General features: G+C 42.3%; 1 long non-coding RNA gene across 4 annotated transcripts; it reads left to right on the top strand.

Annotated features, from left to right (window-relative positions):
- Positions 1–18189: 18189 nt before the first annotated feature.
- On the top strand, positions 18190–45951 carry LOC128853543 (uncharacterized). Of its 4 annotated transcripts, none has more exons than XR_008452144.1 (5): positions 18190–18320; positions 19690–19783; positions 20396–20515; positions 39284–39429; positions 44173–45674. It is a non-coding gene; the product is annotated as an uncharacterized LOC128853543 (long non-coding RNA). The 4 variants fall into 4 exon arrangements; XR_008452143.1 differs by lacking the exon at positions 18190–18320 and adding an exon at positions 45771–45951 and having other exon boundaries at positions 19308–19783; positions 44173–45409; XR_008452142.1 differs by lacking the exon at positions 18190–18320 and having other exon boundaries at positions 19308–19783.
- The last annotated feature ends 26138 nt before the right edge of the window (positions 45952–72089 follow it).

Consider the following 72089-nt stretch of genomic DNA (forward strand, 5'->3'; position numbering starts at 1 on the left):
ACAGTGTGTATGATGGACCAGGAGGACCTGGCACTGATGGAATGTGTTACTGCTCCATATTCGTTGTTCATTCACTAATAGGTCAGCTTTCTTGAGCCAATGTAAAAGAATTGAACTGAACTCACTGTGGCCATTGGTAGGAAATGGTTTGCAGAGAAGACTAAGTGGTCAGTAAAGGTACATGATGACTTCCTGTCTCTTCTGTGGGAGATAAAGGTAAATGAACTGAGCACTCTGTTCTCCCCTTTGTTGACTATCTGGACCATGGATCCAGGCATGTAGACCCAAGTCTACCTGCTTGGTTGCCCACTCCTTGCAGGATGGTCATGGAAGCTTGAATCACAGAATCACAGAATCACAAGGTTGGAAAGGACCCATTGGATCATCGAGTCCAACCATTCCTAACACTCCCTAAACCATGTCCCTAAGCATTTCATCCACCCGTTCCTTAAACACCTCCAGGGAAGGCGACTCGACCACCTCCCTGGGCAGCTGTTCCAGTGCCCAATGACTCTTACTGTGAAGAATTTTTTTCTGATATCCAACCTGAACCTCTCCTGACGGAGCTTCAGGCCATTCCCTCTAGTCCTGTCCCCTGTCACTTGGGAGAAGAGCCCAGCTCCCTCCTCTCCACAACCTCCTCTCCACAACCTCCTTTCAGGCAGTTGTAGAGAGTAATAAGGTCTCCCCTCAGCCTCCTCTTCTCCAGGCTAAACAACCCCAGCTCTCTCAGCCGCTCCTCGTAAGACTTGTTCTCCAGCCCCTCACCAGCTTTGTTGCTCTTCTCTGGACACGCTTCAGAGCCTCAACATCCTTCTTGTGGTGAGGGGCCCAGAACTGAACACAGTATTCAAGGTGCGGTCTCACCAGTGCTGAGTAAAGCACTGAAGTAGTGTGATTTTTCTCTTCCTCTTATACATAGGCCTAATTGCGCAGGGCAGTGCGTAAGGTAGGTAGTACATGGAAAACCAATTAACTACAATCCCACCTCTCCACCCCATATGAGGAAAGAAACTGCAAATGCAAGGTGCATTTTGGAGCCTCACTGCTTCCTCGAGGTGATTAATCTTGCTCACCACCCTGTGTGCTAGGATGTGTCCAGTCCTAATTCAGCCCTGCAGTCCTGGCCTTCCTTCAAATTTGATTTAATGGGAAGGACTCCTTGCCTAATCTTACCTTTCTCTGCACCATGAAACTTGCCTGAAATGAACTCTGTGTTGACACTGACGCAGGCAAAAAGCCTCTGTCTGGAAAGGCCTTTTTAGATCTGTTCGACAGCAGCAGAACACATGTTAATTCTGGCCGTGGCAGATCCTCTGTGCCCACACCTTTGACACACCCAATATAAAAAGAATTTAAACAAGTACTTACCCTTGAGGGTGGGAGGGGTGCTGGGTTTTATCACCTTACCACACCCCAGATGCAGTCCTGGTTTCCTCCAGGCTCTGTTAGAACAACTGGGTTCTTTTCCTGTATGTGGTTAAGTGGCCTCTGTGCTGCAGTTTATATCACCTCACAGTCTCTTTTGCTCCGTGAAATAGGACTTGTTTACAAAAGAGACTTTTTTTTACAAAAGCACCTTCTTGTACAGATTGGAGAGGATTGGCCAAAGCCACAAATATATCAAGTGATAGGTTTAACACCCCTATGCCCCTCAAGACAAACCAAAAACCTGCCCCTGGAATATCTGCACCACTCCAGCGTCGCTGGCATCAGTGCTGCTGGCATCATGCCTTACCCACAGCACAGCGTGACAACCCTCAGACACGCCTGGTGAGAACGGGACCAGATTGGCACTGTACAAACCGCTCTGCCAGGGCAAAGCTGTTCTCACTCGCTGTGCCCAGTTTAAAGGGGCATGGGCAAATTAAAGAACATGATTGAAAGCCCTGGTTTCCTTATCTTTGTTATGAGTATGTCTTTTGATTATTCTGAATGGCAGATCCCAAGAACGCAGATTTGCTTTTGATTTTTAATACCACATGCTTACTGTTCACTAAGCCTAAACAAGGAAAACCTATAACTCAATTTCACTTTTGTCTGTCCCCTGTTTGTTTTCCTGAATGCACACAGTGCTGCGATATTCACGCTGTAGACGATGCCAAGAAAAACTGAAATCCAGGCTGAGAAGCCGCTTTCGTTGGAATCTAGGGAAAAAAAAATACAGAAAGCTTTTTGTTGATCATTTTGTTACATTTTTAATAAACATAAATTTTGGGTGAACTGAACCTGACTGTTTATCTAAATAAAAATGCAATAGCTATAGGAAAGAGAGCTGAGCCTTAAATGAGAGAAGGAGGAGAATTAGTGTTTGGCTACGGCGAGGAAAAGTAAGATGTACCCACTGAATTCAGTATGTATTTGATCAGTGTCATTGAAGGAAGTCAAATCAGACTCTAAATTACAAAACTTCAGTTTGTAGCTGGAGAGCTCACTGGAGGGCTTATTTTGAGTTGCCTTAAACCTATGTGCTGCTGAATGATTTACTGGATATCTAGATACCTATAATCCTGGAATTAGGCCTCCTGGGATAAAAATCCTTGAAGAGCACAAGCGGTTAAAAAAGGACGAAAAGGAAAAAGAAAAGCCCACCTAATCCTTTCAATGCTGAGGTATATAATAGTACAGAATTGGAAAAATCCATTTTCCATACTGAATAAAGAGTGATTACAAATGCAGGCAAGGACATTATCAAAAAATATTAGGAGCTGGAAAAATACTATGATCAAATAGAGCAACAAACACTTCTGGAAAGGAAGGAAAATTGCACCACTATTCATATTTACATTTGAGAGGGTCTGCACTGACACTGAGCAGAGCTCCTTGCGTAAGCACTTCTATCACAATTCTTAGCCAACCCAATTCCTTACCTTTATTGCAAAGTTCTCCTTTTTTCTGTGCCAAGAGAACATATGCAAAGCTCTCATAAGGAGAGCAAAACCATGGGCTGGGTTTGCTAAGTCTGTGAAACAACTTCTATCTTATTGTGAGCAAACAGGGACTGCATTGCCTGAGGTGGAAACCTGCCTCCAAAACCTGCTGTGTGCAGGAAAAAACTGCCAAAGGGCTTCAGTGGCCCAAGAACCAAACCCTGTTGGTATCATAGAATCATGGAATCAGAATGGTTTGGGTCAGAAAGGTCCTTAACATCCATCCAATTCCAAATCCCTGCCATGGGCAGGGACACCTCCCACTGGATCCCGTTGCTCCAAGCCCCATCCAACCTGGCCTGGAACACCTCCAGGGATGGGGCAGCCATGACTGCTCTGGGTGACCTGGGCCAGGGCCTCGCCACCCTCACAGGGAATTATTTCTTCCTAAGATCTCATCTCAGTCTCCCCTCTTTGAGCTTTAAACTATTCACCCTTATCCTATCCCTGCACCCCCTGATCAAGAGCCCCTCCTCAGCTTTCCTGGAGCCCCTTTCAGTAATGGGAGGCTGCTGTGACGTCTCCCTGGATCCTTCTTTTATCCAGGCTGAACAACCCTGACTCTCTCAGCCTGTATCCTTGTTGCTCATGTTTCTGCTCCAAGTGGGCTGATTTGCAGCTCTTGTTGCAGACAGCCGGACTCAGGAGTGAGATCCACACTCCTGGCTGCAACGTGTGGAAGCTGAAGTGTCCACATACGCCTTTGACGGGGAAATGCAACTGTGTGCAGATGATGGATCCACAAAAGGATCTATTTTGAAGGACCTCAGCATGATTCAGTGCTGATACAAAAATCTGTAGAGTGCTGAGGAAAGAAGAACAAGAAAGTGTAAGGTTATATAGTGACACTTCGCATGGCCTCTGCTGAGAGGGAGCAAACAGTGCTCATTTGATGGAGTGTGTGGAGCAGCATGCATGGTAGTGTGGCTCAGAATGAGGGTTATTGTATTCACTGCAGTTCCCCAGTGGGAAAGGAAGTAACGTGCTTCCATCCTGATTCCTGAAGTGTTCCTGGAAGAGCCAACTGATGAACTGACTGTGGTACTTCCGCTATGTCGTCTCGTCGTTCTAAAATTGATTTCACAAATATTTCATGTGAGTCAGATGGGACAATGAGGAAGAGAAGGACCCTAAGAGAAATTGATTCTACCCTTGCTCTGCTATACATCCTTATCACCTTAATATTGCAGGAGTCAGGCTGCATCCTGCAGTCCTGATGCTGAGTAATTACAAGCAATTCCCTCAATACGGCAATTTGCAAGTGAATAATGACAAATACTGCAGGATCTCACCCTGCACCACTGTATAAATGTGATTTTGTACAAATAGGCACATTTGTGTGCACCCAGAGGATGTATTGCCTTGATCATCTAACAAAATGAGCAGAGGCAGGTAATTACTTGTGGCTAGTAAGTATTTGCCCAGTATTCACAAGTAGGAGTAGATCATGGTTATTCTGCCTCTGGCACTGTCTTTGTATAATTTCCTTCATTTGGTAACATAATGTGCATTCCACGCACCAGGAACAAGTCCTATAATCCATTTATGGTAGAACCTGTTTACTAGTACCTGTGTACAGGTTGTGGGAATGTATTTGTAGCTGGTTCCTGCCCACTTCCCAAGGTTGTGCATTCACAGAGGAAGATCAGCGGATACCTGCCCATTTCAGGAGACAGAAATACGCCTTGGCCAAAGGCTGAATGCTAAAATCCTGTGGTTCCCAAACTGCTCCAGATTTTAAGGGAATTTCATGTGTTTTGCCCTTCAACAGATGATTAACGTTAGAGAGTTGTGGAGGCAGCATTTCGCTTGATGCAGTAGTCATTATTGAAGTGGAGAAGTTCCTGGGCTGACCGACCAGAGGTTATCCTATACCATACTGTGAGGTGTGTGCCCTCCTTCACTGGTGCCTAGGCATTATTCCCTAGAGACTGGCTGTTCTGTGAGCCCGCAAGATACCTAGCAAAGCCACCAAAGTCTCCAGCCCTTCTGAAACTTGCTGCTAGGTCAAAAGAATTTCCTCAGAGGACTTTTGTCTTGGAGATGAACATTGTGAGTGCTCCTCCCACAAATACCAATGAGAGGAAAACCAGCTAAATGTTAAGCTTCCTTTGCACTCCACAAGAGGTTCCAGCTGGTCTTTCTCTTCCAGCAGCAATCCTGGGGCAGAAGGCAAGGCTTTTTATTTCCTTTCACAGTATGCAAAACAAAACCTTAATAAGGCTTGACATGGCTGTTCTTCCCCATGTGTAGTTTAGGGGACTTTGCCTAAAAGTGTCACTGGATGCAGGATGTCTTCAGATATTCTAAGCACTTTTGCTGCAATTCTATTCAAAGTTTGATCACAAGGCTTTGCATGTGGATGAGTTTCAACCATAGTTTCTGTTTCACCTGTATTCCTGATTTTGAAGGCCAGCAGAAACCATTATAATCATCTTGGCTGACTACTGTAAGCCAGAGATTTCATTCTGTGATCCTGGCAGTGAGCTTCCAGTAGATTTAGAGCACATAGTTTAGATATACATTCAGCCTTGATTTAAAATCTCAAGTGACAGGGAGTTTGCCCTGGATAGTTTACTCCCCAGCCTGGGTTGCTCTTGTGGATCAATTATCTGACTTACAGAGTTCAGGCTGTACAAGAAGAGGAAGCAAAATGTAATGGTGTCTCCTTCCATAATCCCATATTCCCTCAGATGAGGCTAGAAATTGCATATATTATTTATTTATTACAAATCCATGCACAAGTATTTTGAGAATTTCAAAGAAATAGGACATTAAAATGAGCAACCTTGAAAGCTGGAGCTCATTCTTCATATTTGCAGTGAAGTTCCTATGTTATACAAAAACTATTTTTCTAGCAGTTGAAGTGTTTATTGGTATACGTGGAAGGCTGATTCTGGGAAATAGTGAAGTTGAAAAAAAAATTGATGCTGTTTAGCAAGTCAGCACAAAACTAAAAGCTGATGATTTGCTTCCAAAGAACAAAATGTGCATTGCATACGTAGAGAAAGTGTCTTGGTCTGTGTTGGTTGTGCTGCAGTCAATCTCTGCCTGCTGAGATCCATCCAATAATCTCTGCCTGCTGAGATCCATCCAATTTGGTGTGACCATAGGATCTCTGTTATCCAGTCAAATGCCTGTGAGCTTGTCCTGAGAATGTGTTGAATCCATGGCACTCACATCTGTGTTGATAAATGGGGTCCCAATATTCAGATTTTGTGTCCTGCTTTGGGCCTCTTTGCTCATTATGATGTCCATGGCATGAGCTGTGGAGCAGTGGCCTCCGTCCTTTTGTGACCCATTGGCAGCAGTGTTTTGGCACAGAGTGAGCTGCAGGCAGCAGTGCCTCTTGACTTCTTTGTTAATTTGGAGCTTTGTGGAAGCATTTCCTTTGGTCCTAAGGTATGCTGAGGACCCCTTGGCTGGTGCTGGGCTGTGGGAGCAAATATTTGCTTTCGCTGCTGGTGTACCAACAGGGGCCTGGGTACTAAAAAGTTGTGTAATGAAGTCAGACACATTCATGTTAAGGTCCTGTGATCATGAAATAGAAGTTGCCCATAGCAGCAATCATTCTCTTTAATTGTTCTTATTCCTTTCCTACTCTGTAAATGTTGTATCAAAGTTCAGAAAAGTAGCCTATACTAACATGCACAGGGAAGAAAACCTTATCAGCTGAAGCCTAAGTTAATATTTGCCCGTTTATTTAAGACTTTGCTTGTGGATGAGAACTGTAATTGCATCAATAGCAATTGATTAGCCATTAATATCTGTAACAGCTGTTAAGCCACTGTGAACTTGGAAATGGTGTAGAACTGGCTGACTGTTGTTTGACTTCAGCAACCCTTTACAAATCTCCAAAAGGTGATCAGGGCCACAAGAGTGTTCTGCAGGTGCAGTACGACAGGCAGAGCCCTTACAATGGAAGCCGAGTAGCGAGTGGTTTCCTAAATTTCCCCTGTATTGAATCATAGAAATCATAGAAAATTTGTGATTGTAGGAGATGTTCTGAAAAAAATTACCATCCCCATTTTTGGCTGCATCAAGCGTAATGATTTGACTGGGAATTTTAAGCCTCTCCTTTGCTTCTTCAGTCCAGTTCTTGCTAAATGAACAATGAAACATATGAAAAATACGTTTCCATTTCTGAAAAATGGAACGTATTTGGACTACCCAAACCTGAATTTGAGAATCTTGATGTTTCACTGGCAGGAAATAAAGAAAAAAATTACATCCTTTGTAGGTTTATCCATCACCTAAACATCCAGTATTTTAATGTTGAGGTGATATTGGGACCATAATGTTTCTCTGTCTTTAATAAGGAGCATTTTACATGTTCCGCGAGGAAGTCCCCTTTAAAATGTTGTCATTTACTAATGCAGTTGTTCTTTATGCTTATATTACAGAATGCCCATGATGCTAATTAATTTTCAACAATATGTAAATGTCAATATCATACATACATACGTACACAGCAAAGAATTCTGTAGGACAGGAAAACTTTTAACCATAGCTTACTAGGAAAAGTAAGAAAAATAACCTTCAGGTGAAAATATATCAGAGTGAAACCCCCTCTCCTCCACATTTCATTTCAGTATTGATGTGTCTTAGATTGTGTAGGAATAGAATTTTATTGCCTCTGATAATGTTCACTGCTGGTGAATGGTTTTATCCCCTAGTTCCACAACAGAAGTCCTGTTGGCACTACCGAGACCAGGATTCTCCCAGTGTGCCATAGCCTGTGACACATATGGTACAGCTCTTCTGCAGGTGGGGTTCTCTCTCACCCATTCAGTGACAATAACCGAGAATGTTCTCAAGGCTCCAATGATTTCCATCTGGTGAAGGAAGGATGCACTCCGCACAGGTGTCTGCTGGCCTTTTCAACTCCAAATGGCCAATCTCCAGCTGGCTTGATGTTGGGACTGTTCACACAAGAAGGGGGAAACAGCCATGCGTGCACGCTTCCTTTCATAGCTGACCTTATGCCACGGAGAACCTGTCTGAGAGATGTCAACATGTTTCCCAATCAACTGTTCATCTTGAGAAGAGGCTCAATGCAGGTGTTTACTTCCCATTTTATTTCAAACAGCCTGGAAGAGCTAGCTGTCATTTGTACCAAACTCTGAAACCAGTAGTCCCAGAGTAATGTCTACTATTTCTTTCATTAAGCTGAAAAAACCCAGCATGCTCCAGCTTTACATCTCAGTTTTTGTCCTTTCGTTTGTTTTTCTTTCCTAACAAGGACAAGCCTTAAGCACACGTGGCTGCGGTGGTTTTTTATTTCTGCTGATAGCTATTGACCTGCCAACTGCCTGTTCTCTTGGTAATAGTAAACAGGCTCCTAATGGTTAAACTCCCTTCCATTTAAATTCCGTAGTCCAAAAATAATCTAGTATTTTACTAGCCAGGGAACATATTATTAAACACATACATCATCCTTGCCACACTGTGCCTCTGTAAACCTAGGGAGTTTTAAGTCAGTATTTTCAGTTTAGTTGTTCTATTTTCCTTTTAAAAATTTTTGGATAGGACTCCAAACAATGGCAATTAAAAAGCGCGTTGAGTGACCAGTATGTAAGTAGAAGGCCTGGCAGCTGGGAGCTGTACGCAGTTATGACAGTGTGTTTGAACCTACATGACAAAGAGACGCTGAAAAAGGAATAGACTCCTTGCTGGTTATGATAGACTGGGAAGTCAGTTGTTGATTTTAAGGGATGTATTCCTCTGGATTATCTTAGATTATGTGAGTTATGACACCTAGATTTTTTTTTATTTTATTTTTTTTTTTGCTATTTACATTTACATGACTTGTTTAAATCATGGAAATCCCTTGTACTTTCTCAACTATTAACAGAAAGGTTCCTGGCATTGGCTGGATTGCCCATTGAGTTAACTGAGCACAGTGGTACTGGAGCTTTCCTAGGTAAGCATGGTCTGGTGTAGATAAATCTTAAGGAATGTATGTCTCGGTACACAGGAGAACAGTGTTATTTATTGTAGGATATAGCAATGCTCTCATTGGCTTTCTGAATATTTGTGAATGAGTGTTAACACCTGTGGAATTGACAGGCTGCTATCTCAGGCTCAGCTGAATTGTAATCCAGCAGCCTATGGTCAAGCTCTTCACTGCTGCTCTGCCAAAGGTCTTGTTTCTCAGAGGAGAACATGGCTCAAGCGGAGTCAGTGACCACAACGGCATGCAGATCAATTGGCCTAATCTAGAAATGAGGTCTGAGCCCAAATGTGGTTGTGTTGGTTTTTTTTTTCCTTTGGTAACTTTTAATTGCAAAAGGCTGCTCATTCTAAAATCTATCCTATTTTTTTTTTCCCTGAAGAAAATGTAATGCATTTAGAAATTTTCTTTGTCCTTTTTCAAGAGGTGCTTTTCAAAAATCATTTATGGTGTATATTCCTGTCCACAATCCATATAAAACCTAAAGAAGTTTTTTCTGTTTTTTTTTTTTTTTTTAGTATAAACTTTCCAGTCCACACAGGCCCTTCTTGCGACTAATTCAACCCAAACTCAGTGGGGAGAAGTAGAGAAGAGAGAAGACATGAACATAATTGGTTCTGGAATGGGAGGGCAGCACCAGAGATGAGGCTGCTCCTAAAGCCTTCCCGATCCCCACGTGTCCCTGGAGCAAGACTCTTCCTCCGGAGTCAGCTGTCACATAGCACTGTTTGTCACTCTTGCAGGGATTGTGCTGAGAGGGACTCTCGCAGCTGACCTGAGGAAGTCAAATGCAGTATTGAGTTGCATGGCTTCCACCTTAAAGCTCTGTGTGGAATCTGGGAACTCGGTGGGGCACCCTCGTGGCTGGTTAGCCTGTGCTTCCATCTCAGCAGACCTCTGCTCTTCATGCCCCAGCTGTGCCCCAGACACCACAGGCAAAAATAAGTTTGAATAGGTCTATTTTGAAGTTTGATTTAATAAATCCCTTTAATAAGTGTAACAAAGGAACAGAGAAGATCCCTTTGGTTGCTGAGCCAGCTTAAATGAGCAGAATGCTTTATAATTAGCAATCCAGTGGTTCGCTTCCACACGCTTGGCTTTGTTAAGAGCACAGTGAGAAACACTTGTAAAGCATTCAGAAAAACCTTTGCTGTAAAGGAATACCAAAAGGCTGCTCTGTCCCCTGGCCAGCCCCGCGGACCGTTGGGCCACGCAGCTCTGGGTCGCTCTCACAAGACGATTGCCAGTGTTTCCTCAGCAAACTCTATCGATTGCATAAATATAGTACAGTACCCACGATGTGGTGTTGACCTGTCACATAGTAAAGATGTGGCAAGCCCCATAATTCATTACGAGTTGGAAATAGAACATCATTGGAGAGATAAGGATAACAATGACTTTCCATCCAATGATAAATTACTAGCAGCTGCATTATTTTCCCTCACTTATATATGGTTCTCTTTATTGAATTTAGCTTGAGATAAATAAATGATCTGCCAGAAATCTGGTTAATATTACTTCTCTAGGACCCATTTCAGGCCCAACTAGGCTTTTTCTGATAATATCTTTAAGCTTTTCAGTAGGGAGAGACATAACATTTGTTTCTGACAAGAACCCTATGTCGCCTTATCTGTTTCATTTGAGAGGCAGTCGACCTCAGCTCCTTTAGTTAAAATGAGAGCTTTACTGCAGAGGCGAAGTTCTTGAACTTGACTCTCTTCTTACAACAATATCAGGTGTCCTGGCTGTAAATTTGAAGCCGCACATGATATGCAGCTATTGCTGGCGTTTCCTGTTGATCTCAGGGCAGTATTGATTGCCTCACTTCTGAATACTTCACCTATGGTTTTGAAAAGGAATTCCATCTTTTTTTATATTATTATTTTTCACCCCACAATCATCTGCGAGCTTGTCAATGCACGTTTATATTTAACTTCGTGTGGTTTTTTTCCATCAAAAAATGGCAGTGCTTTTTCACAGCCTCTCCCTCCTCTTTCCACTTTAGTAAAGGCAGCTTAACAGCCACACATCCACTTGGTCCAAAAAGGGAAAGTCCAGCCTAAGACCAAAAGATTAACTCTTTCTGTGGATCAATATGCCAAGAAAGACACTTGAACTCCTGAAATTCTTTTTATTACCATTAATCATTTATCTGTCATTGCAGTCGTTCTGGCCTTTGCAGATGCTGTTGGGAGGGATGAGACAGGAAGAGGATGGGGCAGAGGTGTGAGGCAGCAGTGTGAGGAGAATCAGCCTGTGCTGTACTCCTAAAGAAACTGTTTGAATACCTCAAATGTGGTATTTTTGTTATTTCTGGAAAGCTCTGTCATCAGGTTCTAGATTAAAATCAGACAGTTGCCATTTTTCCTATATTGTGAGTTAGAGGAAATTAAACCCAACCACTTCTGATAAATCCCTTTATAAATAAACTGCAGGTGGGGTTAAATATAAGTGCAGCCATAGTTGGATTCATATTGCAGAGAATAAAGAACAAGTTCCATCTATTTTAATACTCATTATTCTTTTTTATAGTGTAGAAATGCCCAAAGGCTCCAGCTGAGCTTGGAGCCCTCACCTGCTAAAGGTATAATCCAGCTTAACTGGAAGAGCTTGCAACAGGGACAGGACAGAAAGAAGAGGGAAAGAACTGTTATACCTTCCTGTCCCTTTTACTGTACAGCTGGGAAACAGAGGCACAAAGAAGGAAAGCACTTTGTTCAAGGCAGTGAGGAATATCTTTGGCAAGGTTGGCAACTCCCAAGAGCTCATCTGAGTTTCTGCTAAGTGTCTTGATGTAAGAACATTTCCTACAGTTTTTTTTGGGGGGGTCATCTGTCTCCTTTACGCTTTCCCAGTAGGCAAAAGTTAGATGATAAAATGGGAACAGAACAATAAATCTTTTATCTGACGCTAGAAGAATTTGTGGTTAGGAAAAAAGACACACCCTAAATAGCATCTTGCATAGATATGTGTAAGAGAAGATGTAATCTGTGCGCATATTCATTTTAATTTGAAAAGTCTTGTCTTGAACTGAAATAAGAAAAAAATTGCCTTTTGATATAGTAGGAATAGTTTTGGCACGTACTGGTCATTTTCCATGTCAAACCAGGAGATAAAAAAAATCTTACACAATGCTTCTAAAAGGCAGAAAGCTGGATATTTATTAAATCAGAAAAATTGGGTAGGGATGTGGCACACAGTCTGTGTCAGCTGGAACCATTTCTTGTTTGTCTTGAGAGACTGGTGAGATCTTCTCACCAGTAATTATTTGCTAAACTCTTCAGAAATTAATTTCACATACAATCGCAAACTCAGCCAGCAGGACGAAATAAAAAGGTGGCAGCTATCAAATAGATTACATGCTGCCAACGTATCAGAATGCATTTTCCATTTCATCTGTGCTGCCGTCCTAACGTTTCCCTGAGTACCCTGAACATATCAGGATGAGATTCACAGACTCTCATGAAGTCTGGTTAAAGCAGCTTTGTGCAGAGCTTTCCACAGGAGACTGAGCCAACAATTGTGCCCTTGTGTATGGACGGTGTGTGAGCAAGGGGAGAGGAGGAAGACTGCAGCAGGACTCTTCAGTTGTAGTGGTCCCCAGAGTAAGCTGGGGCAATGTTTCCAGGGCTCTCTGACCACAGATCCCAGTGGCTTTGGCACTAGATTACTTTGCTTACCAGATCTTCTGTGCGATGTCCTGTTTGGACCTGGAGGTGTAGGGAATGCACCTTGCCTTTTCCACAGAATTGTTTTTTCTACACAAACCATATCTGACACTCAAAGTGGTTTTTTCAACTACTGTGAGGCTATCGGAGAATACAATCTCTAACAATCTCCCTGCTGGGGGGATTTACAGCATTGCTGTCAGTACATCTTCGACAAGGAGCTTTTGCAAACTTTGGCAGAGGAAGTGTAGCTTCTGTATTTACCTGTAGATCCACTTTGGTTCAGCTGAACCACAGACTCCTTGTTTTTTGACGCTTAGTCAGCCTCAGCTCTGTTCACATGTGTGCAGGAACACTGCAGTAACATCCCTGTTAGATGTCAGGTGTCATCTTTGCAGGCAGGTAGACCCAGGTTTGTGCTTATCTTTGGAGATGATGGTTGTCCCTCCTGCTGGAGTCACCAACTTCACAGCTGGTTTACAGTAACAGAGAATTCCTGTGCTCTGTAGTGCACTTCAGTGGAGAATGTGTGGGTTTAACTGTTTCCCTCCCTTGTTCAAGAAGAGTGATGTGGTGTTACTCATTTGAAGTGTTACTCATGGGGACCTGAGCCAAGCCAACAACTCGATTCACATTATTGGCTGAGCAAGAAAAATGCCCTTGTCATAACTTTGCAGCCCCTGTCCCTATGCCACCAGCTGGCCAGACCACTCTCTTAAAGACCAACTGTATCTTCATTCTCGTTGCTGAAATTGATTGGGATTTGGCTATTTCGAGTCTGTGGTCTCCAAGGAACAAATTCCTAGATGATTTTGCTTTCTCATCAGGCAAAGGTGCCTTTCTGTGCTGTGCACTAGTACAGCTGGAGAATAAGACCATCTTTAAATGAAAAAGCTCTGCCTTTTCCTCTTCGCATTTGTACAAGTTAAACATGACTTCTCGCTTCTGTCATTCATCTTATTAAGAAACCCCCAGACTGCCAAGTACAACCTCATTTGCCAGTTTCTAGCGAATGCAAGCATTTATACCTGAATCATAAACCCCGGAGGAAGGGCCTTATCTGATGTGGTTCACCGCTCTAATGGGCTGGTATATGCAGCTGCATCACCTTGGGTAAGGGCTTTGACAGAGCCTCTTATAAATAGCATGCCTGATGTTACATGCATAGTGCCGAAGGATACGGGTGTTTATGTTTACCAACTTACTGCTTACCTGCTTTAAGTGGTTCTTTGGTGGTAAGATCTAATAAGCGATATTCTAAACTGGTTTGACTCAGTTTGAAATTCCATCTCCACAGACAGAGATGCAGTTTGACCAGTTATCATTGTCTCTTGGCCTTTCTTGTGGGACGGGGATGCATTAACGCGTTGGTGACACAACAGCAAGAAAGCCAGGGAAGGAGGGCTTTCTTCACTTCTATTCATTACTGTAGAACACGTTTTTATGATTTACTCAGAAACCCCAAAGTATCCTCATAGAGGTAAAATTTTCCTTTTTTCCCTTGAGCAAATGGAAGTCTTAGATGGAAAGGAATAAAAGCATAATTTGCCAGAGCCTTCAATTAATCATAATCAAGTTTGTGCATGTTACACTCGTCAAGGGTAACAACAATGAAACACAGAGAGAAAAGGATGCTTTTCCTCAAGCAGTTCTGATGACACAGAGCACTAAAAGAGCGTATTTCAAAATAACATGGAGATATATGACTGTACTAAATAAAAAATGCTTCTTTAAAATACTGTAAAAATAAAGATGTTTAATTCAATTTATCATTCTTGTCATCCCCTCGACTACCCCATTGGTTCTGAAAGCATTCAAGGGGTGACTGGGGCCCACTATATTGTTTAACTACCTGAGCATTGTTTCCTTTGTTAAAGAGGTAACTAGATTATTCCTCTGTTTTCCTCCAAGGTAGTGTACGTGACACCTTGATCCTCTAGACAGAGATTTTTGACACTCTTTCTAAGCCATCTTTTAACTGAGTACAGTGAGAGGAATGGTTTGCTTAGCAATTTGCACGAGTCAAGTCCAAACCTGCGAAATTATATTTTTTAAACTAGTTTTGCAAATAGCAACGTTGAAAGCAAAAGCACTTCCCAAATCCTCACTTGGCTGACTTGGGAATGTCCAAATCCAGTGAGCTTCATTTCTGTGACCTCATTTCACCAGTGCAATGAGCAACTGGAACAATTGTTTGATTTGTAGGAGGAGATTATTCCTCGAAGGCAGATAGGATGGTACTGCCTACAGAGCCCCTTTTGCAGGCATGAAAAACACTGAGTCAACTTTTGGCAGCGCTACTGAAGCTGTTAGTTTTGGATAAGAGTTCACTGATGTTCAGTGCTGTGGATTTCCAGGACCCTTAAAGTTACACACAGAGCTTCATTAATTGCCTCAGAAAAGATGTAACAACTCTCAGGCCCTTAAAGTGCATCTGCACAGAACGGCCATTGATTGCAATGAACATTCTCCACTGGAGGACTGCTCCTACATCCTGGGAAGGCAAGAACAGTTTTCCAGAATTCCAGCAGTCACTGCCTAAAATCTATGGGCTTTTGCAGGTCCCAGGATCTGGCCCCGCAAGCCACTATCTTGCTGTGTCTCTAATCATCTTTGTATGTGGTTCATACTCACAGGTATATACATAACCCTGACTCAGTGTGTTAAAATTTTAACAGCTATTGTTGTAACTCGGACTGAAGACCAATACAAGATGTCAAAGACAGGGTTTTTCCAAAGAAAGAAACAGAAATCCCAGCTTTGTGGTCTTGAAGGTTTTTTGGTCCTTACTCCCTTTGATAGAGTAGTGCCTGAGAATTTCTTCTTTGGCTAACCATCCATAAAGGAGAATTTCCTGTGCCATTCTTGCAAATGGCACAACCCCATGTGGTCCTTGATCACAACACATTGATTTATTCAAATAAAAATAATGATCTTCTTTCCTTTCTCCAGCCCCAGCAGCAAAATCCCATGTAACCCTGATCAGCAAATTGATATATTTATCTTCTTTTGCACTCCTTTCTCGAACCCAAACAATACCACCCTGATCCCCAAGTAATAAGAAAATTATTTATGCAAACAAAAATAATCATCTCATGTTTTTCTCCACCCTCCAACTGTATCATCTCAGCAGCTCATTGTTTAACAAATTGATTTATTTAAATCGAGCAAATAGTGATCTTCTTGTGACTTCTGTGGAGCACCTCTGGCAGACGGCTGCTGCTGCCACCACCATACACATATGGTTAGAAGGCTGTATTTTAAAACTTAACAGCATTTCTAGCTAACCTTGATACTTTGTGATTACTTTAATCAAAGTTGGCAGAAGCTCTTTTAGTGTTCTATGAAATTAGGAGATATGTCTGAAAAAATCATAGAATCAGAATAGTTTGGGATGGAAGGGACTTCTAGTTCTATCCCCCCTGACATGGGCAGGGACATGCCCACTAGATCAGGCTGCACAAGGCCCCGTCTAACCTGACCTTGAAAAATAATAGAAGTAAGTTAAATGTGCTTTCCTCCATTGTTTTTACAACAGAGATGGCTATACCTTCAGTTCCCCAGGAGAAACCCTACAGAGAGTGGCTGTGCATGATTTGTCCACAACCATCTCTGCTGCTGTGCTGCCCATAAGGTTCGTTGCAAAGGTCTATACAGCTCCGGAAATCTCTGTGCACAAATATGTGCTATAACACCTCCCCTAAACTACTGCCAGAGCCATCGGAGCCAGCCTACTCTGTGACCAACACCAGCGACAGCTGAGGGATGAGATCACCAACTCCAAGGGTTTCATACACTGCATTTTAATGACAGTTTGTACTGCAAGGTCTCTTGGGCCTGTCGCTGGCAGAACTTTCCCAAGCCAGAAGAGAGGCAGAGATCTGCTTAAGAACCAATCGATGTGGCTATTTTGTAAAAACATTCCACATTAGGTAGTCCTGAGGGCTTTTACCTGAAAGAGGGGAAAATTAGATTGGATCTTAGGAAGAAATATTCTACTATGAGAGTGGAGATGCCCTGGCCCAGGTTGCCCAGAGCAGTGGTGGCTGCCCCATCCCTGAAGGTGTTCAAGGCCAGGTTCAATGGGGCTTGGAGCAACCTGATCCAATGGGTAGTGTCCCTGCTCATGGCATGGGGGTGGAACTGGATGGGCTTTGGGGTCCTTCCAATCCAAACCATTCTATGTATGTATGTATGTAATTTCTGCCACTCTGGGTTTATTTAAGAATGTATTTTCTGTGCTGTCCAACCAGTATCTCTTCCATATAGCTGCTACTTAAACAGTAATGTTTTGCATTACCCAGAATTACATAATTATATGTGCCATAAGCAAAAGTGCAAATAGTCCCACTTAACACCTAATCATACGGTATCTCTTGTGAAATGCTGGTGAAAGAGCCAACATATATATAACTGTTCTTTTCTTCTTAGCTCTGGTTCTTTGGGGGTGAGTACAGAGTGCAGCCGGAATTTGGCATAAATGGAAGAAAGATTAAGTGATAGTGGGAGCCTAATGTTTTGTATACAGAAACATTCTTTCCTAGGCCAGTTTCTGTGGTGTGTAATACTCTGAGCAGGACGTTGGTGTTAACCAGCCTGTCAGACTTTGAAGTAGTTCATTTTTTTTCAGTTCATTTATACCATGTGTCTGCTTTGGTTTCAGACCCACTTGTGTTCTCCAACAGAAGACAGAGGCATGGCACAAGTGGTAGCACAAGACTTGTATTGTTGTGTTCAGTAATTGATTTTCCTAGATGAATTAGGACTCCTCAAAGGGTACAAAGAAAGGTAAGAATGATTGTACAACATCAAAAATGTTACTTCAATCCAAAGCCAGAAAGTTTCACTCCCTAGAATCCTTCCCCTTGAAGGTCTAGCGCTCTTTGTGACTCTCTGGAAAAGCATTGGAAAATCATTAGGAGAGATTACTTATATGATTGAGATCAGATCTTCAGAAGAAATGTTTTCCTGTGATGGTGGGGAGGCCCTGGCCCAGGTTGCCCAGAGAAGTGGTGGCTGCCCCATCCCTGGAGGGGTTCAAGGCCAGATTGGATGGGGATTTGAGCAACTTGATCCAGTGGGAGGTGTCCCTGCCCATGGCTTTTGCATGTCTTCGGGAGTGGCTGCGTACTTCACCAATGGATTATGACTGAACATGAGATCCCACAGGCATGGCCAGGTATTTATGTAGTGTTCAGATTGCTGGGAAACTTGGAATAAATGTACAGTGAGCACGAACAGAAATCAGAATTGCTGCCTCACACTTTAATTCATTTATTTATACTTAGCAAGTGCTGGGATATTGCAAACAACCAGGCACAACTGTTGCTGGAATAGAGTTTCTAAAAGTCGTTTACAGTAGCTCTTACTCACAATGGCTCACTGTCTGTTATTCCATAAGGAAGTGCATGGATTTCAGGTTGTTCCTTAGGGAGAGGCTCCATTCCTTCTATAGCTGAGTAGATGTTGATTCCGTTCCACATTTGAGATGTCAGAAGAGCTCTTTTGCTGCTGTGTTCTTAAACTCATGAACTGTTTGAGAAAAGCCTTACTCCTAGCTCTCACCAGAAGCTAATATCTGAGCAAAATGCTGATGGGGCGGGTGGGATGTTGGGTTTGTGATCCTTCATTGCGTTGCAGGAAACGGTGTAACGTGTTCTGCAGATGGATGTGTATCCCCATGCTGGTTTCAGCTCTGTACTGACACCAGTCTGCAATTCCGAAGAGGAAGAGAAAGCTGAGATTCACGTCAGTAGCAAAGAATGTCAGGTGATGTTGATTTAAAGAAAATGTTAATCAATCCAGATTTGCTTGGAGCTGGGCCCAAGTTCACTCACCACGCTGGTGAAACTTAGCAAATCTCCGTGTGAATCTGTTCTGTGTTTTGATGTTGTAACATGATCTGAAATCATCTGAGTTTCATGTGGTTTGTTGTGTGCATTTTGGAATGCTTGTGGGGTGTATCCAGGGAAGTGCAGAGATGCTGTGTTTCACGCAATGCAGTATAGTGAACAGTGTCTCACTCTTACTGACACTTACTGATACCAAACCGAACAATGGTTGATGCTGTCAGCATAGTTTTAAAAGAGGAGGCAATCACTGTTTGTCGGGGTTCTTGTGTCTGTGGTAGTCTTTATTTCAGACCCAAGAAAAAGGCTTCGAATTGTATCTTAAATAATGGTACCATGAATTTTGGATGGTTATTTGCTTTTTCCCTGTTTCTGGTAAATGTCAGTTTTTATAGTATAGGCACTGAGTGGTGAAGGGTGTGCTAGGATTCCAGGATGTGTCCTGGTTTGAAGGGTTATGTAGTGGAAGAAAAAAACTAGGATTTCATTTGAGCCTGTGGATGAACAACTTGAGTTTTAACTACATTCAGTTTGTATCTGAATTCGTATAGAGGTGTCCCCAGTGTCCGTAGCTGAATATAAAGTATTTAAGACCCATCTACCCCAATCAGGTCCAAAATATGATGGGATGACATTTTCTAATCATTTATTTCTAGTCATTTATTTCTAGTCCAAGCTGGAGCCCAGAGCAGTAGAGCTGTGTATGAAAAGCAAATTCTGATTCATTGGAGGATGCCAAACTTTTTATTCCATTTCAGACAGAGCAACAGAACTGTTTTGTTGGAATTGGGATTTTGGAGAGACACGCTGTTGGGAAGCACTGTTTGTTATTCTACACCGATTTACTGCCTCGTAATTGAGACACACTTGTAAATCACTGTTTTGAGAGGTGGCTTAGAGAAAAGGAGAAGGGTTGGTGGGTGGATAGGATGGGTCAGTGAGTGTAGTGTAATGGCCTGGTGTATGTACACGGTCAGACTGGATAGTTTAATTATCTCTTCTGGCTTTAAACATGAGGAATATCTGGAGAAGGAAAGTCTTCAAAAGGAATAAGGAAGAAAACAATGTAACAGGCTGGGATGTCTTTAATACTGCCATGGTCCCTCTCCCCTGACCCATCGAGCAAGCAGGGGTATGGTCACAAACTGAATGGTCCTATCAGTCCATTCAGAAGGACAGCAGGAAGGAGGAACATTCTGCCAATAATATTCAAGCCGAAGCTGATGTCTTTATTCTCCTCTAGAAGAGTTGTGTTTGCCTCTGCCTGTACCACTGTATGTTTCCACTAGGGCTGTCTCACTGATTTAACGTGACACCCTGAGCACCCCTCAGACGTCTTTGAGATTCCAGCCAGCATTGGAAGCAACAGCCCCAATAACGCAGGTAATCATAGCGGACCCCGTGGGACTGCGTTCACTACTTTTTAATTGATAATTCCAAGTTTCGGTAATAATTTTATTTCTTAATTACACAAGCCGTGTCATACCGATATCTAATGATTACTGCTGGTTTAAGTTTGCAGCCTGGGAGACTTCCCCCTCCTGACCATGTAATCACAATTTGCCTTCCAAATTAAGATTTTCTGAGAAAGAAAATGAACAAAACCTGCCCATTAAATCCGTTCCCTCCAAATAAAGGAAAGTAAATTTAATGTACTAAATTAGATAAGTGATTTTAATTAGCTGATCATTTCAGGAAGATCATAAAACATTTAAATAACACTGAAGTTATGTATATTTAAGCAGTTTTATGGAGAATTAAAGTCTTAAATGGTAAATTTGAAATGTAAATATTAAAGTCAGTGGAGGAATGTTAATTGCTCTTCCCGAGTTTCTCACACGGCCTGGGATGTTATGAGAGGTATCAAGAATTGCATTCATAATAATAATGTGCCCAATCAGAGCTTATTAAAGTCCTTGGAATTTTTCCATGGATTTTAGCAGTCACTGTACGAAAACAGCACTGCAATGCTTCTCTTTTTTTTCTTCTTCAAAGCACATCCTATCCATTTTACGCATGGTCCGAAGCGTGTGGTCTGGGACAGGCTTGTGGCTCTGGTTCTTCAGCTGAAAGATGGGGATATTACTAACCTCTCCTGTTTCGGATGCTGAGAAGGTTAATTAATTATATTTATGAAACCCTTTGAGATTCTCAGATGAAAGGTGGCTTTAGAATTGTTAGATGTTATTATAAGAAAAAAGAATGATTTTATTGCTTTGTGTTAATGGTTAACATCTGCACCACAAAACCTGCTCGATCACATAAAGATTCTGCTAAGCGTTTAATCCTAATTTGCAGGCTGATGCATATTCATTTTATTTAGAAGATTAATTTAGTCATCAAAGGTTAATCTGCCTCGGGTTTGTAATTAGAAGGAGCAGTGACTTGGCGTCTCTGGGCTCACCCAGGTTGCACTGGGTGTCCTGAGTGGGCAGGGCTGTTGCTGCCACCAGCTTCCACTGAATGTGAGCACGTGGAGAAGGCTTAGTTTTTGGAGAAGGTAAGTGGTGAGAGGTAAAAGCCTTGACTGGATCAAAGATCAAAAATTAAAAGAGACTCACAAGCAGATGAACAACCCACACAGCGAATCTCAACATACTGATTTAATGAATCCCTGGCAAGTTTACTTCATGAGGTGTCAGAGGTTTAAACAAGGAGATTTTATTTGTGTATGTAAAACTAATTAACAGATTCATAGTGCTCTGCTGTAGGAATCCTGCCCTTCTTCCAAAATTTTCTGATCAGCAGGTTGTAGAAAGTTTCTGAAATGAAAGATGGTGAGGCTTTCTGATGAAAATATGGATGGTAATTTTCAGCTGATGGTAGGAGACACTGTGAGAATGTTACCCAATATGACTTGTAGCTGCTTGTACCCCCAGAAATTAGGACTTTTGTGCTCAAGGCTGCCTCCTTTAATCAAAAGTCACTGAAGAAAATGTGGTCCTTGTGGAGAACAGAAATAAAGTTTCCTTTGCAGGCAAACCAGAAGGCACCTTTAATTACTGTTTATAAAGAAGCTGGTGCTCAGTGTGAAGGGTTATTAGTGGCATTGTGTTCTCTTTTGAAGTGAGGAAGAACAGTTACTGCCTCTTTGTCCTGTCCTCACCTTTTCCCTGCTGGGTGAGACATGAGGGTGTGCGCCGCATGCCACAGTGTGCCAGCAATGCTGTTGGACACGTTGATCCCCTTCCACAGACATCGGTCAGGTGAGAGGAGGACAGTGTGACATAGTTATGAGACATCACCTGGTGCCCTGCATTCATTTCTGGACTCCTCAGCACAGGAAGGACGTGGATCTGTTTGACCGAGTCCTAAAGAGGCCATGAAGATGGTCAGAGGGCTGAAGTACCTCCCATATGAAGCCAGTCTGAGAGACTTGGGGTTGTTCAGCCTGGAGAAGGCTGTAGGGAGCACTTAGAGCAGCTTCCAGTACTGAAAGGGGCTCCAGGGAACCTGGGGAGGGCTCTTGATAAAGGAGTGCAGGGATAGGATGAGGGGGATGGTTTTCAGCTGAAAGAAGGGAGAGTGAGATGGGATCTTATGAAGAAATGTTTTCCTGTGAGAGTGGGGAAGCACGGGCCCAGGTTGTTGCTCCATCCCTGGAGGTGTTCAAGGCCAGGTTGGATGGGGCTTCGATCAACCTGATCCAGCGGGAGGTGTCTCTGCCCATGGCAGGGGTTGGAACTGGATGGGCTTTAAGGTTCATTTCAACTCAAACCATTCTATGATTCTATGAATCTATAATTAGCAGGATTCTTTCCTCATGGTGTTAACATGTCTGTGCCAACGCTGCCAGTGGAGATCGGGGTGTCCAAGGGCAGCTGTGTGCCATGAGGATCTGCACACAGTGGGGCAGATGGGGTGGTTCAATGCGGTAGACAGGAGTGGGAAATGGCAGATGAAAATATAGCAAATGGAAAATTTGTCTTAAATATAGTGTTTTACCCAATGTGAAATCAATACACGCTGCAAAATAAGTACTGCAAATGAAAATCATGGTACTAGAATTTAGGAAGTTGACCAAAGTTTTACATTGCGTGCAGCTTGGCTTTGATTGAGTTCAGAGTCCAGAATCCAAGTTTTTTTTTTGCTTTTTTTCCCTAGCACAGTACTCACATCTCTGTAATGATTTGCCAGTTTTCCCCTCCTCTTTCTGGTGCAGAATCTCAAAAGCATCCAAGAAGTGATTTTGGAGACCATAAACAGTTATTAATCGGGAACAGCCACAAATCAAGTTATATGCCAGCTTGCCTATCAGAATAAAACCGAAATTCTTCTATTAAAACGTTGTATATTAATTATTATGAGGAACGATTGTCCTAAGTCTTTAACACGGGAGTTACTTGTTTGATAGCTGATAACTTAATTTTGTCTGGATGATTACAGCCATGGTGATTTGTCTTCTTTGCTTTCATTTTTGCTTGACGTAATGACTGTTCACTGATTTTTTTTGGACTTGAGGTGAACTTCTAATTTCATTGCTAATAAACTCAGACAGAGTGAAGTCTGTTGTGAAAAGCAGATTTACTATTTCCAGTTTAAGAGTCCGGAGAAGTTTTCTTGGTGGTTTGAGGGAAGGTAGAAGTGTTTTGGTTTGCTGATGTTCAAAGCCAGGAGCTGGTGGCTGGGTGAGCTGTTTTAAGTCAACTATAAGCACTTGTCACTCTCTCCTTTGCCTTGAAGATAACCAGACATGCAGTGAGAGTTCATGATGGCAATTCACTGCAACTGTGAAGAAAAAACACCCAAAACTTTGAGAATACACAGCCCTCTCAGCAGATATTGGAAAACAATGTTAGTTACTGTTGTATCATTTCTTCCCTTCCAGCCAGGAGACTGCAGGTGAAATTAAATGCACGTTTACCACAGATTTTAGACTCGTTCTTCAGTTTGAGTTGTCTCCTCAAACCTGAACCTTTAGTGTCTTCACTTGCATCTTAATCTTGACCTGATTTGTATGAGTGGTAGATAGCTATCACTACAACGTGGATGGTAAGCTTCATCTGTCATCCCTGCTGCTCTAATACTGATTCCAGTCAGCTTCCAGAGGAATGAGCCTGACCCACAAGAAGATATGAACTGTCAAGAAGACAAACCTTTTTCTCATCCACTTGAAATGTTTGTGGGAATGAAAGCCCTAAGTATTTAGCAGATTGTGTAATTTGAGAGGCACTGCAGGGTTTTTTTTTTACTTTATTTTTCTCCCTGCCTTTCTATTTTCTTTACTAAGTAAAGGGAAACCTTGCCTTAGGCCCTGTGTGCTTATGGTGGGGAAAGAATACCTACCAGGATCTCCATTATTGCTCAGGCCAGTATATATTGTCATTGCTCCTGTATTTGTAACAGCAAAGGGTGACTACTGTTCTTTTGAAAAATTCTGTTTGCAGAAAAATATCCTCTTTCTGCACCTTTTCCAAACTTAGCAGAGTGCATTAAGGATCCAGGCAGGTATGTGTGAGTTAAGTGAATGCAGCAGGGCTGATAGCAGCATGTGTGTAAGCACTGAACACGTGCAATAACAGTGCATTGCAGTAATGTACCTGAGCAGTGCGGCTCTGGGAATCAGGAGGAAGCAGAGGTGTCTTTAAGCCAGTTTGGCTTCTTCTCCCTTGCACTGTTTGGGAGCCAGTGCAGCCACATAGACAGCCCACTCTGGCTTGTGGTGGAACGCTGGAGCAGCAAATTTCAGATGTCCCCACAAAGGCCCCTACTTCAGCACTTCCGAAAGCCAGTTGGAGGGATTGCTTGCATCAACCACCAACAGAGATCTTCCTCTTCACATTCCAGCTGCAGAGAGCTGCACTGAGTCAGCCTTGGGTGGAGTGGGAGATCCTCCACCCAGATTGCCAGCTCAAGCTTGCCACTGGTTTATCTTGTGGTCTTGGGCAATGTTCTGAATTCTGCTGCTGGAAGACCTCAGGGTTAAACGCTTGAAGCAGAAGCCCACTCTGTCACCGTTTTGTGTTAACAACTGATGGCTGCTGTTGATGTCATGCACGGATGGGGACCCTGGAAGACCTGCGACTCTGTGTTGGCTGGGGTGCTTTACTTTTGGTACACAGAATGGCATGGCACAACGCTCTGGAATAATGTGGAGTATGGGAATATTCTCACTGCACTCTGTGGGGACATTCACATATGTGTGTAATGACAAGTCCCCTGTCTAAGAGCACATGAGAAAGTTCATGTTTGTGCACCATTGATTTTGTATTGGACTGTCCACAAAAGTCACAAATTAAGGCTTTTAGAGCAATCTTGGTGTTCCTCCCTTGTGCAGGATGGTTCTGAGGCAGGTTCTTGTTGACTAGGATAACCTAGGCTGTAGGTCCCTGGCAGTGATATCTGTCTCTCAGAGGAGTTTGCCAGCTCTGAGACTGGTTGCTGGGACATTCAAAGGGTGAGAAGTCAGGACCTCTGTTGCCTGGCAAGGCTTCTGCACAGCAGAGTGCCTCTCTTTCCCAGCAGAAAGGGCTGTGCTCTCTGCCTTGGCCCTGGCCTAGAGGCGCGTTGCCTTTACTGCAGTTTCCCTGTGGGCACAGGAAGGCATATTATATAAGAAACGGTTTTGCAACCCTATTTCTACTAATCATTGCCACTCCTACCATAATAACAGACAGATGCAATAGACACGATTGATGTTTCTGTTATTTTTCTGCTACAGTTTGCATGTGTTTCCCATTTAATTACAGTATATGAGTTTCACATCTCTCATTTTTTCCCCTTCTCACTTGCAAAGTTGAATTTGATATCCGTGATGTATAGATAGGCCTGTGGTAAGTTGTTTGATGCACTTTACACTCTGAGGTCAGAGTCTCTGCAAATCTTTAAGTGCTCTGAATACTTTCCAGTTTTGTTGGTGATGCAGCAGGATCTGGGATGCTGTGGTGTTACAGTAGTTCCTGCACAAGACAGAAGAGTTGTTTGACCATTTAAGGAAACTCTGATTAACAGTAACACCACCAAACCCAGTTGTAACTGTTTATAGGTTTCAGGGAACTCTGAGCCATTATATCTCAATTGCAAAGAACTTTGCAGAGGGTAAATGTTGAGGGTGATGTTTTGGGATGAGATGGATGCTCCCAGCTGAGAAGCAGTGCTGGAACAGAAACCAAGTTTTTGTGACTGATCAACTCAATGGGAAGCAGGTCTCAAAATTCCGCAGATTCATCCACTGCAGAAATGACATGTTTTTCAAAAACTGTGTAGATGCCTGCTTAGTTCACACAGAACCCCCAAAGGTTTTGAAGGCTTGATATATTCTATTGAGTAAATAACTGTAAATAAAACAGACTACTGAAAAAATCTTTAAATGTGCATTATACCATCCAGCTATGCTGTTTGGAAAGAGCTGTAGTGTTTGGGAAAAGTTGTACATGTTTATAACAATTGTGTAAATACATATTTACACATACTTTAATATGTACACAAAACAATCTCCATGGCAACTCCTGGGTCCCACCGAGCTTTACTAATCATGCTTTGAATACAGTATTTTTAGTAGCTTAAACACCACAACTAGACACAAGGAAGCTAATCATAGGGAAAAATGCTGATTTAAAGGGAGCAAGAATACAAAGATGTCTTTGAACCTAAAGGTCAGGACATGTAAAGTCATTTGCAGGTTACTTCTCCCACAGCCGTCAGTGGCAAAATATTGATTTCAGATGTATAGAATATACCTGTGTGAGGAGTGGATGGGGATTTGTAGATCACAGAGGCTTTTAGTACCTGGTTGTTCAGCCAGGTGAACGAAGAGACATTTCTCTTGCTGAGAACTCTCCTAGGTAATTTCCAGCTGGAATTTGAGCTAAGGCTATTACCACTAAAGGATTTTTTTTTATTATTATTATTTGTATGCCATCTGTGACCTGCAGATATTTTGGAATTCTGGATTTCTTAGCCTCAAATATTAGAGGCATTCAGTGTCCTAAATCCTATTCAGTCCTTGAAGACCAAAATCTGTTGTCACCTTTGGGCTTCACTGTTTAACATCGGTGTAGTGTGATACCTGATGGACAGAATATCTTTAGATAAGAAACTTCAGAGCAGGGACCTTGCTCTCCTGCTTGCCTATGATGTTATCAAGTGGTAATCCCTGTTAAGTAAGGATTAACAGTAAAACATGATCAGGCTGGTGAGGTATCTTTTTGGCTGCAGAAGAGATCTGGCAGAGTCTCCCTCTACCTGCCTTTGGGTCCTTAATAGACCTTCTTCACATAAGCCACTTCACCTGTGAGTGGGGAGGGAGCTTATGTGTGGGATCATCAGCTTCTTCCGCTGAGAAACATGGAACACTATCTAGGACTGAGACCTTGCCTGCATCCTAGAATATTGCCCTACAAAAGCATCTTTTAGTTGTAAAGCTCTAAACACAAGTTCTCTGACTTTGTATGAGCTGGAAAGTTGTTTTGGATTTCACTGCCTTGTTTTGTTACAAGCTAGGGAGCTTGGGTGTTGAGAAGCCTTGTCTTAAGCAATCCTCTTAGTTCCTGTGAGGTCGTTATATTTTAATCTCTCATGGGCAACTGGATCAGGCGCTGTGGGGCAAGATTTGTAGAGTCCTGTGATATCTAAAAAGCCCCTTTGCTGGCAGCACCATTTACTTTTTGGTTGTGCTGCTTGTTTTCTTATTCTCAACTCCTTGCAAATCTTTCCAGGTACTCCTCTGTCACTCAGATTTCTTCATCCGAATTGATAGGACAGAACATTAAAGATTCCTATATTTTTGGACAGCTGTCAATTTTACCAATGAAAAGCCTATCTTTGGATAGTTATCAGAAGCTGGAGCTGAAAACGTGCTTGCAGATACTGATGACATAGCTGTTTCTATTTGCTGCTTTCTCTTTTAATTCCAAAAAGTGATATTTTTTTTGGCAGTAGATATGAGAAAATATGTCAATGTGTGTAATTACATAATGCTGTTAGTTTCTGTCTTTTGACCGGGTGACTTAGTTGGTACAATACAGTTTGTTCATCCTTGGCTCTCTCAACTGCATGACACACACTTAAGCGTATTATTAATTAGGAGGTTAATATTTGTTACCAGGCTAATTTCCATGGGATCATATATTCTGCACGTCTCCAAACTCACGTTTGAATGTTTATGTATGCAAGCATGAAAAACCCACTGAATGATTTGCTAGAACTTTCTACTAAGCCTTAAAACACCTCATGCTCCATACATTTTCCTACTGGAGACCAGGGTTTTTGCCACGCATTTTATCCCCACCATGGTAATTGCCACAAACTAGGATTCGTCCCTATGAGTGGGCTTTGCACAAAGCTGCTTCAAATGTGCTTTCAACCCAGTTCTGAATACAAACCCATAGCATTAGCTTTGCTTTGATGTCCTAGGATGCATCTGCCTTCTGATCGGAGCAGTCTGACTGCACAGTGCACTGAAGAAATTGCATAATATTCCTACTGGTTTGGATTTTCACTCGATCTATATCAAATATCTGAATAATGGCTCTATAAACATCAGTGAATTTTTCAGTAGATGGCAGATTACTTTTTGAGAGAATATTCTACCAGAAACAGCGACTTGGAAACAGCAAATTTGTGGTATGAAAGGTGATCCTCGATTTACAGCCTATTGCCAAGAGATTGAAATAGCCTTGCAAATATTTTGGGCTCGGCCTTCAGTGAGCACTGACTATCCTTACCTGGAGCCTGTAGAATCGGTGGAGATGTGTTATTCGCTTTGGGTGTGTCAGACTTCTAATGCCTATGTCTGTGTGAGAGAAGTCACATAGCTCCTGAAAGGCTATTTTTTTCCCAAATAGGTCCATCCAACTCCAGTCTGTCCATTCTTGAAAACACTTCTGGCTCTGATGCGCTGCAGATTGCTGCAGCTTGCAGACAGTTGAGTTCTTTTCTTTCACCACGCTGAAGTTTAAAAAGGTTTCAGAGACACTGATTATTCACTTTGACTTCTCTTAGAGAACACACAACTTTCAGAGAAGATAGAGGGTGGCTTTATCTTCTTGTCTCCACTGTGTGGTTGTCACTTCACAGCAGGCGTGAAACCATGTGGGGACACAGCCTGGAAAATCTTATGGTCATGTAAGAGCAGCTCCATGCCAAGATCTCCACAGACCAATGTATTTCAGGGTCAGGTATGATCTGCAGTCATCTCAAAACTTACGTGAAAGTAAATTGTATTGCTGAGCTCTGCAGTCATTGACGTTTTTCCCCAGGTAAATGCCAGGACTACTGTGGAGAGAATTCCACCAAGAAGCCCCACATCTAAACACACTTGGAGCTGCTCTTCTAAGCTGGGATTTAGTAGTCCGGGTTCTAGGTGGCAGCATAGCCCTTCTCAAGCCCTCCAGTTCCGTGGGGTGCACCTACCCTCGGGCATTAACTGCGGGGAGACCCAAATTCCTTCTCACTAGGCTTGCTCTGGAAGCAGAGCTGGGGAAGGAGGGGCACTGTGGAGCTAACCTCTCCCTGCTGCTGTTGGGGTATGAGCTGGTGGCCATGCAAGGCTGTGCAGACACAGCAGCTCATTCATTTGTGCAGAAGTTGTGTATTTCTCTGTGCATCAGCTTCACTTCCTAAGGTCGGACTCTGCTGCACAGTCTGTCTGATAACAGCATATGCAGCTTCAGGCATGGGTGAACTCCTACCAAGCATTTGTGTATTGCCTACAACGTAGAGCCCTGCTCTTGTAAGAGACATCAGCATGCTGCTAATTATCATCATCATCATCATCATCATCATCATGATGATTATTATTATTATTATTTTAGCCAAAAGGTTGTGTTCCAAAGTCATAAGGCTTATCTTACGATATCAGAATTATTTGAATACAGCCATTTCGAAGTGTGACGTCTTAATTAATATATTGATAATATGTCAGGAAGGATATTTTGAACTTCTTTTTAAGCAGAAATTAACATTTTATCTGAAAATAGTAATGGAAAGAAAATTGCATGGCCCATTGAGGTATATAATTTAGACCTGATGATGAAATAATTGCTTTCCTCAAGCAAACCAAAGAAGAGTCCCTAATAAAATTTTACAATTTAGCTGCCACCAAGAATAAAGTCAGGAGCACTATATGAAATGAATTGGGTGTTTTAACTGAATCTTCTCTCAGGACAATAACTTTAATGTAGAGGCAGGGTCTGAGGAGGTCGCCTGCAGAAAACCCTCCTGGGGCATTTCAGAGGAGAAAGGGAATATTCTTCTCCCTCTCAGGTTCACTTCGTGTCCTAATATGTCTGAGGATGTGCATGGAAACTGTAATGTACAACCACCATTCTGAGTAGGGTTGAGATAACCAGGGTCATTAAGAAATCTCTGAGGATGATAGATTTAACCCTGTATGAACTTAAGGATCATATCCTGCTACTAATGCAAAGAGTAAGTCTGATTGATTGTAATTGTGACTGAACTAAAATGTCACTTACAGTTAGAATCAATTCTTTTTTTTTTTTTTTTAAATTCCAGCATTTCTTTCGTACCTGATGTCTACTGACCATAGTCTGTAGAAGTCTCTTCCAGATATGTATGAAAGAACACCTGGGTTTCCATGTATTTCTAGATCTTTGCCATATCTAAGATGGAATTTGCAGGAGTGAGGTGTGGTAATTCAGTGCAGGATCTGAAGTTAAAATACCTATTGAGAAATCACGACATTTGTCATCACAGGTATGTTCCTATCTCTGCAGCTTCTGCTGAGGCCCTTTGGGCAAACCAGGGTGTATCGGGACTCTTCCTGAGTACAAAGGATGATGCGTGCTTTCCAAAGAAGACGCGATGCTCCCAGTGATGAATGATCATTAGTGTTTTCGGCATGCTGCCTGGCAGCTGGGTGCACCAGGGCGAGTTATTCCACACAGGGTTTTGGGGAGTCCCTTGTTACCTGTAGGCAAGGTACCATGGAGAATTGACCTGCCAGTGTCAGTGTGAAAGATTCTGGACTGTTGGTGCTATAAAGCTCATTCTCTAAGCATTCTTAGATCTCTATCAAAGTGAACCAATTTAACCCTACCTGTAACAAGCGGGGAGGCTGCTTTGACTCCCCTTACCCAAATCCCACGCCCCACCCTATAGGAATGCCTAGGAGCCTCAAGCCTCAGCTCATGTTAAATTTTATAGCTCCACTAACTGGGATGTCATCAATTTGAACAACTACAAATTACGATGATATTAAAATACCCAAGCAGCACTTGCTGGAAGTCAGCAAGGACAGGAACGATCACATTCTTTGCTCTCCAATCATGGTGACCAGTTGCAGCTGAGATTTGTAATTGTTTTAGTCTTGAAAAGGATAATTACTCTACAACTTTGCCTGTTGTCTATGCCAGTGCTTGACAATCTCAGAAGGGTGCCTTTCCCTCTGTGCCTCTGGTTCTCTTTGTCAGTGAGAAACAGAACATGTGTGGTTCTAAGTGCTGCAAATCAAATACTGACATGATATATTAGCTTCTCTCCCCTGCCCGTGTGTTCTAAATACGGCTCTACTTTGAAACTAAGTGCACTACGGAATACTCGGTTGCTGTACATTGCTGGCATAGAGTTTATGAGTTGTTCCTGTTTGGTAGCCCTTGATTTTTAAATTCCTCCTGATCACAAGTAGCTCCTGATCACTAATCAGCTCCAAAAGAGCTGTGGTGCTGTGCACCTTCTTAAATGGCTGCAGTGGAGATAGACATCTGAACCCCTCATATAAGATAGACGCATGCCAGAAACACTTTACTCTGAGCAGGTTTTTTATTTTACTTTTTACATCTCTCACATTTACATCTGGTTCAACAGCACTGAAGGAAACTACATCTGATGTGATTGCGGGAGATCTATATCACACATCTCAAAACCTGCCAGAAATAGCATTCAAATACAGTTTTGGATAGAGTGGAAAAGGATTATTGGTATCAGATGTCTGGGCAGTGAGAAGTTAAGCTCCATCTCTGCTTAGTGTTTTTCATACAGAAAGAAATCGTAAGGTGGAATCCTAGTTTTCCTGTAAGCAGGGAGAGCTTTGTCATTGGTGTCAGTTTCCTCATGCACAGTAGCTGCCAAGGGCGAGCAATCCCAGCAGCAGCAAAGGCAGGCCCCGACGCAGCCCTCTGCAGGGATGAGCAGGGCTTGGGCTTGTTTTCCGGTGCGGATAAGAATCACAGCCTTCAGAGAGATCTCCAATATTTGGACTCACCAAAGGTCAGGGAAAGCTGGTTCTGGTGTGTGTCACTTCATTCCAGTTAATTTTCAGAGCACAAGTGAAGAAATACCTGGAGTAGAGGGGCAGAATCACCTCCCTTGACCTTCAAAGGCTTGGGAACATATTCAGCCACTTCAGTGTTAGCGTTTTGCCAAAGCACTTCTGCAAGTGGCCCGAATGCAGTTATTTCTGTACTGGGTACGTAAGATACATCATTGTGCAGAGTCCAGGGCTGTCTGAACAGAAAAACTAAGATTCCCTTTGTTATTAGGATCGTAATGGTTATTATTTTATCACTCTGGAGCCGTAATGAAGGACGACGGCCCAGGTGTGGTAGGCTCAGTAAGAGGACGAGCTGCAGCTCTTTGAAGAATGCTGCAATTTTGTCTCATTACTTGTGATCAAAATGCAGCACCAAAGGAAATCAAAAGCTGCTTCTGGATTCAGCAAGAGCTGAGGGTAGGCAAAAGCTCTCAGGAACTGCTCAGTGTTGTCAGGATCAGGCCCATAATGTGTAACTCCAGCCTAGCAAACTCATTTCCTTTGAAGCTTGGCTGAGTGTTACTACTACACATCAGCATGTTGCACCACACAGAGGATATCAAATTTGATGTCATTTTTTTTTCTTCCTTTTTCCCTGGGAACCTGTATATATCCTTTGGTAGCAAAACCAGAGAGGAATAAATTCTCCTCGATGTATTTACAAATGTGAGAAGCTTTTCAAGTTGTATTTGCAATTCTCTTTCTTGCAATGACCTCTGTTTTCATAATCCTTCATGGAATATCATGGTTTAAAGAGCTTTCTCTCCCTGCTGTTTTTGTTAAAAGGTTTTTGGTGTGATATTTGGAAAGTCAAATTTTGCATTTAAATGTTGTGTTTTCACAGATATAAATGAAAGAGGCCATATTTATCTTTTTTTCCCTCTTTTCCCTTTTTCTAAGAACATCAAGCAATTCCACTTTTCTGCATGTATTGACTAAACTGTGAGAGCATCCAGCAGCTTTAATAGCAAAGCAATTGTGATTACATCTTACTTGTAATTACATTTATTTCCTCAAGTATGTCCACAAAGGCAAGCGTCAGTTTGGTCTGCATAGGCATGTGCTAATGGCAGGAAAATCATCTGACAGCTTGACAGCAAGAAAAATAGCTTACAGTCACCTTAAGTCTTTCATGTCATGGACACTTGCAAAGACTCCGAGCACCTGAAATTTTGATCTCATGCTTTTGAAATCGATTGCATTTTGAGAGAGGGGGAATTTGTTATGTGCTGTGGATTTGCATCTAAATAATCAAAATAGCATGAGGTACAAATAGAAAGGTATGGGTGTGTGATCACAAACATGAACCCCTGGTGATACCACTCTCTGGGATGGAGATCCAAACAGCCATAGCCCTTCTACTTCGCTGTGTGATGGGCTGGCAAACACCTGCAACTGTGAGCACAGGCTGAGAGACTTGGAGTTGTTCAGCCTGGAGAAGAGAAGGCTCTGAGGAGACCTTAGAGCAGCTTCCAGTACTGAAAGGGGCTTCAGGAAAGCTGGGGAGGGGCTTTTGATCAGGGAGTGCAGGGACAGGATAATGGGGGATAGTTTTCAGCAGAAAGAGGGGAGATTGAGATGAGATGTTAGGAAGAAATGTTCTCCTGTGAGGGTGGGGAGGCCCTGGCCCAGATTGCCCAGAGAAATGGTGGGTGCTTCACCCCTGGAGGTGTTCAAAGCCAGGTTGGATGGGGCTTTGAGCAACCTGATCCAGTGAGAGGTGTCCCTGCCCATGGCAGGGGGGTAGAACTGGCTGGACTTTAAGATTCACTCCAACCCAAACCATTCTATGATTCTATGAAATAGAGAATCCTTGGTTACGTGATGGACTATAAGGCTGACTTATATCCCACATATAATCTCAATTTCATGGACTCTGTCTGTACAGGACAGTGCAGTTCAGAATGGTCTGTAGAGACACAAGCTGTTCCTGCTCAAACAGGTCTTGGCAGGCACTGTGTTTCTGGCACAAGGCGACCACAGTGATAAGCACTCTTATCACTTTTAACAGAAGTCTAGCAAGAAATTGTACAGTCTGCTTTATGGCAAAGTCGAGGTCACATTCATTTTTGCAGTGAAAAAGTTTCTAATTTGAAATAATATTATAGAATCATAGCATGGTTTGAGTTGGAAGGGACCTTAAAGCCCATCCAGTTCCAACCCCTGCCGTGGGCAGGGACACCTCCCATTAGATCAGGCTGCTCAAGGCCCCATCCAATCTGGCCTTGAACACTGCCAGGGTGTAGTTTTGTACTTTTGCTTTTAATTTCAGCCAGAAAGATCTTCAAAAACTGTATTCAAATGCATTCAAGTGAGCCACGGCTGTGGTAGATCCTGAATGCTGTCCTGGAAGAGTGAATATATCTCACTGTTCATTTAAGCCACAAACTCGGCCAGTTTGCAGCAAGATCTTCTGAAATCAGAGGTACATTAGTATCTTCAGGCTTGTCTGCTTGCCTGTCAAGAATCTTAAACAAATTACCATTTTCTCCATTGGAATAAGCAAGTGCCCAGCCAGAATAAGGCAGCTTTCTAAAGGCATGGCTTATCTGTATTAGATCTTTCCCAGATTTGTGGGCTCACACAGAATATTTGATTGCTGGTATTTCTAGGCACTAAGTACAGGAATTACGGCCACAGCTGTAGAGATTGTTACTGAAAATTTGTTCATAAGAAGGGAAATACATGAACAAATGTTTATCTGCACACCCAGTTCAGCCACTAATTGTACAATCTTGCAACTGTGTCCAATTTGATGTTTCTCTTGCTTAGCCAGAGAGGAAACGCTGCTTAATTTCCCCTGGATGATGAGATGGGCAGGCAGCAGGGCTGCATGGATATAAATAGATGGGGCTTCAGGATGCAGCTGGCAGTCATTGGGTTAGAGTTACCAGATGAGAAGTCAGTCAGCCTGCTGCATTCTGCTGAGTAATGAGGCTGGGCAGCTAAGGCAGCCCAACAAATGTTCATAGCATCAAAGCTGGTGTGCCCTCCAGGCAGTGCAGACAAAGGAACAGCACAGTAATAAAAGCCATTTTTTACCGGGTACATTGCTGCTGTCTGTGTGGGTAAGGCATTTTCCAATTTTCTTGGGGCATTAAAGCTCGTAGTGAGTGCTGGGCACTCTGTTGCTGGCATAGCTGTCTTTAAGGGCAATCCTTCAATATTTCAAACTGGAATTTGTGAGGATGGCCAAGATAGCCACTCCAGGACTAACCCCTCTTTCTTGTTTAGCTTTGGTTTTGGCCACTTTGTAGCTGTATTGTGTTTCTTGTTTCCTGTATCGAACCTCCCATTCAGCTAGAAATTTTCAATAGCAAAAGCACAGAGTAACTGTCTTTAGAGTTATTAAAAGTCTTTTTTCTCCCAGAAAAAAGCCTAAGCTTTCTCCTCCAAGTATTATAAGCAACAATGGGATTATTATTTGACATGGCAAGGAGAGGAGGAGGCTACAGAGGAATTACTATGGATACAATGAGAAAATTAAGGTGCATGATCTGTGTTAGACAACAGGAATGAGGCTTCTCTTCTTCCTAGAATCAAGCTCAATTGACAACATCTGAGCCCTCAGTGAGGAAAAGCAGAAGGCCGGACTGCAGTTTTGGTCTGTTAACTGTGACAGAATTTAGGGATTGCTGAGAAATCTGGCTTTAGAGCTGTATCTGGATTTGTGTTCAGTGTGTCTAAGAGTTTTGCTGGCTTCTTCCATTCTGCCATCTGAAAATGCTAATATTTAGGGGATATGCTTTTTCATAAAAACAACAACAAGGAAAATATTAACAGGGAACACATTTGAATCTACGGGAAATTACAGCTGTGAAGAGTGTTTCATGTTGTATTAGCAGAAGATTGAATGAGGCTTCATCCTATCTAGACTTTTAACTCCATGAAGAAAAGGAGTGTCTTTGACTCCAAGTACCTGCTTCTGAGTGCTACGGAATAGGTAATGAACAGGTATTATTGTCCATGTTGTATTCACTGGCCAGAGGACCAGCAGATACACTTCCCCTTCAGGGAGGCTGAGTCACACAGTGCTGGGAATCATGAATGTAAGGAATGAACTGTACTTGTCAACTGTACAGTTGACAATCTGCTATCCCAGATGGAGCGCTGCACAGCAGGACACAACCGTCTGACATGCAGGGCCTCTTTGGTCCTGCCAAGGATCCCGGTCTCTAAAATACAGGATGGTCTCTTTCTCCTCTTTCAGGAAGGGCAGTCAGTGTTTCAAAACTACTGTCCTGGGAAAAGCAGGCTGTAGAGCCAGCTGAGTCTCCACCTCACTGGCCACCTAGACCTGGCAAGTTCAGAGTGGGCAATAAAGCTGCCTCAGCTGCCAGGTGAATGAAGCTATGCTGAACTCCGTTTTGTTAGCTCTCTAGCGTCAGTCGAGTCTGGTTATTTCAATATTAAATTTGTAGCTTCATAATTTATATCCCTCCAGCACTATTGTGACTCACACTGAACAACCGGTTTACTCTCAGATCCCGCCCGTGTTCCTACAAATGTGGTTTAGTTTCTGACTCAGTTGATGTAGAGACAACATTGCTGTTGGAGAAGCCTTTCCATATGATTGCTTTGTCTGGTCAGAAGTCTCCCTAGACTTAGCAGAAATAGCAACCAAAAAATTCAGGTTACAGAATCATGGAATGGTTTGGGTTGGAAGGGACCTTAGAGCTCATCCGGTTCCAACCCCTGCCATGGGCAAGGACACCTCTCACTGGACCAGGTTACTCAAAGCCCCATCCAACTTGGCCTTGGAACACCTCCAGGGATGGGGAACCCACCATTGCGCTGGGCAACCTGGGCCAGAGCCTTCTCACTCTCAGTGGCATACATTTATTTCTAAGATCTCAATCTCCCTGTTTTCAGCTTGAAACCATTCCTCCTCATCATTTCCCTGCCCTCCCTGATCAGGAGCCCCTCCCTAGCTTTCCTGGAACCCCTTTCCATACTGGGAGGCTGCTCTAAGGTCTCCCTGGAGCCTTCTCTTCTCCAGGCTGAACAAGACCAACTCTCTCAGCCTGTCCTCATATGGGAGGTGCCGCCGCCCTCAGATCATCCTCATCGCTTCCTCTGGACTTGCTGCAACAGTTCCGTATCCTTCCTGTGCTGAGGACTCCTGAACTGAACAGAAGGCTCCAGATGGGGCAGAATCAATGCTGACCATGCTGCTTTGGATGCAGCCCAGGACACCATCGTCTTTCTGGGCTGCAAGTGCACATTGCCAGCTCACGCTGAACTTCTCATCCACCAGTACCCTGAACTCTTTAGAGAAATCCTTTACTTTATAAAATGTATAAAATCAGAGATAATCTTTGCTGCTGGATTTTCTGTGTGAGAGCAGGGAAAGGTGATTTTGAACTCAGCAGCTTTGCTGTGTTGGTAGACTCAGCCCAGCCACTGCACTGGAGCAGCCTACCCTGAGAATGTGGGAGTGAGGACTGTTCTCATCAGGATTGCATGCCTCCCATTTTCCATGCCCACAGGATGGCATCACTTCAGAGTGTACTCATATCCGCTTAACTGGCGTGCTCTGGAGTTGGCAAAGGTGTGAATAGACCTGATCTGCCTCAAACTAACAAATTCCCCTGTGCGTAGAAATAAAGCAAACCTCGGAAGGGGGAAAAGGTCCTCCTTCTGAAATGATCAGATGCTATAATGCAGTTTCTTTGAGCCACGTTCTATTGGGTAGACAGCTATTGATGTGGTCCCCATTGTGACTCAGGTATTTGGTCTATTCATTATTTTAATTTATATTGTTTATGTAAAGCACCTAGAGGCCTGTGATAAGCAAATTTCACCGAATACAACAAACCAGCTTTAGTAGGTCAATTAGCGTTCTCCAAAGATTGTGTATTTTAAGCAGGGAGTTTCACAGTTTTGTTGTCTGAAGAGAAAGGGGAACACCAACCCCGCCCCTCTGATAACATGTCAAATATCAACTCTAAATTAGGATGTTACTTGTTCTTACTGAAACTGGGAATTCGTTGTATGAGCTGAGTAATCACAATGCCGTGCTCTGATTTCATTTCTGGAGATCATCCAAAGAAACCAGCCGGATTTTACCTACTGGGAAGAAACAGGCAAATACAGTCATGTCTGTAATGTGTGTACACAGTACATCAGCACTTTCCAGGTTCCTTGCTAAGTGCAGCTTAAGAATGTTCAAAGATACAGACAGAGAGATTTGTAAAGAGACCTATCCAATGTTTTCCTAGTGTCCACTGTTTGCTTTACAGCTGTAAACTCAGTAAAACTCGGGTGTACCAAAACATAGAAAGTAATTTCTCAGTAATAGAAACGCAGGCTGATGGAAGTTGTTCTTATGGTGAATTTATTTTAGAATCAAACATTATGAGCTTCCTTCTTCCCCTGCTTACACAACTTCTAGCTGAATTGCCCCCTTCCCTTCACTTGGTTGGCCTTTTTAAGGAGTCCTTTGAGATACTTTTTTCTTCTGCTTAAGTTTTCTTCAGTTCTTTCACCTTGTTTCTCTGCTTGAACCTCTTTCCTCATTCTAGGTATCTTTGGACTATGATTTTTTCACTACTGAGAATCCTAACATCAACCCAATTAATTAGGTAGCACTGCCTCAGCGAGACAATATAACATTTACGTTTTGTGTGCTGTGCTAAGATTGTCTTTTTCATCTCAGTTCACTAAGATCAACTTGGTTGGACATTTACCTTTATAATTCCTTGACTGAGTAAGTGGCCTAATTTTCACTCATAGTTTCACTGACTTCTGTTTCCTTACTGCAGAGAGCCTGTGGATGTGTTTCTGTTTTGCTAACCTAGGCTTAAACTTCACATCATGCTCTGCCTGTCCAAACCATGTGTGCTGTCTTTCTTGATGGCCTGCCTAGGTCTGTTCTTCCTGGTGATTGTAGTTGTGATGCTGACTTTCCTAGCAATAAACCTCAGAATCTTGATTTTGGGGGTTTCTTTTTGGCTAAGTTGGCTCTGACCAAAGGGCACTGAAGAGGTGTGTTTGGCTGGCAGAACGGCTGGGAGAGGGGAACAGGGAGCAGCAGGATTGCTGGTCTCTTGTGTTCATCATTCAAGGACCTGGGTAAAAGCCTAATACACACAGAAGTGGAGTGTGGGAAGAAGTGATCAGAGGTTGAGAGACCAGAGTTACTGGAAGTTTGCCTTGGACAGTTTGCTGTAGGTGGTCAGAGATGCCAGTGATTCCGGGACCTTCAGCTGGGTCCAAAGAGGTGATAGAAGTTTTGGACTGCAATTGATTTTGATGTCTTCAGTGGTGATACAAAAAAGGATTCTTAATGAATCAGTGAAATTAGCACAGCTCTTGTTGGTCAAAGCAGAAAACCAAGCTGAAGACAGAAAAGGCCCAGAATAACTATATTAATGAATCAATGTGAAGTATTAGTTTTTCCACGAATTAAGGGACATAAATATCTAAAGCAGTTCTCACCCCAAGAAAACCATTTGATTATTTGCCCTTGCTTGCTGATGGTGTTCATCAGCTGAGGCACACAGTGAATATTTCTCTAAGCTAGGACTTTCCCATTACTGCTGTAGTAATTCTGCTTCCTGCCTCATTTGTTCACCAGTCATGCAAAAAGTGTCATAGACTGCGTTGCAATCCAAAGATTCCATCTCTACTGAGAATACATAAGTAATTTTGGTTTGTGATTGCTTTAGATTCTGAGAGCTTGCCCTTTCCTGATGCCACAGAAAGTATCCTTAAAGACATTGCATGCGCCATACAAGTGGGAAGTTTGGGTTTGGTGGTGGCTTCAGAACTTAATGATTTTCATCAGTGATGAGAACCAAACCAAGAAAATCAGGTACGTGACAACCAGCCTTAACGACATCGGCTACATCCAATTGCTATTATTGATAGACTTTTAATCCTGGAATGTAAAATACCCAGGTCAAAACAAAAGTGAGAACCAACTACCATCCGAAATCTATTGAGGCTTTGTCTAATTTTTTTTTCCTGGGATATAATAAAGTAAACATAGTACGAAATGCAAAAAGGCTACATTGAGACATATAATATTTGAAGGTTTAATTCATTTTTCTAGTGTATAAGACATAAGGCTATTAAATTTTTAAAGCAGTGATCTCCTGAAGTCCCTACTTTATGAGGGCTTTCTTCATAAAGATAAATGGTTTCCTTGCCAAATCAAATGCAGATTTGAAGCAAATTAAGTTAATGTTCAATGGTACAAGGTAGAATGGATGGGGGAACTGTTTTATTTTGCATTGTAATAACCATATACACCTAAATCAATAGCTATGGAAAAAAAGGCAATAATATCACGTAACTGCAGGAAATGAAATATAGTGAGATGAAGGGGGAGCGGGTTGCAGAATGAAAGGATTTGTATTGGAATAATGACATTTCATTAAAAAGGGAAGGAGTGCTATTGAATATAAGTCCATACCAGTAAGTTCTATTTCTTATAATAACACTTGAGATGAGTTAAAGTTGCCCAAGTATTGTGATAACGCATCTCACTGGATTTCTTTCTAATATTATGCTGTAATTTTATGTGAAAAGAAAAATTTGAAATGTTAAAGAGGCAGTGCATGTTTTCAAAAGTGCTTTCTCTTTCTCCTAATGTTTCATTTCACTTGTTATATTATCCCCTGCTCCTGCAGTGGAACCAGGAGGAAGTTTATCAGTATCATTCTTCTGTAAGCTCGTCTTAAAGAAACAAAACAAAATGTGAATCTGGCAGTGGTGAAAGGTATTGGATTGAGAGTGCTGGGGATTAAAGCCCTCTCTTTATCCTCAGCACAGGCTTGGGCTGGTGAGTATCAGTCCAGGTGGATGGTGGGATGGATCTGTTCTCACTGTAGTAGAGAAGATCAGATTCTCAGCTGGTTTAAACCAGCAGCAGCCAGTGCCAGTACACTGGTTAATGCTACTGAACAAGGCTGATTGCATCTTGTTCAAAGTATCTTAGAAAGAAATCCTGCTTCCCCTGGAGTCGGTGGCAAGAATCCTCTTGATTTCAATGAGATTGGAATTTTAACCTTGATCTTTGTGTGCATCACCCCTGAAGTATTCCTGAAAGGCCTGCTAGGTAGAAAGGAAATATTTCTTGTGCTTCACATCAGTCATTTCCCTCAGTCACTTTGTTCTGCTGCGATGGCCCACAAAGGGACTGGTCCCGCTGACTGGGCAACTCTGAGATATTTGTGGCTGTTAGAAATGAGACTGAGACTGTGCCATCTATGCCCCACGGGTCAGATCAAGGGGAGGACCTTAGAGAGACAAATTCATTTTGTTCCTTTCCATGAAGAGTATTTGCTGAAATAGGAACTTGGGTGTCAGTGTGTGGGCATCATGGTTGAACCTCTGCTGAGCGATCATCTGGAAAACCACTTGCAGCATTAGGAGGTTTGTGGGATTGTGAAGGACGGACTAATGGTGTCATAATGTCTTTGTATCAGTGATATAAACATTTTGGAACAGGAATGTCAGACAGCTGTCTCAAAGCCTCTCTCCACCATTCTTCATACGGTGTGTGCAGAGTACAGGGAATGACTGATATGCTTTTCAGCAGCTTTTGAACCCTATCATTTCATTCAAAACATGTCATAAAAATGCCATGGCAGCAGGGTTTGTAAGAGAGAGCAACAGAGCTGGGCCCTGATTTGTTTCTTGTGGAAGAGAGGCTGTGGAACTTAACTGTGATTTACAGAGGTGTTCATTGTTGGGCACAGATCATGATTATGAGAACATGGTATATCTTGGTATCATTCTCATGCCGTAACATCAAGGTTTCTGCTTCTTGTGGTATATTTCTGGAAATTATGGAAATCAAGTAATAATTCACTTAGATTTCCTGGGCTGATTATACAAAATTGCCATGTCAAAAATGCATGAAAATTCAGAGGACATTTGAATAAAATTTGGCTTTTCATTTAGAGCCTTAGACATTTTTGCATCCTGTTTCCCCATCATAGAAGAGACATTTTGATGCAGGGTTAGTGAGTATGATTCTTTGAGCAGACATGTGAACAATCCCCTGGGATGGATCTTGTCCAGGTGTACGGAACTCTACATCACAGTGTCCCCAGCACCGTTTGCCTTTGTGCTTGTTCCTGCTTAGACCTTGCACAACCAGTGAGCTGTCCCCTTGTGCTGAGCCAGTGAGGGAGCTTACTTTGAGTTATTATTTTAGTCATTGAATGGTAGAATCATGGAATGGTTTGGGTTGGAAGAGACTTTAGGGATCATCCAATTCCAATCCCCCTGCCACAGGCACGGACAACTCCTACTGTATCAGGTTGCTCCAAGCCCCATCCAACCTGGCCATGATCACCTCCAGGGATGGAGCAGCCATGACTTTTCTGGGCAACGAGGGCCATGGCCTCCCCACCCTCAGAGGAAACCATTTCTTCCTAGTATCTCATCTCAATCTCCTTTTTTTCAGCTTAAAACCTCCCCCCGTCCCTCCCCAATCCTGTCCCTGTACTCCCTGATAAAGAGCCCTTCCCCAGCTTTCCTGTAGGCAAAAGACATTTGTTTTAATAAGGATAGGGCAAGCTTTCTCAAGCAAATTTTAGACCACATTCAATTTGAAGAGTTTCATCCCTAACAGCACTTTAAAACCATACATAACTGTACTTGACATCATCTCAGTTGCTTAGCCTGCTTCCAAGTAAGATCCAAAGATGACTTCGTTGAGCAATTCACCCTCTCAGAACAGCTTATTGTGAAAGTGGTACCCACCTCTATCAGTGGGAACTGATCTCATTGTACTGCTGAATGGTCCATGGTTCTTCTGGATTCATACTGATACCTGGGTACATCCTGGGCAGTGCTTTTCAGGCAAAAAGTATCCATTTCAGCAATGCTACTTATAGTCTTTCCTTTTCTGAGTTCCTCAGCTAAGGTGTCACTAGATTTTTGCCAAGTGGCCAGGGGAGACTGATGGCATCAAAGGATTCATCTCTCTTTCTGCTTGGGAAATAGGGGAGATGGATGCTCAGTAGAACTGAACATTTTTGTAAAAATAGTAAGAAGAAAGGCAACTAAATATATCCAGGTTTTCATGTAAAGTGCCACAGGGCATTTCATTTTAGAATATGTACAATTAATCAAGCTCTGATTTGTGCATTGCTATCACATTTTCTGCTCACTGTTTCTTCTCGATAGGACACTTGGGATGTGATCCTTTCAAATTGCCTTTTAATTTTACTCCCCATTAAATTAATTATCGACCAGTCCTAGAATCTGAACCACTCCGGCCAAATGTTCATGGATTTGTCATGTATGTTTACCAGTAGAATTCATAAAGCACATTGTGCTGTAAATTGTGTAAGTCAATTGGAGAAAAGAAACAGTCCTGCATGGTTTATCTAAATAATAAGCACAGTTTTAATGGTAAACATTCCCTCTGAACTTTCCAAGAACATCTTACAGCACTCAAAAATTTACTGCAGGAATTCTTAGATAGTGATTTTACATAATGGCTAAATGTAAGAATACCACTCTGTTGCAGGAACAGTAAAAAAAAAGATGAAATATATTGAATAAAGATTTTATTGTGAGTTATTTGCTCAGCTCTGTAGCACCATCAATTTTTTCTCCCTATATAAAAATAATGAAGTCAATAAATGTGTTTAGGTGACCTCTGAGACTTAGAAAAAGGATGTTATGAGATGGGTGAATAATGGATACAGTATTTCGTTCAGATGCTGAACAGCTGGATTAGACAATGCTGGCATCCCGGTTTGTACTACTGATGCTAACGTACATTAGGGTTTAATTACATAGATATCTTATCGTATTGTGGGAATGTGGAGAAGATTCCTGGCCTGTCAGCGCTTCTATCCCACACACCTATGAAACTTCCTAATGTGTAATTGCAAGCAGTAAAGCTGGAGCTTGGTGACCGGAATGGGAGCCTGCGGACACGTCTGCCCAGCCGCTGCTGACAGCCAGCCTGGTGGCAGAACTGGGCTGCACCCTCTTTCCAAAACCCATTGGGCCATCTCATCCTAATGGTGTCAGCAGGCATACAACCGAGGTATAAATGGTTACTGGATTCTTTTGGAAGTGTAGATTTTGTTGATGAACAGCTGGACTCTATTCCAACCCTGTCCCTGTGGGCTGTTAATTGTTCTGTCTCCTTTCCAAATGAATGGTCCCAGCTTGCTGCACATCACATCAGACACTGGCAGAGATTTGTCGTGATGTGGAATTGCTTGCATACCTTACAGAAGCCTCCCATCAATCCCAGAATCCAAGCATGTTACACTGTGTGCTTCCCTGAGATGGGTGGTGCTCCTGTGAAGTTACCTGCCTCTGTACCCACCCTGTCATCCGTGTTGAGTGCTTGCAGAAACCAGGAAAATATTTTTCAAGGAAATACATAAATTAGCCCTTTATGACTAATCCTTATGTAGATTTAATATTTATACCAGTTGGGCCTTTTTCCTTTGCAGGATGAGGAAAAGGAGAGGAATTGTGCATTAGTATCAACAAGTAACAATATGATGAGAATTCTGTGTTAGCTTAACTCTATCTTCTGTAAATTTTCTCTGAGTTGTGTTTATTTTCTTTTCAGCCCAACAGCTGGTCAAAAGGAAGTGCACACCTTGTCTGCTACTGACCGACCTCCTCTGTAAATTGGCTGAGAGTGTGTGATTTGCCCTGGAGCAGCTTTTTGAAGTAATTGCTGTACATCAGTCAATAGATCTGCATTAGCAGCACCTTAAAAACTGCAATAGTTTGGCAAATGTTGCACTCGATTATATGTTATCTCTTTTAAGTGCCATTGGTTTAAAACGTGAGAAAATTATCTGTTTTTGAAAACAGATTGGTAGTGCTTTGATTGTGCAGCTTTTGATTTAGAGGGCTTTATGTATTCATTCAGCAGACGTTTCCTCTGTACCTGCAAGATCCTGCTTATTGAAAAAGTGCTTTCAAGATGTTGCTCCATAGACTGCTCACGTTGAAAAGAAGATTATAGGAGGATCCTTTTGACTTGTGTATGTATGTCACTGTTGAGACACGACACGGTGATGTGGAAGCAAGTTTCTTTATTGAAGTTCCATGGCTGGCCGGCGCGCTCTTGATCTTACACGCGCCTCTTATACCCTTGATTAACACACGCGTCTCCGCATGATTGGATTAGCTTATACAGAAACAATCTGTGAATGGGTGGTACTACTTTCATACATGGTCCTATATTGTCTGCCCACTTCCCATCCCATGAGCTCCTTCTGGGCGCATTAAGCAGGGGTCCTCAGCCCGCTGTGGACCCCCACATATGTAGGATCTCTTCTGAAACAAACTTGGGACCCCTCTGGGCTGGCCCTGCAGCTCTGTGCTGTGTTTTCTCTGTACGCTGACCCTTTGCTGTGGTGGTGGTGATGCATAGCACTGCTTTTAGTGCTGGAAGGAAGGGAGAGTTTATGGTTGTAGGCAAGGGGTGGAGCTGGCTGCACAGAGGGTTTGCTTAGAGGTGAGGGAAATGTCAGTCAGAAGAGCAATTTGAATATCCATTTCAGCCCAAGTCATTCATGGCTGTCAGACTCAAATGGCTGTTCAGCTCTTTCACCAGAATGTGTGGATGCTTTTTTGCCCCAATCAATTCTTTGCCCCTTTGAATTCCTGCTCACAGAGTCCAGCCTCTAGGGATTTTTTTTTAGGAGACGGAATATCATTTCAGTTCTGCCTTTGTCAAATTTTGTGGGCTTGCTGCTCTGTGTTTCTGTTTTCTTTTCAAAGTAAGCCTGCCCTTTGAAACTGCAGGGAGACCAACTCCAGCAAGGCTGGCTGCCATGAGGATGCTCTCAGAGGTACATCTAGGAGACTTTGCTCCTTCATATTCAGATACCGAAGTCCTCTTGTTCATTATTTGTATGAATAATTATATTATTTTTTGAGTGGTGTAGAAAATGTAATCAAAATTGAGAATAGTCTTAGACCATGCATAGGTACCAGCTTTGACAGTGCTGACCAGTGTAGGCCCATCGTTTCACAATGAACCGCTCCTGCCCTCCTGGTTAAAGGAAAAAAAAGCTGGGGATTAGGTTTTTATAAAGAACTGTAATTAAGCAATCATAACAGCCCTTTAAATAAATACAGCTTGCACTTTCATTCTAATGTATGCTTCTGATGTTTGTTTAACTTTGTCTCTTTTTCACCCCGTTGTAACAGAACAGAAACTCTCCCGCAGTCTTTCAGAATGCTCCCACGCCTCCTGCCTGTCACAGCCTGGGCGCTGCTCATCAGAGCCCGAGAGCCTCAAGTTGGCAGGATGCCTCATTTTGTAACCCACAGAGGAGAAGTGGCTTTAAGCTGAAAATCTAGCCATTTAGAAAGATGTGTTGTTTTGCCCACTGCCAGATCAGAATCTTTTAAAGCAATTAAAAGGTTATTGTGATCAGCAATCATGTATGTTCATCTCAAGCCTCAGCTGTATAAAGTTCAGCATTCCCTGGAGCCAGAGATCTGGGCTGGTTTTCCAGAAATTCTCAGCATCCACGAACTCTTTTTGAGAACAACAGGGGTGCTTCTCAAGATTGAATGCTTTGAAAATCTCATCATGTCACTTTATTTATCTATGTAGAATTGTAGATGCACAAGTATGTACAATGTGCTCAGAAACAAGCACGCACACATACATGACAGCTCAAGGGTCTGGATTTTCAAAGAAGCCTAAGAGAATTCAGTGAGAGATGGGTGCCTAATTAGAAGTCATCTCCTTTTCTGCCTTTGGCATAACTTAAATCTACAGCTAAATTAATACCAAAACATGCACAAAGGGCAAAAGGATAATTCAATGAAACTCACAAGAAGCAAGCCAGGCAAATTAGCCTTCCTTTCACCAGCCTTGCATTTGCCTATTTCTTATTTTCAAAGATGGAAGGAAAATGACAAATGAATGCCAGAACTCTGTAAGACACTGCCCTTAGGTGGGATGCTTTAGGCTGTCTGTGGCCAGGACCAATCTCTGGTTCTGTGTTTATACAGACAGTGCAAGGGGGCTGATTTTTTGTTGAGATTTCACTTTGCTAGTCCTCTTCTTGATGATGAAGGTGGTTTCTTCATAATGAGGGTGATTTCTTCATTAGGAGGGCGGTGAAACACTGGCCCAGAAGTTGTGGGTGCCCCCTCCCTGGAGGTATTGGAGGCCAGACTGGATGAGGCTTTGAGCACCCTGATCAAGTGGGAGGTGTCCCTGCCCATGGCAGGAGGGGGGAACTGGATGATCTTTAAGGTCCCTTCTAACTCAAACCATTCCATGATTCTATGATTCTATGAAAACCATCGCCAGGTAACGGAGCACTTTTGGGTACTTCTAAAATCATCCTGTAGGCCATAAAATCATGGCAGAAACAGAGCATCTCCCTTCCTCCATATACTTTAAAACAAACAAATACAAAAGCTCTTGGTTTAGGACTTTGCGGAAACTTTTTCCTTGTCTATATGTACAAAAAAAAAGATCCTGCATCCTGGAAGGTGATTTACCAAAGCAATCGCTTTTGTGGTAGTGCACAATACAGTTCACATCCCGGCCACGCACCTAAGAGGGAGGAGGGCACCCAACTTCATGTCTGGCATCTCTGCTCAGTCTGGTGCAGGTACTCCAGGCAGCCCAGCGGGGTAGAAAATGGAATACATGAATAAGAAGGGCTTCTAGAGCACATATCTTCATATCTTGGCTTCCCAGGATATGTGTGCTACAAGAAGTTTGGCAAAGAAGTCTAGAGACTGTAATAGTTGTTTTTTTGAGACAGCTGTGTGGAGGAAGGGATTTGAAGGCCACTCTTTCCTAGCCTGAGGGAGAGCCGAGTCAGTTTGCAAACCTAGAACAGAATCGCCTCTCTGGCTGCTGAATTTTAAAAGAAAGTGGCTGCAAATTTAGCAAGAGATGCAGTCTCTCTGTTTTCCTTAGAAAATCTTACAGGACTGGGCCTCTAAGCACGAGAGGATTTTTAATTCCTGTGTTCTTCCCAGATGTGGTAAGAAATTGGCACCAGATCCACCCTCCGGAGCTGGTACCTGGATCTGCTCAGAGACCAAAATCATGGCCTGGGATGTCAGATGTGGGAAGGTGTGTGGCTGGTCACTCTGTCCAGCTGTACAGCACTCCAGAAAGGGATGGAGCCTGACTCACAGGTTTGCACTTATCCTCATGGGTTCTGCTTGAGTTGTGTTTGACTCAGAGCATGAAACCTTGAGGGAGAACAGTTTGAAAGTTTTAGGACCAAGTGTTTTCTTCCCTTTTTGTTGGTGTCGATCTGTGCTTTTCTCTGTGAGCTGCCTTATGGAGTTAGAAAGAGTGAATCTCAAACCACTTTCTTTTCCAGAGCTGGTCAGGTTTGCTGCAGTTCTCTCATTTGTGCATTCATATGGTACTGACAGTGGAGAATAGATTTTTAATTAAAGGGAAAAAAGGTATTAAGAAATACCTTACATCAAAGCAAACGGTTTCTAACCTAACTAGCCTAGGATACTTGCCCCTACCAGGCTCCTGGACAAACACACTTCACCACTGTGATCTTAAGAGGCTGAAGTATCTTTCAGACAAGCTCATTGCTTAGACTTAATTAAAACCTAGTTCACTCCTTTATTCAATTTATGAGGCCTAGCCAGTAGGATTAAGCGATTACAGGCAAAAAGCCCCATTTGTGAAACACTCATAAGCTCAAGCTGCTAGACTGCTCAGTTGTACTCCATTAAATTAATAAGGAATGAATAGGCTGATCCATTATGAATAAAGCTGTGGGGAGCCTCGGCATTGCCTCAGACTCTCTGCACACTCCTTAGAGAACAGTTGTGCAAAATGATTATGTTCATATTCATTCAATTGGAATTCTATAAAAGTGGAATGCATAAATTACTCTAAAGATGGGGAGTTTATCTTAAACATTAACTATGTATGTGAATTATTAAGACTATTATAAAATCATTAGCATTCAGTGTATTTACCTACATATGCTGCATACCTAAACCGAATTCAACAATTGTTCCTAATTGCTATTCTTGTGTGATCAAGCTGTGGTTCACTTTCCCTTCTAGTCATAATATTTATGAATTACAGTTTTCCCTGTTAAAATTCCCCAGTCCCCTTTTTCCACCAGCTTTACATTTGCTGCTGTAGTTTTCCAGAATATAGTGGAATACTGGACCATTAATATATTGGGAAGTGAAAATTGAACAGATGTTTAGAGATGTGCTGAAATAAAACACCAAATAGCGCTTGCAAGTATACATGCAATGAACCAAACTTTTATCTTTTAGAGAGTATTAGAAGAGGAAGGATGGCAGGGATGCCTGGATGAGTCTCCCCGGCTTGGCAGGACCCAGCAGAATACTAGTTTTGAAATGCAGAGGAGTGCAGGATTCATCCACTGCCCTTTGCCAAGTCGTGACCCTGCACAATCTGTTTCCTCTGGCAGAACGCTATGTGTCTTGAAAGGTGAAAAACCAAACCAAAACAACCTCCAAACCGAAAAAGAGGGTGTGGGCTGGTGCGGAAAAAGAGCCATTTTTAGAGGACTTGGCAAAAAAGGAGTTAAAATCAGCTAAGGCGGATTAGTTGGTAAGGTTATAACAGCAAGTGCTGTCACAGTAAGGAGCAGGGGTATGCTGTGTGATGAGAACAGGGTTCAGGGCTGAGCTGCTATGGCAGGCACTTTGAGCGAGTGACTTTTCCTCCTGCCCTGCTTCCCATTTTCTGTCCTTTGGCCCTGCCCAACAGCAACTGGAGCAGTAGAGCCACCAGGGTTACTGAGCTGATTTGCCAGAGACTGGGCCGAAGTGACAACGGCTGCCTTATTAGAACTGATCTGATGTGATCCCAGTGAAACGGTGAGGAGGAACGGCTCAGCATGGGGTTATGTTCTGTGCTGTTCCTGAGCGGAGCCAGGAATTTATGTGTTAAGGTTAGCTGGCACATCTGACCTTCATTGTTCCCAATGGAAACTGCGATGGTGTATTAGTCCTCCACAAGGGATATCACTGTCTCGCAGCAGCTCAGGATATCCCCCAGGACGCTCTTGGAACAACAGTAATTCAGCAAGAGTTCACACAATGTTAGAGCTCTGTGAAGTGTTTGCAGCAAATCTTGCCTGGATGGGAAGGGAGAGGTGGGTGGAGGAGGGAAAGATGGTGTTGAACTCAGCTGTGTTTGAGAGCAGACGTTAACCTTTCAGGCAAGTCAGACAAGGTGGGAGGTTTGCAACAGGAAAATCTTCCTAATTCTCTTGAAACGAAATAGCCAGATAGATAAAAGAAGGTGGAAATTAGTTTGTTGGCTTAATCTTGCTTCTGAAGTAGAATATCAACCTCTACATCTGAATTTTAAAGTGAAAGACAAAGAATTTAAACTGGGAAACTTGAAGGGGCTAAAAGCCAAAGAAACTGATTTTCAGTTGAACTCTTAGGAAATAGAGTGACAGAGTTTTAATACAGCTTAGCGAAAGTAATAGTTGAATCAAAGCACTGTTTCCTTTGATACACAAATAACGCCATGCATGGGCAAGTAAGCCTATAGATTGTGATGTGCCGAGTGGCTGCTGAACTCTGTTCATGTACTTTTAGAATAAGATGGTAGGAGTAAAGAAACTTTTCGGTCGACTACTGAATGTCCTGGACCTGACCTTCTCACCTTTGGTTACATAGTCCTGCCAGGCACATTGTGCCTTTGAAATATCCCTTTCCTCCTCTGGCCTGTCACACAGCCCTCTGGTGTGTTCTGGGCTAAGCAGAACACAATCTGTTGGTTCTCACCAGGGCTGAATGAGGGCTGGGCGCAGGCATCCTGATCTGGGTGCCTTGGAAGGGTTCTGGAATTCTGTAAAGATACAGCATTCAGGGGCAACCTCTCCTTGCTTGCTGTGTTCTGGAGACCTTTCGCCTGGAAGGCCTGTCTCAAGACCCGGGGTTACTTGATGTCACTAGGGCCTCTGGATGGCTTGATCCAGGCTTGATCAAAGGGATTAATAAATGAATTATTGACTGAGCCTGCATGTGAAATCTGTGCTGGAGAAAGGCTTATTCCTTGGCCTCACTCCAAGAGAAACGAATCATCAAGAACCGTATGCAGATTTATGAATATTCCTGCTATAGGCAGGGTTAGGCCAGCGCTCCCTGGCAGTCATTAAAAGCACACAAAAAAGGGGAAAGCCGAACATACACGGAACACGCATCCAGTATAGGCGAGTTCCCTTACAATCCTTCCCTTGAATTCTCTACATTTTCACAGAACACTGCTGAAGAGTTCTATCACATATTGAAACAGATAGAATCGTTATGCTTATCTCAGCTTCAGGACACAGGAGTATCACCCAGTCATATTTTTTCAAGGGAGATGATACTGCAAAATAAAGCTATGAGAAAGAAACTCACCGTGATAGTAGGAAGTGTGTGCACTGGCTGTCTTCAGCACATAATCTGTTATCACAGAATCACACAGAATCACCAGGTTGGAAAGGACCCACTGGATCATCGAGTCCAACCATTCCTAACACTCCCTAAACCATGTCCCTCAGCACTTCATCCACCCGTTCCTTAAACACCTCCAGGGAAGGCGACTCGACCCCCTCCCTGGGCAGCTGTTCCAGTGCCAAATGACTCTTTCTGTGAAGAATTTTTTTCTGATATCCAACCTGAACCTCCCCTGGTGGAGCTTCAGGCCATTCCCTCTTGTTCTGTCCCCTGTCCCTTGGGAGAAGAGCCCAGCTCCCTCCTCTCCACAACCTCCTTTCAGGTAGTTGTAGAGAGCAATAAGGTCTCCCCTCAGTCTCCTCTTCTCCAGGCTAAACAACCCCAGCTCTCTCAGACGCTCCTCTTAAGACTTGTATGTTCAAACTGTTTCTCAAAGTACAGATTACTGAAATGCTGCTCTTCCATGGCGCCCTCTTAGGTGGTCTGTGGAAGCCTGTGGAAGTCACTGAAAAGAATCCTGTTGTTTCTGGTTGTTCCTTAAAAATATGGTGATAAAACAATATATCGATTAACTGTCAGTACACATACATATGGGTATTGGAAATACAGTATGACAGCAGGGGTTTAAAAAGGTGCTGTTTAATAATTAGATATCTAATAAATTTTACGCAGAAAAAGATGAAAAACCTCAACCCATTCATCCAGTATTTGGGGATTTCTTTTTTTTTATTGAAAGCAGGTGGAGAACAATTTCATAATCTATTTCCAACACTACATTTGCACATATACATGGATTTGTTAGGTTATCTCCTACTCTCAGAGTTTGGTTAAACAAGGTTTTGGAACAGTCATTAAAATGAAAACCAAAGCACTGTCCCAGAGTTTTATCTTGCCTGGAGATAGCTTTTTACTTTTTAATGCTAATTTTTTTGCATTAAAATATAATTTTTATGCTACTTACACAAAAAATGACATAATAGGAAGACAAAGATAACACAGAGGCTGTAGAATTTTTGCATTTTATAAGGCAACAGCCCGGTGGTGTATAAGATCCAGTATCTATCCCAAAAGAAGATTAAAATCACTTGGCCAGCCAGGCAGTGCAAGATGGCAAAAATTCTTCTGTGATCAGTGAAGCAACAGGTAATGATATATACACACTTATCAGATTTGCCTTCAGATTTTGCATTCTAGTGTTACATATCATATAGACATCTCTCCCCTGGAAAAGAACCAAGGAATAGCACTGCCCACGCTGCAATATCACAGGAGACCCAAGGAGGATGCTTCACTAGTAATGTTTACATTCTGGGATGTATACATTTAACTACGTGGTTAGCGTGGGAAACTACGGGAAGCATAGAAGCACAAACCTAATGGAATGAACCTCCCTCCTAACTGACAGTCCTCATGAGCATGGGCTGGAGCTGAGGTAGAAAAGCTATTTAATGTGCAAGGAGCCAGCAGGATTGTTCCAGGAGCCAGCACTATTTTCTTAGTAATGTTCGCCATAGTGCTTGCTGAAATACGAATTAGTAGGGGGAGGGGATTGACCCCTGTCCTTCTTAATGGAAGTCGAGCGGGACTTCAAATAAATTGACTATTCTGTTAAAAAGTAATTCTCATGAAAGCATAATGCTACGAAGGTTGAGAGCGCTAAAGGTCAACTTGATAATAGATGATAGCTATATATCAGTCTAGGAAGAAGTTCTAAGGTTCTGCAGAGTTTGAATAGGGATAAGTGGCTTGTTAGGTAATTTTCCGTTTCTTGCAATATCTTGTCTTTTTTCCAATTTACGCTCTCCTTAGATGTTGTATTTTGGCCAGTTTCCCTGAAAGCCTGCTGGTAACTCAGCATGCACTAAAGGTCTGCAAACCAGAAGACCATGTGACCGTGATGTTCCAGTTTCCATTGCATCTAGCTCTGACTTCCCATGGTACCAGCACGACTGGGCTGGGTACCCAGCATGTCACACCAGCGCCAGGGTGCCAATGTTCTGTAGTCCTGTGGCTGTATAACGGATTAAGGGATGAAGCTATGCTGCCTTTTTTCGTTCTACAAGCATGTAATTCCAATGAGCACTATCCCCTACAGGGTAATAAACTCTTAAATAACAGTAATGTAGCAACCACAATAATGAAAAAAGTGATTACATTCTACATAAAAATATAAAGCTCATTTGATCCTAAGGTCCCTGGTGGAACATTACCTGGACTTTTATTTAAAATATAACATCTCTTACTTACATCTTTTTCAGGTCCTTTGTTAACACTAATATAAAACACCATTAAAATTGTCATTGGAGGAATTTAATAAGGAGTGGGTATGATTCAGTGATCCATGCTGCTAATTCTGAGTCCTTCCATTAATCAAAGCTAGAAAAGCACAAGATGCTCTGCTTGAGCATTTCATTACTGAACACCACTTTGCATATGCAAAACTAGTGAAGGCATATAAGATCTCTTCTTTAAAAGTAGAACTTTCTCTCCTTTTCTCTCCTGAAATGGGAATACCTCAACAAGCACATACTTTTCATGAAATGTGAGAGTCCCTTCTTGTGCTTTTACTTGCTTTTCATTCATGACGGTTTCCCTGCAAATCCAGACTAATTCCAGTGATCTAGAATGACACCAGGGTGTTTTCTTGCACTTTTATGTCAGGAGATCCAAGAGCAGAAGCTCTTGCCAAGCCCTGCTCTGTTCTCTACCTTCCTGTATTTCTATTCTGTCCAATACTGGGATGAAAGAAACTCTGCTAAACATTGCTTGCCTCCCAGTATAGATAGTATAGACATTACTGAGCCTGCAAGCAACCTTCAAAAGAATCTGAATTCCAGTGACAATTTTTTGTGTCCCTTCCTGTAATCTGTACAGTTGAGCAGAAATATATTCAGACTTCTTCCATTTCCTCCTTTTTCTGTCAGTACCACACTATTTCCTACTGAAGGCTCGAGCTTTCCTGTCATGTCACTGAGGAATTAATCCCTTGTGCTGTAAGTAAGAACACGTGGCAAGCCATTCATCTTCAGCCAGTGCGATGGACACAGATTTGTTCTAGGAGTGTGCAGCCCAGAATGGGAAATGGAAGGACGGTGTTTTTCGTAGGGGTTATATTCTCAAGTCAGAGACAGGTTTGAAGCTTTAGAAATTGCACCAAGAGGTAAAGTGCATTAGCAAATTCTCCTGTGAGGTTCAGCAAGGGCGTTGAGGGTCTTTGAGGTTGTGATGTAAAATAAGCTCCTACCTCCCTTTGTACGGGGGCTTTCTGTGTTCTCAGGGGCCAGGGCCTACCTTCATTGCTGTGTGCAAACTGCTTTCTATCCCACAGGAGCAAACTAATTTAGGTAAAGAACCACACCGCTCCTTGGTTTTTGAGTCTATGAGTATATTGACAGTCATCCTGGGACCTCCCTCAAAAATGTGTGTGGCCGTTTCATATCATCGATACCTCCCTTGAGTGACATAGTCCCTCCAGCAGCTGGTGAACATGCGTGATGTGTCACACATATTGAAATACTCTCTAACCCTGTCCATAATCCTATTCTTTGGTCATACCCACTGCTTGTCTGACTGGGTGTGTATGGTCAATCACAGCTCTAGGGCAAGGATTACCTCTTTGGTTTAATTATGCATATGGGTGTGTAATGTGACAGGACTAGTGTTTCTAGGTGTTAATGTGAGATAAATACATCATGGTAACCAAAGTAATAGACTGCCTGAAATAGAAGCGATAAAAATGATACCTTCTCAAAACAGTATTTGCCAGAGCTCCCTTTACCTGGACAGCAGGTAAGAAGTCCCTACAAAGAGAAAAGTCATGTTTGCAAAGCTGGCTTGGGTTCTTTTCCATGGATCTGACTGCAGCATCAGTCTACTGTTCTACGAGCTTGTTCTCTTACCAGTCATTGACTGGAAATGCTCACAAAAGGAATAAAAACTACATTTGCCTTGTTAATACAATTTGTATTACATATTCATAAACCATTTTATAAAGCTCCCAAGGAAAAATTCAATTGTACTGAAAGCACGTAATGGTAGAGTGGCCATACAGAAAACAGGCAGCATGTTACAGACTTAACTGCACAATGAATGAAATGCTGTTTCTATAATAAACCCATTCAGATATAAATTATGGGAGAGTAGATGAAATGTTTGTTAAGCAATAAAGCTTGCAGCCCTACATGTAAAATTGTATGGGATTTATCATAAAATATTGTGAAGGATACAGGCTGAATATGTGTTACAAATCGACTGAATTAAAAATAATCCAAGGAAAGCAAGCTTTTGGGAGACTGAAAATTTTAGGAAATGAGTTCATAAGCTGTTCAGCTCTGACCCAAAGTCTGCTGATGCCAAGAAAAAGAGAGGCAAGGAAAAAAAAAGAACAAAATAATTTCTTAGAGGTCTGCAGTTATGTTGTCTTAATTTTAACCTCCCAAATTTTGTCAGATGATCAGACTCCCCGTTGGACAAACTGCATCTCACTGGAGTGGAAATCAGAGAATTGGCCCAGCGATGTTTCGTTTGTATGATTTACAGTGGAAGATTTTTATTTTCCCTGAACTATTTATCACATTAAGGCTGTCGTACTGAGGGCAGGATGGATGGTATTTTGGTTGGACCTTAAAGAGATATGTGGTATGTTTTCTCAAAAGACCTTACCAGATATCTCAGTACAAACAGCAGAGTTGCTAAAGAACATATGCTGTGAGATCTCATACCAAGCTCTGCTGAAGTCTACTTCTCAAGATTACCCAGCTTACGCTTTTGCTCTTCTTGCTTCCAAAAATTGAAAATACTTCGGATTTTTATAACAGGATGGAAATATTGTACTTGGGAACAATAACAACAAAATCACCACACTCTTAGAATTAGATTTAAAATTCAACTAGATATTTATGGGACAGGGGGATAAAAAGTGGGCAGGATAAATTTCAACAACACATAACATTTGTAGCTATGGAAATGTAGGACAGTCTAAGAAAAAGAGAAAAATCAGAGCTGTAGAATTTGTGCTTGAGAAGGTTAAGAGCATTATCCCTTCTCTTAAGCTTACCGAGATGCTTTTTAGGTCATTGCTTTCCCTTTCAAGCAGTGAATAATGACCATTTCTCAAAGCAGTTAAATATATACAAAGAAGTCTGGAAGGCAGAATACAAAGTGGTGTTTCTGTAGGGACTTTAAGATGGTTGATTCTGATTTCCAGACTGAGCGTGTAGATCAAAGATGTGTAGCGAAGTGTCACAGGCAGCATTTACATGATCTTTATGTGTTTGCTGTCCCCAGGATCCCGGTTTATGTGGACAGGTTTCAGCCTGATGACTTTCTGGTAGGGTCCATCAGACCAAAGGCATAAATGCCTGACTTCCCTCAGTAAACACACCTGACTAACCAGCAGGTCTCCTGTCATCTCTTCGACCATGCAGCCCAGCCCTTTTTTAGTTTGCATTTGCTTGCTGTTTTATTAAATAAAGGGATTCTTCTCCACAGAGCCACATGTAGAAAGCAATTGGAGTCGTTATCCAGCAGTGTTTTAATTTCAAGAGGTAATGCTGAGTCAATTCTATGGAATGGGAGCTGCAGGACCATTATTGCAGAGGTGAATATAAAAAAAATGAGGAGAAATTAACTCCAGTAGACTCTGTTTTACTTCCCTGCTGAATGGATGTAGTTTACTATGTATAAGAGATTCTGTGGGGCTTTTTTTGTCCCTTTTTTTTTTTCCACTGGAAAAATCACAACCAGGCAGCAGCATCCCGCAATGTATCAGGAGGGGCTGGTAACCTTACCCTTTAAGAAATGTGGCATGTGCCCAGCACTTTGGGATTGCATTTTATTTGTAGGAATACAGGCTATGAAAACCGCCTTTCCTACTGAGGAAGAAAAGCCTGTTAACTTGTCAGCCTGCATCTGAGAGGCCAAGTGTTCAAAGCGGCTCATCAGTGTTGGTTGACATTCCCCCTTAGTGCCTTTGGAAGTATCAAGTTTGCCAGTTATTGACTGCATCGCTGAGTAATCTGTTGTATAAGCACAATTTCCATAAAGGACTTAAGGCCGGGGACTTGTTCACCATGCATTTCAAGACATGGTTGTTTGATTTTCTTATTTCTTTTTTTCTCTAAGCATATTTCTCTCAAATAGTAAATTGTAACAGTATCATCGATTGTGTTCTGCTCATGAAGCACTAATGCCTATTGGGCCTTTTTTTTTTTCTTAATGGTTTGCTCAGAGGGTGGAAAGACATTGAGGAGGAGAAATACCTTTGTCCCCTAGAAAAGCGGGCTTTCCAGTTGAGGTCAGCAACAGGACAATACGGGATCTGTTAGCACCTTACAGACCAGGCAGATCCCTGAACGTCACATCTTTTTCTACACTTCAGTATGAGGTTCACAACTTCACATCTAGGCCTTAATATTGAAACACCGTGTCTTTCTTTGATTAACAACTAAATTCCCTCATGATTTGAATAAATCTGAAGGAGAATTCTCTAGGAGCACAATAATTATAGAGTCAGTTGAGGGGAAAAACATGCAGTATATAATCTGCCCTGGGCAAAGAAAATGCATCAGGTTTTGAAATGCTGAGTGCAGGCAATTCAGCAGAAAGTGAATTGTGGACAGAAACACAGTGTTTGCCTGGTGGAACAGCAGCGAGGTTGTCTCAGTCAGTTCTGTCTTTTCACTGTTTACTTTCTCTAATTGCTAGTGAAGAGGTAATATCACTCAATGAGGTGAATTTCATCCTTCGATACATGCGCATAATTATCAGTTACCTTTTATATCTGAGTAAGGATTGATTTTGATGAGAGCTCCACCTCTGGCTCTTAGGGCAGGGTCTTGCCTGATTTGTTTTACATGCTCAACAGCCATTATTTGGATGAAGCAATCCTGGGGATTGGCTAGTATTGATAGATCTTCCAGGAAACATGTCAAAGTTAAGTAAAAATAAATAAAACATTAAATTAACATGACCATTTCTTTTCCTAATCAGATACATGTTTCAGTAGCTCTTGCTAAAGTGGCAAAATCTCTCCAGCAGGATTCAGTTGATATGAAAGGATTATGAAGAAAAGCAATTTGACAAATGTGTTATGCACGGGCAGGATTGCTGAGGATAAACTAATCTGGAAAAATTGGAATTATCCCCAACAAATATTTTCCTATTGCAAGATGCACAGACCTGAACCAAACCTTCTTCTAACGTCATCAAATTGCCATATTAATTTTTGGCTGTTCTGAAACAGATCTCATCCTGACGGATGGCCAGCTTTTCTGACACACTGTAGTAGGAGGTCAGAGGACTTGTGTGACACATGTATAATGCCCATTGAGCAGGCAGGAGAGGGAGTCTTCAAGCTTTTGTGACCAGTATTAGGTATCGTGATGAGATGCTGAGTCCTGCATCTCTGGAAGACTCTCTGTTGAGCACAGGAGGAGCTCTCAGCTTTCTAACTCAGATGACAGAGAGCTTTGTGTCTTCCTAAATGAAGGTCCAGCTCATGGTCTGGACAGCTGACAGTAGCATGGTGTGTGCCAGAGCTCCCTCTGGCTTTATGAGAAGTGGTAGGTGCTCTGCGTCTGCATGTCTCTACTTGTTTATCCAAAAAAAAAAAAAAAAAAATTGGCTCCCAAAATTAGCAAACGCTTTTCAAGAATTTTGTCCAAACAGTTCTCTGCAGTGAGTCAGAGACAGAGGTATGAACAGAGCCCAGGGCTGCTTGCTCCTGGCCCCGTGCACTAACCACCAAGACCATTACTTCTCTAGCCAGGGCCAGAGTGAAGATGTGAAAATACCACAGGCAAAAATTTTTGTTTCCCAGTTTTCCACTCAGTTTTGCAGACTCAGGAGGTTTGGTTTGCTCTCTGCATGGAGCAAGAGGATGTTATTGGCTTTGCTGTGGAGTTCTTCCCTTCTAGGTGTATGAAAAATGAGTCCTTCCTCTTGCTTTCCTCTGACCTGTGGTCAGTCCTAGTCCATGCTGTTGATGGCATCCTCTGGTGATCCAGCTGGAGGATTGACAGGCCAGCGGTGCCCAGTCATTAAGGAAAGGCATGGCTGTAGTTAATGGCAAAGGGCCTGATACAATAAAAGGCACGTCTGCCTTCTGCATTGTGAAGCTGCAAACGACGCCAAAGAAAATCAATATTAAGCAGCTTGTATGGATTTTGCAGACCTATAGAGTGCCAAAGTCCAGACATATTTCTCATTGAGCTGAGTCCTCATATATTTTATTTATAATTTAATGCTAAAATTTATGAAGGAGACACATGGCAGAGGGAGAACCTGTAACCTTGTCATTTATTTTCTTAAAGCAGCAGCTACTAGATCTAGGAAAGAATTACATCCTCTTCCTTCTCTCTGACTCCCCAGCATAAACTGTAACACGATAGAAATGTTTTCCCTCCGAGTTTGCTTTCTCTGCCTCGGCTCTACAGCTGAGCTGCCAAGTGCATATCAGGCAACGAGTTTTTATCAAAATCACTAGCTGCCAATCACTTTACTCTAAACTAAATCAGCCAACACTGTTCATCAGGCATGTCATGTTATATTAGAGACTTGCATAATTCAGACACTTAAGGTATGAAAGAAATTAATTGCCTGTATTATTTTCCATCAAAACAAATAAACAGCACTGGATGCCTTTTTAAAGTCAATCAGAGGATTGATTTCAAATCAAATTGTATTTCACAATAGTTCAGGCACTCACTATGAGAAACTGTAATCATGGGACTTTAAATATGGATGCTGTAATTTCACAATGTCACATGCTTTAAACATTTGTATTGAAATTTAAACCATTGCCATGAGAAAATAAGAAGAGTATACATAAAAATGTATTAAACATGACAGCAGTATTAACAACTCTGTTTGGAGGGAGGAAGGATTCTAACAGAACAGTGTATTTACTGCTCTCTCTCGTGCTGTTCTGCTGCATTGTTGGAATCACTTTTTCTCCAAAATTATGGATCAGGCTTTTCCCCTTCTGACATCTGCCATGTTTGTCTTACAATGCTCAGATGAGACACCGAGGTGCAGGATTTCTGCTGGCATGCATTTACTGCCGAGCTCCCAGAGCTTAATTGAATTATACTTCAAACCTCGAAGGGAAGAGACTGCCAGGGCAAAACACAGGTTACTGCAACAGAGGAGACCTGACGACAGGAGAACCTCAAAATGGTTTGTTCCATTAAGCTGCCAAGAACAGGTAGGAGTCCAAAACTCATACAAGACTCCTGGGTAAGGATCCAAAAGTTACATCTATTTTCTTGTTCACTGGAATTATCCAAGTGGCCTGGTTCAGCAGAATCTGAGCTGGGAGTCTCAGGGAAATGACTGTCACGTGAGATGTCTTGTCGAATTGAGTTAAACAGTTAAATATTACCACTTCTACAAGCAAAAGAAAAGAAACTTCACCTAATACAAAACATCTCTTATTTTCTTTAACAAAACCATCTGTTTCCGCTTTTATCCCCCTTTTTTTTTTTTGTTCCGTAAATATGTCAGTTGTTTAAAAGATGTGACTGTACTTATAAATGTATAGAAGATAAGCTGGGTTGTAAAGGATTCAGTTCATGAACTATGTTTATACAGTCTATTGTTTAGTACTCATGAATTACTGATTCTTGTCCTTCCTGCACAAATATTCAATCAGATACCATTCAAATTGATAGCAGGTGTCTGATCGAGGGAAAAATGGCAATGTTCTCTGACTGCAGATGGGATTGTAACACAGCTCAACTTCAGTCATGGAGCGCAGAGCCCATCATGCACTGCAAACAGTACCTGTTGAGAGAGAGAGCTGCTAATTAAAACAGCATATTGTGTAATTGTCTGGTACGTTTTGGGTAAGCAACCACCCTAAAGCGCATTTACTGCATTTTTGGGTTGATGTATGTATCTGTGAAATGGAGAATAGATTAAAATTTAAAAAAATTGCTTGTTCTGATGAGTGGTGAGATTATGCAGGGAGAAGAATACAGTTTTATGCAGTCTGTAATTCCTTTGGAGCCATACGTTCCCAATATTAAAAAACTAACTATGCTTTCCCCAGAACATGTGATGACCAGGAGACAAAGAATAATTGCATGATGTGATACATTATTTAAGATTCAGTAAGAAGGTACCTATTCCTTAAAGAATATATTTTTTCAGATTAATTACAACTTTCCATAACTGGGAGCTTCCTGAAAGTCACTTTGTATACTGAAAGAAAACAAAATAGAGACAGAGCAGGGAGCAGGACCGACTCATGTGCCTTTGAACTTTGGAGCAGTGCTCGTTTCTTGCTCAAAGAGGTTTGTTGACCTGAGCAAAGTTATGCCTGACATAGAAAGAGTAGTTGCAGTGTGAATACAGATATATAACTGGAATTTTGCTCCCAGGCACATGAAAATAAGTCTGGGGAGTCAGAGGTCCAATATGTTCCAACTAAAAGGAACACAAGTTTGGTCATTGAATTAAGCAAGACAAAAATCAATTCTCAGTTGGCATTAGGAAATATAGAGCATATTCCATATGTAATTAACTAACATTAATAGGAACTCTTTGGAAGAGCCGTTGGGCAAACATGCAAATAGTTGTTATTTTTTTATGTCATTTTCATGCTGAAACTATTGTGGGAGGCCTCAGCCTTCTGGAGGGAAGGGCAGGGAAGCAAGGCATCAGTGTTCGTGTGGTTTGAGTCAGAGACTCAGAGCACTCTGCTGCCAAGAAGAAAGTACTTTGATTCACTCTTGTTGCTATCCATTGCATGGAGTTCCTTAATACATTCTGCAAGGGTGTTTTTACAGTTACTGCTTTTACTTTGTTGTGCTTCTTCTACCATGCCCTCCCACCCCATGAGTTTAATGTTTAAAGACAGAAAATTCAGAAGCTCTGAAAATCATTTTCTTGTTCTGTTGCCAGTGAAGACAACTTTACACATTTCTTTACTTACAGCACTTTATATTTTCATCCTTTTTCCTACCAAAATGGCTCTGCAGGTGTAGAAAGAAGATTCTATTGTATAGCGTCCGTGTCCATTCAGTCTTTGACCATAAACATTTGACTACAATCATGGAAAGATAATGTTTACGACTAGGAAGTGCTCAGGCCACAGACGTTAAATCGGTGAATGGTCAGTCATGTGAAACTAAGAGTTTTTGATGGTCCTGTTGGATGTAGACATTTGAACTACACAGCTGTTTGCACTGAATAGTTCTCCCACAGCCTTCAGCTTGCAAGCTCCTATGTATTTCCAAAAAATTGATTCAGCCATGGAGTAGAAACTCTCATTTTTTATTTGCATCTTAATTATGGCTGGCAATTCTTGAATGGTATCAAGTAACCTCCCCCACATCCTTCACAAACATTCAGATCCATCTTACAACCTCCATACACTTGATTGGTCCTTCAGATCTATCTCACGATCTCTGTGCACTTGACCCATCCTTCAGATCCATCTTACAACCTCTGTGCACTTGATCCATCCTTCACATCCCTCATACAATACCTGTGCACTTGACCCATCCAGTCCCCTCTGACACCCAAACATTTTGGAAGGCTGCAGCTCTCTGCTGGCGATAGACAGGAGGACTGAGGTGCTGCCTGTTAAAGCCAAAGTGTATTTTAGAGACCTTTGCTCTTCTCAATTTAAAAGCCCTTTTTAGGCTGCTTATTTGGGTGAAGTGCTTCAGCTCGAGGAAGGCATCAAATGTAAAAGTTCTCTTTCTTTTCTTTTTTGAATACTAAGCAACTGTCTGTTTCTGAAGGTTCAAATGAATGCTTTAGTTGTACTCTGCCTGCTCAGCGCTACATTGCACAAACCCCGGTATTTTTAGGGAGCACAGACCCTGAAGCTGGTAGCACACTGAAATGATCAATCTTCCATAAATATTACCCTTCCCCTGACCTTCCTTCATTTTCCATGCTGGATTCCACTTCTGAATCTATTCATTTTGAATAGGCAGCAAAATCCTTCCCTGGAATCGACAGCATGGATACACCTTGCCAGCTGTAGCAGTTCGTAACGTCCATGTTATTGAAATATTGGCAGCAGTCTCTGAAACCACAAACAGAATTAGTTGTACCCAGAGAAATACACTTTCTTTCAGTGGCTTGAGTATCCAGCAATTACTAAAAATATCCTCCTCCTTTCTATAATTTCAGAAGATGGCATAGAATTTAGCACACAAGTGACCTAACTCATGAATCAGCTCTTCATAAAGACTTCTCTCTCCCATGGTTTGTTAAAAATACAGATGGGGCAGCACACAAAGGCAGCAATCTTTTCTGTTCTCTATTAAGAGCATTAAGAGCTGGATAAAGGTTTCAAGCTGCCTGCCTTTCACTATTAAAGTTTCTCTGCAAATAAACACATACCTGAAACTGATCCTGCAGCCACTTTACTTGCATGCATAACCTTAAACACAGGAGTAACGGAGGTGATGTTTCTGCTGGAAACACAGCGGGGCTGGGACTCAGTCCCTGGCTCTGGTTCTCAGTGCCCTCTCCTGTACCTTGGCTACTGCGGGAGGGACTGGGTTGACTGAGCTGTGTCCTCAGGATCCGTACCATGGTGCCAAGGAGCACTGCCATTGGGTGGCACTATGGGAGGAGGGTAGGGCAGCGTAATTCTCCTGTGGCTCAGAAAATGACATTTGCATTATTTTCCCTTGTGGTCTCTCCATCAGGAGTGGTGCAGATCTTGTAAACTGTTGCATGAATCAAAGTGTTTAAAGCTTCGAGGGCTCTGAGGAGTTGCCACACATAGAGTTTTTTGAGTGTTTACAAAATTATTTGGAAGTGATATGTATTTGCAGTCATTAGCTGATAATACAATCGATATGCTGTGCCCTCTGGAAAAGCCAGGTTGGGAAGCTGGTGGAAGAGGAAGTCTCTTGGAGCACTGCAATAATAAGCCTAAAACCAAAAATCAAAACTTCTGGAGATCTAGACTATGCTGGCATTCTTTGGCTTGAAATTCTTCACTTTTCTTGCTGCCAGGATTTAGTGGTGTCTTCCTCACTCTTCTTTGGTGAGCTCTCACTTCATAGGGAAACCATTCCAATAACCAGTGACTGCTGGAAGGGAATGACTCTGATTCTCCATCCCTCGGTATCACTGCCTTCTGCTGTGCCCTGAGGCTGCACACTCTGGCATCTGTAGAAAATGCTTTCTTTTTCTCCCATACTTAATTTTCTGACAGTTTAAGTCCCAGAATCTGCTCATTTTTCACTGGAGGTGTACAACAAGGAAGCAGAGATGTGAATGACCAAGTATGTGTAGCATTGCCTTCCTATAATGAGGAATTTCACCTATAGATTTGCCTTGCCTTGGAAGCCAGGTTTCTCCCCCATATTCAAATGTAGTTTTTAAGAATGTTGAGCTTTTTAGTTCTTCAGGAAGGTCTTAGAATGAGTCCATCAAGTTATTAGAAATGAAATTGCAGCATGTATTTCTATTAAGCAATTGGTAAAGGGTAATCTCTGAGAATTTAGAGGATGAGGGAAGCCCCAAAGCATGGGGGAAGAGTAAATGTTGTTCTCCTTTTTAAAAGGAGAAAAAGAAGGGATCAGGAATTGATATTCCAATCAGGCCAATAGTTGTTCCTGGAGACACCTGGAAGAGATGTTAAAAGAATTCCTTTCTAACTTTTCAGATAAACACATTATAAAAGGCAGTGTAAAACTGGAGTGGTCTGTTCTCAGCCAATCCATCAGACTTCTTTCTCTGGAATAATAACCAGCCTGGGGAAAGGGGAAGATGTTGCTGAAGTGTCCTGATTTAAACTTTTCATTTTGTCTCGCATAACGTCCTTGTGAAATAACAGGGGAAAAAAATTCCAGTAGAGAATGCACAGCTGAAGAACTGTGTTGGGCACCGTATTTTACATATCAAGAAAGCACATTAAATTGAGTGGAGTGTGCCAGGAAAATCAGAGATGTATAGAAGAAAATGGCCTATGAAGAAAAGTTGCGGGAACTGATAAACGCACAGAGAAATCATCCTGATAGTCTTTCCAATATAAGAAAGTTATGCAAAGGCTGGTGCTTATTGTTCTCTCTCCACTTGAGGGAATTCAAAAGAAACCAGTTTAATTTTCAGCAAAGATGCCTTAAGATGACTGGGAGGAAAACTTTAAAACCGCGTGGGGAATTGAGTAGCAATGCAGGCTTCATCAGTGGGTTTCCAGAACAGGGTAGCCAGATGTTAAGGGGGTCTGGCACTACTGATGGTTCAAGGGCTGGGAGGACCTCTCTTGTGTTATTACCTGCGGAGAGAGATTCAAAAGGGAAGAATGAAAACTACTGCCAAGAGACCACCAGTTCACAGTGGGTTCATCAGCCAGTGATAAATAGCTCTTTCTTAGAGATGGGGATGATGCTGCTTTCTGAAAAAAAATAAAATTCTTCCATGGTGACTTTATGGGAGAATTTTAATAGACTTACATAGATATATAAATTTTAATGTAGGAAAAGGCAATGTAAAATGTTACAAAGACATAACACACTAGTGACAGTCTATCACTGACTGTTAATATATTGTGATAATAGCTCCAACTTCTTATTTTAACCATCAGTTACATTGTGATCTAATAAAAGGTTAGGGTTTTTTCAAGTAACTTTTACTAGGCTCACATACACTTATAGCTAATATACAAATTTTTGTAGGCCTCCTGAGAACTTATAATAATAGGACAGAAGAGAATGATGCAGAATTCATTTTAATTTTCTTGTCTTGGAATGCCCTTTGCTGTTTATATTACAAATTTCAACATACACCTCAAAGGATCAGAGGGAGTATAAATATCTATACCAATTTAAAAATGTACCATTTTTAGAACCCATGATATATTTTCTGGTAAGACACGCTATTCATCATCTTCTGAGAACCATTTTTCTTAGCAATATGTAAAAATACATATACAGCTAAGATACAGGATCCCAAAAGCTGTAGTTAGGAACATAAATAAAGTCCAAAGTGCTCATTTTTAAATGTACTTTGTGTTTCTACGGCATCTGGCTGTCTGCATCAGAATGCTTTCAAATGAGAATGAGATGAGTTTCACAAACTTCCAAGGAAGGTGATAGTTATCATTGTTTTATACCTATCTCATAACATCATCCTCCAGAGATAATGCTGTTATTGAGATTATTACCCACCTTGCTTCTGAAGCCTAAACTGAAAATCTGGTTGTGTCTAAGGTCACTTAAAAGTTTATTCTCTTTCTTCCTTTCACTCCTTGCCTCCCACCACTTTTAGTACTGATAAAGAGAAATAAAAAAGCAAAGAAGCTGGCCTCTAAGCTCAGTTTTCACTGAAAGTCATTGGATAATTCTCTGTTGTCGTGTCTCTGCCATACACAATCCAAGTGTAAACCAGAAGTGTATATTCATAGAATCACAGAATAGTTTGGAATGCAAGGGACCTTGAAGCCCATCCTGTTCCTACCCGTTACCATAGGCTGGGACGTGTTTTGCTGGATCATGGTACTCAAAGCCCCACCCAGCCTGGCCTTGAAGACCCCCAGGGATGGAGAGCTGTGTCCATTTCCACTTGCTCATCAGCAGTGACCTGTCTTCAGTCTCCACTGAGCTGATCTTAGAAGTTCTATCCATAGCAATAAGCAGAAGCACCTGAAAGGAAGCATGAATTACTGGTTATGGTGGAGCTAAGGAATGCTGAACATTTTTATTTTTGAACAGTTAAATATTTATCTCCACCTGTGTAAGCTAAGAAAGAAGGAAGCAGCATCTAATCCAAAACATCTGACATATATTTAATAAAAGTATTTGTTTCCACTTTTAGCCCCCCCTTACTTGTGTGCCATCAAGATAATCCTTGGAGTGTATGTTGAGATCCCCATCAGCCAAAATGTATTAAAGCTGCTAATAAGTAGATTTAACTATATCAGTCCACCCTTGTTGGGTTAATTTATGGTATGCCATAGATTTGAAAGAGTTAAAAAACCCAATTAGCATCAAGCAAGTGTACAACACCATTTTGTTCCGTAATTCTACCTGTCACTATTTAATTTCCCATTTCATTCTTATCTTTCTTTGTAATTGGATACAAAAATACTAAGTTGTAACTGCTTGTGTTAAGAAAGATGAGAGACTGACTCTGAACAGATCAGCATGCACATTAGAGGCTGTGCAGTGGGAAAATCCCAAATCAGATAGAAAGTGATGATTCAACCAATAATGTCCAGTATGATCTATGTATTGAAATGGTGAGCTGGAAAGAGCTGAGTTGTGTGGCTTAAATCCTCTAACAGACATTGTGTTTTACAGACCAACACTTGAACATCTGTATTGGATGGTTCCTATTGAGGAAACAGCAGTATCCTTAAAATACTCGGCAATATCATATACAGAACAGCGCAGGTTTGAAGGCAAGGGCATCAGGTTATGTATTTAATTCTGCTGCCTTACTGAGAACTTGAACAATGACGAAAGGCAAGTGGACAAGCACCTGATGTAATGTCCCCTTTGGCACAGATTGCATTCCTGCATGCTTAGTAACTCATTTTTTCCCAAGGGTGGAGAGATGAGGGCTTTAAATATTCCTAGAATTTTGTTTTTAAAAAGGCATGGTCCCAAACTTCTGATTTCTCAGGCACTTCTTGCAAATAGTCCCCCAAGTGCCTGAGGAATTCAGTTTCCAAGTAGGTGCTGGCTTGCTGAAGGGCACCAATAGTCAACGTGGCTTGTCTTCTGACAAGGATCTGGAAATGGGCAGATGCTGCTGATTTCACAGGGCTGACTGAGTGATGGAAAAGGGGTAGGGGAGCACCCATCTTTCCTGCTTTCAGATTTTTCAGCACACTGTAGACAACATAATTAGAGTGCAAAGGTGCCTGTCTTTTGCACAACTACTTCCTTGGCACTGAATCCTTGGCTTACTTCTCACTGGCTTGAAGACTGAACAACCTAAGTGATTCCAGTGGGCACTGCCACCTCAACAATCTACTTTTTAGATCATTTGTTTTCACAACTAATTTTTTTTTACATAGGTATAGAGTAGGAAGGTAGAGGATATGATTTGCTTGTCTGATGCGCTTTGAAATCCGTGAGGCACGTGGCTGAAGGCACTAGTTTACAGGCATTACTTTCCAAGTAGACTGTGCTGTAAGTGATGTTTTCCTAAGAAGTGAAGTACTGCATGAAGCTCTATTGCTGTTGCTCACACCTGCAGTGTGTAACTGGTGAATTTCTGTTTTTTTTCAGGAAGGAAAAGTCTTTCCATATTTCTAATAGAAAAAAGAGATTCAACACTCTGTTTATAAATATTGAAGATTAAAAGGAGAGTTTTGTACCTTGGCCAAACACAACAGGAACATTTGATAAATTCTTATTATGCCCTTGTACTTCTTTAATCAAATACTTCAACTATTTTTGGCTCCCATTTCTGCAATTTTACTTCTGCTTCTGTAACATGCACTGCACTGTAAGAAGGAAAACCTTGTCCTTTCCCTGTCTTTGCCAATATCAGACTTACTAAATCTACACAGCTCTACAATCAAAATTGTATACATAATCATTAACAATAAACCAAAGATGACACAGTCGCAGGTGTACTGTGTGCCTTGTGGGAGAGTGGGCACTCAAAAACTGAACAACTCCCATAGCCTTCTGTAGAGTAAGACTTTCTGCTGCTCTGGGAGAACCAAAAAGCATGTGCAGTTCTCCTGTTGGAGACCCACGAATGGCCAAACACACATCTCTTCTTACAGAGGTATCAACAGCTACGTCTCGGTTATGGGGTGGGTCTGCTGCATCCTGCATGCCATAGCTCTGATCTCTGTGCCCAATGTAGGAACTGAATCCATTTCTCATCCCAGTTGGGCATGTGTGTTTCTTTCCAAAAGGCCAGGGCTTGCCATGGTGGGGGTAGTGATAAGGTGAGCACATGGACAAGAGAGCAGGATTCTGCTCCTACTCACCCTTTGCCTGGATACACTGAGGGGTCACTGCAGCTGATAGTATTCAGGGATGGACGTCAACAGGGAAGTTGTTATTGCATCCAAAGAAAATGTGATGGTATCTAATGCAGGTGAACTCATCAGTGACATTAGGATTGGAGGCAACCTGGGCTGCAGTGATCACACACTGGTGGAGTTCAAGGTCCAGAGAGATGTGGGACAGGTGAGGAGCATAGCCAGGACCCTAAATTTCAGGAAAGTAGACTTTCAGCTCTTCAAGGAGTTACTCGGTAGGACTCTGTGGGACATGGTCCTAGGGGACAGGGGAGCAGAACAGAGCTGGCAAATATTTAGGGATGCTTTCCATAAAGCACAAGGATGCTCAATCCCCAGATGTAGCAAATCAGGCAGGAATGGGAAGACAGTAGTGTGGTTTAGTTGAGACCTGCTGGTCAAGCTCAAGAAGAAGAGGGAACTGCACACACAGTGCAAGCAGGGACAAGGAACCTGGGGAGTATATAGGGATGCTACCGGGTTGTGTAGGGATGAGGTCAGGAAGGCCAAGGTGCAGTTGGAGCTGAACTTGGCAAGGGATGTGAAGACCAACAAAAAGGGCTTTTACAGGTACATCAATCAGAAGAGGAAGGTTAAAGAGAATGTACTGCCACTGATGGCTGGGAATGGTGACCTCGTATCAACGGAGGACGAGAAGGCTGAGGTACTTAACAACTTTTTTGCCCCCGTCTTCACTGACAGCTGATCTCCTCCCTCCTCCTGGGTCATGGGAAAACAAGGTGATGACCAGGGGGGTAAAGCCCATCCCACTCTATTGGATGATCACGTTCATGACCACCTGAGGAACCTGAACATATGTAAGTCTATGGGACCTGATGAGATGCATCCCAGAGTCCTGAGGGAATTGGCCAATGTGGTTGCCAAGCCACTCTCCATGATATTTGAAAAGTCGTGGCAATCGGATGAAGTCCCTGGTGACTGGAAGAAGGGTAACGTTGTGCCCATTTGTAAAAAGGGTAGAAATATGACCTTGGGAACTATCGACCTGTCAGGCTTACCTCTGTGCCTGATCATGGAACAGATCCTCCTAGAAGCTATGCTAAAGCACGTGGAGGACATGGAGGTGATTAATGGCAACCAATCATGGCTTCACCGAGGGCATATCCTGTATGACCAACCTAGTGGCTTTCTATGATGGGGTAACGACATCAGTGGACATGGGTAAACCAATGGTTGTGATCTATCTGGACTTCTGTAAAGCCTTTGACAGGGTCCCTGACAACATCCTTGTCTCTAAATTGGAGGGATACGGATTTGGTGGAAGAATGGTTCGGTGAGTAAGAAAATGATTGGATGGTCGTATTCAGAGGGTAGTGGTCAATGGCTTGACGTCCAGATGGATATCCATGACAAGTGTCCCTTTGGGGTCTGTACTGGGACCAGTGCTGTTTAATGTCTTCATCAATGATATTGACAGTGAAATCGAGTGCACCTTCAGCAAGTTTGCAGATGACACCAAGCTGAGTGGTGCAGTTGCCATGCCGGAAGGACAGGGGGACCTGGAAAGACTGGAGAAGTGGGCCTGTACGAACCTCATGAGGTTCAACAAGGCCAAGTGCAAGGTCCTACACCTGGGTTGGGGCAATCCCCAATTTCAACACAGGATGGGGGATGATGTGATGTGATTGAGAGCAGCCCTGCAGAGAAGGACTTGGGGGTTCTGGTTGATGAGAAGCTCAACATGAGCCAGCAATGTGCGGTTGCAGTTCAGAAGGTCAACCATATCCTGGGCTACATCAAAAGAAGCGTGGCCAGCAGGTTGGGTGAGGTGATTCTGCCCTTCTATTCCTCTCGTGTGAGACCTCACCTGGAGTATTTCATCCAGTTCTGGAATCTTCAATGTAAGAAGGGTATAGAACTGTTGGAATGGGTGCAGGGGAGGACTACAAAGATGATCAGAGGGCTGGAGCACCTCCCGTATGAGGACAGGCTGAGAGAGTTGGCCTTGTTCAGCCTGGAGAAGAGAAGGCCCTGAGGAGATCTTATAGCGACCTTCCAGTACCTGAAAGGGGCCTACAAGAGAGCTGGGGAGTGACTGCTTACAAAGGCTTGTAGTGATAGGATGAGGGGCAATGGCTATAAACTGGAGAGGGGCAGATTTAGACTAGACATAAGGAAGAATTTCTTCACCATGAGAGTGGTGAGGCACTGGAACAGGTTGCCCAGGGAATTTGAGGCTGCCCCATCCCTGGGGGTGTTCAAGGCCAGGTTGGATGGGGCTTTGGGCAGCCTGATCCAGTGGAAGGTGTCCCTGCCCATGGCAGGGGGTTTGGAACTAGATGATCTTTCAGGTCCCTTCCAACCCAAACTGTTCTATGATTCTATGAAAATATATGTATGTGTCGTATTACACAAATTAAGAATCTAAGTTCCACCATGTACCTGTGGTTGTTGCTTGGCAAGCAGGTATTATGTTTGGTGTTACAAAGCAAATTGATTTTGGTGAAATAGCTGCTCAGAAAGATTTAGTGAAATTAGAAGTATTTCAGTTGAATCAATGAGATTTTGTACTTCCTTTCCCTTATGCTTTATGGAGTTTTAGTATGTCTTTCTGGGTTGTCCATTACATCAACCTTGATGTTGGCATTACTGCATGTGCAAATATCTTTAGATCATTTCTCTTTTATTTAGAGCACTGAGTTTTTTCCTTCCCATCCATCCTTAAATTTCACCTTTGCAATGGAGCTTCATGATACTGAAAGAGGATATATTTCCCACTATCAGTGTGCAAACTGGTTTAGCCCAAATCCATCTTTGTCTTTGTACAAATCTCTCTTCTGAGGTTGAAAGGAACATCCAAATGATAAGTCTGTGCTTTGGGTGGTAAGATTTCCATTTTCTCTTTTCTTGCATTTTGAAGTGTCTAAACACATTTAAATGAATTAAAGGTAATCAAACTGGACAATAACTCAAATAGTCTGACCCTGTAATTGCCCATATATTTTTGGAGGTCATTTGCTTCTTCTAGGATTTCTTTGCCTCCTTAGCCAGTAGTGTAATAAAGGGAGGGACAGACTGACATAGTTATGGCCACAACTCAAAGTCAGTGTATTCTATGATTCATCATAGAATCATAGCATAGTCTGTGTTGGAAAAGGGCT

This window comes from Cuculus canorus, chromosome 13 (assembly GCF_017976375.1).
Source record: "Cuculus canorus isolate bCucCan1 chromosome 13, bCucCan1.pri, whole genome shotgun sequence".
NCBI lineage: Eukaryota > Metazoa > Chordata > Aves > Cuculiformes > Cuculidae > Cuculus > Cuculus canorus.